Raw genomic sequence first — 72,089 nt, 5'->3', positions numbered from 1 at the left:
TCCAGGGTCAAATTTCATGTGCTATCCTCTAATTTTAAACTTCTCTTTCATAGTTCCCAACTCCATATCCCTCTTTGTTGTAGTCTGCATGATTTCCCCCAGCAATTATTCCATTTTATGTATTCACTCTTCAGTCACGTCTTATCTTCTGTTTAAACTATCCTTAAAGGTTTCTTCCACCTATGGTAATACTTTTCATTCCCAAAACTAGCTATTTCTTTATTTCAGGTTTGTCTATCTTCTTCCATTATTTCCAGTTTATGGATTCTATCATTTTTTAACTTTGAATATTTTAAACACACTTAAAGTGCTTTTCCAGCTGACTTTATTACTTCTGCTTTCTGTGGCATCAATTTTTCCACTTGTTACACCTACTGAATACCTCTTATGATAACATTTCTCCAATGTCTTGTAATGTTTTCTCCTCAGCTTAAGTCCAATTAGGAGTCTCTTCAGTGGGAGCCTGGGATAGGTCCCGGGTTGTAGACACTTCCCTTGAAAGGTGTTTCCTGAGTGCCTCAGCTGCAGCCATAGGGGTCACTGGTTCTAAGCCTGTTCCTCTACTCCTCCACTCAGACTTCCTCAAACGTGGTGTAAACACTTGTCCCAGGCAGTGCAAGCTCAGGGCCTGGGCTCCCAGGTGAACCTGACGTGACGTCAGCCCGGAGCAGGCAGCACACTTTGCCAAGGCTGCACAGTCTCGCACAGTCTCCCATTCTGACAAGTATATCTGCGTTCATCTAAATTTTGCATCCTGCCTTTCGTCCTGTGATTTTTATGACATAAGTATTTAAATAAAGGTTCCTTTACCCGGAGCCTCTGGAACTTTATGAGGTACATAAGCCTGGGTGAAATGGTTTGAAGACTTTGTGTTTGTGGTTTTTTGCCCTGAGGAGAAAGTCTGTGGCTTTTATCACATTGACAGAGGTATCCAATACATGAGAAAGCTTGGAAACCATTATTTTAGACAATCTTGGATGTTTCCTAAATTAAGGTTAGCCCTTAGAAATATACCACAACAACAGATAAAAGTTTTGAGAAATTCCCTGTACGGCCTTTCTAATATAGGTCAGAGCTGAGAGGGAGATGTTCAGGCCTGGTGTGTGTAGTCCTCCACATGCAGCTCCAACATACTTTCTCTCAGAGAATGTATATATTTGGGGCTTCAAGGACCTAGAAAAGGAAGGACATCTAGGAGGTCAGTTCAGCCAGTATGGATGTGTTAACCACACAACAGCCATACCAAGCCTGCCCTTTCTCTTCACCTTTTATCCTTCACTCTTGGTCCCAAGAAACATGACAGCATAGAAATATTGTAAAACAAATGGAATATAGCCATATATATATATATATATACACTGAGCTACCAGCACACAAAATAACATCACACAAAATAATTTTAAGACAAAAAAGCATGACTAGAGGTAAAGGGGGTCACTTTCTAATGATAAAAGTCCCAATTCATCAAGAAGACATAGCAATTTCAAACTTAATGCACTGAAAACACATAGCCTCACAATACAAAACCTGACAGAACCACAAGAACAATTTGGCAAATCCATCATCATAAAAAGAGATTCTAACAATTGAGTACCAGTATATGACATCTATGATTGTGCCTCCTGAAATAGTATCTGACCAAATTACTGTTCACAAATAGAGATTCAGTGAGGGGATTTTCACAAAGTCACATAGCTGTAGGTGGCCAAACTTAGATTCAAATCCAGGTTCATCTGACCCCAAAGACAATGCACTTTCCAGCGGAACCACTAACAGGAACTAGAAAAGAGATGACAAGATTGGAGTTATTTTTTTAATATACATAATTCACTTGGCTGAGTATTTTTCCCCTCCTCAGCAGCAGTTAGTTGCTATTTCTCCCCACCTGTTAATTACTGGGGTTTGTGTGGGGGCGGATTTGGCTTCCCAAGGCAGCCCACACAGGTTGTCACACTGTCAAGGATTCCTCCCTTAACAAGCTGTCAATACGCCGCCAACAGCCGCCATTTGGTTTGTTCAGGGAACGGGAGCTCTGGTGTGGAGACTTGGCTCTATCATTTGAGGAATTAAAAAAAAATAAGGCAAGAGGCAGATGTCTTCCAGTCTGTTCTTCCACAACAGACTCAGGGATATGGCGTGGGCTTTCACTGGGAGGAGGAGGGAGCAGGGCTTCAAAATAAGTGTAAAGAAAAGAAGAAGCTAGGCATGAAGGAGTGAAGAACAAGGATGCACTTAAAAATACAGCTTCTCCTTTACTCCAGACTTCTCATGGACAAGTTTCTGAATAATGCTGACTTGTCCATATCCTCATCGCTGCGGTCTTCTCAAACTCTAATTTAAAAAATGATTAAAAAGCCATAGTTCTGAGTTTTAAAACAAAAGGTGCCATTTGCCTGCAACCTTTTCAAAGTCACCCTAATGAAATATAGGGAAAGTCTGCCAGTCCGCTGAGATGCTTTCTGAGGCCAGTGTCCTCTCTGTTAATTGGTAAGATTAACCTCTGAGCAGATGAGCCCTCCCAGCTCTCCACTAACAAAGATGCGTGTAGAAATGCCAGCTTTTCAGAGTACTCCATATAACAGAGTGGAAAAGCCCAGCTATTGAGCAACTACATTTAGAGCAGGCATCTCCATATAAATCTGTTTGCACCTGTAGCCTCAGACTCTGTTTTTGCTTTCCTACTTACAACTTCTACCACCTGTGCCATTAAAATAAGCTTAAATTCTCTCCAACCAATAAGACTTCAAAACAACTCAACAGAAAGCTTCATGTTTCTGAAAATTGTATTGAAGTCACCTTTGTTGTTAAAGTGAGATTTCTAGTACTCAGATTTTAGGAAATTATGAAATATATCCACCTCTGCATTTCTATCCCCTTTTCAGATCATGGGACAAATAATGTTATTCTTTAGGTGCAAAGAATCAATAAAAAGCATAGCATTACTCCACAATGAAGACATAAGTTTTAAAAAAAGCAATTATGTTGGTCTAGACCAAAGACATGAAAAAATGCTCTCTCGAGGAGGGGTATGCATGCTTAGATGTTGTACAGACATTAATGAACAATGGGGAGGATAGAAGAAACTTTGGAATTTCCACTCTGTGATCCAGCAGGATTCATTACAACCATCAGGCAGGAGACCCTATCAAAAAGAACCTGGAAGGCTAACAAATAATTCAAGTTTCTACCACATCTTAACTCCAGATTGTGCCCAAACCCCCATGCCTCTTCCTACAGGTTGTTCCCATGGGAGCCCCTATAGGATTTTCTCCTATAAGACTGTAAGCTCCCAATAGAAAGGAAATTTTCACTCAGACAGCAATCCCAGTTCCCTTCTTGCTTTGGCTTCCAGGATTCTTACAGGAAACATTTTCAGAAAGATTATCTTAGTGTCTTCTATGGATAGTTAAGTAAGAACAGAGGTTGAAAAACTAAAGTCAGGGCACCTGGGTGGCTCAGTGGGTTAAGCACCTGCCTTTGGCTCAGGTCATGATCCCAGTGTCTTGGGATTGAGAACCACATTGGGCTCCCTGCTCCACAGGGAGCCTGCCTCTCCCTCTGTCTCTGCCTCCTTCTCTCTCTCTGTCATGAATAAATAAATAAAATATTTTTTAAAAAAAGAAAAAGAAAGAAAAACTAAAACCAATGGGTCATATCAAGCCTGATATCTACTTCTGTAAATGAAGTTTAATAGAGACACCATCATTGAGGGAGGGGCAAGATGGTGGAAGAGGAGGGGTGCTCAACTCACCTGGCCCCACAAACTTACCTAGATAACTCAAAACATCCTGAACACCTATGAATTCAATCTGAGATTTAAAGAGAGAACAACTGGAATGCTACAGAGAGAAAAGTTTTCACTTCTAACAAAGTAAGAAGACAAAAAAAGAAAAAAGAATAAAGTGAGGGAGGGGAACCATGACTAGCAGGACTAAAACCGAGCAGCAAGAGACCCCAGGGCAGGAAACCCCAGCCCTGGAGAAGCAGGAACTTTAAAAATCTGCACCAGTTTTACCCTGCTTAGTAGAGAAATTGGGCAAAATCCCAGGAGGGGCAGTGAAGCCTCAAGATTCCTGGAGTCACTATAAGAGGAGTGGTGCATGAGGAAAAGCTCACCCCAAACTGTGGAGCCATATCAGTAAAGGGATGGAGCACCACAGCCCTCTGGAGCATTTGGGAGAAGACAGTCCTATAGGCAGGCCAGCTCTGAGCTCCCTTTACCCAAAAGGCTAGCAGAAGAAGGCAGCTGTACCCCATTCCCTTCAGGACAGGAGGTCCCTGAGAGTGTGGGTCCAGTGGCATAGGAACCTGGATCCCAGGGTGCCAAAGCAGACAAAGCTGGCGATCCTCCATGTCCCCTCAGACAGGCAGAAGTGGGGAGGGCACAAGAAAGTGAGGACTCCCCTGCTGCTGAGCACCCCACACACTGTGCAGATCAGTGCACCCACACCTGCCACTGGGAGCATCTAGGCCAGTGCAGACTGGGACACTGTGGTTAGTTACTCGCGGGGACCTCAAATTCAGAGCTGGAAATCTGGCCACCACCATTTTTATTTTCTTCTTTGTTTCACCTTGTGCCTGGGAGAGGTGAGACCTCTAGGGAACAAAGGTGCCACAGGATAAACAGCTCATGCTGAGCTCAGCACCCAGCAGGGGGTGGGGCATCTCCAACCAGGCGCAAACACATGATAATCAGCACAGTAGACTGACTCCCCCAGAAGAACTGCTGGAAGGACAAGGAAGAGCAATTTTATTGACCAAGCAGCACTGTAAAGCTCCAGGACTGAGGGAAAATAGTATATAGAACTAAAAGGTTCTTTTTTTTTTTTTTTCATTTTTTCTTTTCCCATTACAACTCGTTTTTATATCAGACTAAAAATTTCCAATATGTTTTCTCTTTTCCTACCTTAATTACTGTTACCAACTGTTAATTTTTAAGTTTTTTCCTTTTTGACTTCCATATTTCTACAATTAAATGTCTTAGACATATTTTTCACATCTGGATTCCCTTCAATGTATTCAATTTAATATTGGTAGATATATGAGATACAGGTTTTTGTTTTTGTCTTTGTTTTTTCTGCCTTGTTTTGTTTTACAATAGTGGAAGTTAGTACCTTCTAACACAAGACCAACATATACCCAGAACCAAGTGGAATACTGTGCTGGTTCATTCTGTGAAATTATATTTGCTCTTCCTTCCCATTCTGCCCCCTTCTTTTATCTTTAAAAGATATGTTCTGAAAAGATTCAGAAAAGATACCCAGGAGCATAAACATGTCTTTATGGTCAAGGTTGGGGCTTTATATAGGTATTGCTGTTACATATATTTGGGATTGAGCATCTTCCAACATACAGAAAAAAACACACTCAGAAGCAAGGGGATCACCGTCTAGGACCCCTCAGGTAGACTACATTCTCTCTCCACTACCACTTCCTCACCACCATGATCCCCCCATTTTTTCTCTTTCCTTACTTTTTCTTTCTTTTTCTTTTTTCTCCTCTTTGTTTTTGGTTTGGGGATGTTTATTTTTACTACTTTGTTCTAAATTTTGTTTTCCCCTTTAGTGGTTCTTTTGTTTTATCTTGTTCTGTTCTTCTTTTTCTTTTGTTTTCTGGTCTCTGACCTCTTTGGGATCACCCAGGGGGTATTTTACTTAGGTCATGGTTGATATTTTTGACTCAACCTGGTCATACAGCCACTCTACATTGGACAAAATAGCTAGAAAGAATTCACTACAAAAGAAAGAACCAGAAACAGTACACTGCCAAAGAATTACAGAATTTGGATTTCAATACGATGTCAGAAATATAATTCAGAAGTACAATTATAAAGCTACTGGTGGCTCTGGAAAAAAGCATAAAGGACTCTAGAGACTTTGTTACTACAGAATTGGGATCTAATCAGGCCAAAATTAAAAATAGATTAAATGAGATGCAGTCCAAACTGGATGCTCTAAGTGCTGGGGTTAATGAGGTGGAAGAGAGAGCAAGTGATGTAGAAGACAAGTTGATGGTAAGGAAAGAAGCTGAGTAAAAAAGAGAAAAACAACTAAGAGCCCAGGAGGAAAGGCTTAGGGAAATAAATGATAGCTTGAGAAGGATGACTATATGTCTAATTGGGATTCCAGAAGACGCTGAGAGAGAGAGAGGAACACAAAGTAAATTTGAACAAATCATAGCTGAGAACTTCTCTAATCTGAGGAAGGATACAGGCATTCAGATCCAAGAAATAGAGACGGCCCCCCAAAAATCAATAAAAAAATTAAACACCTCAATATTTTAATAGTGAAACTTGCAAATTTCAAAAATAAAGAGAAAATTCTTAAAGCTGTGTGAGACAAGAGATTCTTAACTTAAATGGGAAGGAATATCAGATTAAAAGCAGACCTCTCCACGGAGACCTGGCAGGCCAGACAGGGCTGACAGGATATATTGAGTGCACTAAATGAGAAAAACATGCAGTCAAGAATACTTTATCCAGCAAGGCTCTCATTCAGAATAGGAGAGATAAAGAGCTTTCAAGATACACAGAAACTGAAAGACTATGTCACCACCAAACCAGCTCTGCAAGAAATATTAAGGGGTACAATTAAAAGAAAGAGGGATCCCGAAGAAACAATCCACAAAAACAGGGATTGAATAGATAATACACTGACACTAAATTCATGTCTTTCCATAGTAACTCTGACTGCCAATAGGCTAAATGATCCCATCAAAAGACACAGAATATCAGGCTGAATAAAAAAATCAAGACCCATCTATATGCTGTCTACGAGACTTATTTTAGACCTAAGGACACCTCCAGCCTGAAAATTAAGGAGTGGAGAATCATTTACCATTCAAATAGTCCTCAAAAGAAAGGCAGGGTAGCAATCCTCATATAAGATAAATTAGAGTTTATACCAAAGACTGAGGTAAGAGATGAAGAGGGGCTTAAAGGGTCTATCCAACAAGAAGACCTAACAAAAATGAATATTTATGCTCCTAATGTGGGAGCTGCCAAAGATATCAATCAATTAATAACCAAAGTAAAGACGTACTTAGATGATAATAAACTAATAATAGGAGACTAAAATAACACTCTCAGCCAATGACAGATCTTCTAAGCAGCACATCACCAAAGAAAAAGGGGCCTTAAATAATACACTGGACCAAACAGACTTCACAGATATATACAGAACTTTCCATCTAAAAGCAACTGAGGAGAGAGGGGGTAAGATGGCAGAAGAGTAGGGTCCCCAAGTCACCTGTCCCCATCAAATTACCTAGATAACCTTCAAATCATCCTGAAAATTGACGAATTCGGCCTGAGACTTAAAGAGAGACCAGCTGGAACGCTGCAGTGAGAAGAGTTGACGCTTCTATCAAGGTGGGAAGATGGGGAAAAAGAAATAAAGAAACAAAAGGCATCCAAGGGGGGGCGGCGCAAGGAGCCGGGCTGAGGCCGGGGCGAGTGTCCCCAGGACAGGAGAGCCCCGTCCCAGAGAAGCAGGAGCTGCACCAACCTTCCCGGGCGGAAAGGGGCCCGCAGGGAGGTGGAGCAGGACCCAGGAGGGCGGGGATGCCCTCAGGCTCCCTGGGACACTAACAGGCACCTGCGCCCCGGAGAGTGCGCCGAGCTCCCTAAGGACTGCAGCGCGCACGGCGGGACCCGGAGCAGCTCCGAGGGGCTCGGGCGGCGGCTCCGCGGAGGGGGCTGCAGGGCGGGAGCGAATCCAACAGCGCCGGCTCCGGAGCACAGGGCACCAGGACACAACCCAGGATCCGGCCTCCCCCGGGACAGGCCGAGGCCGGGAGGGCCCAGGACAGCGAGGACGCTCCTGCCCCAGCTGAGCAGATCAGCGGCCCCACCCCGGAGCCTCCAGGCCCTGCAGACGGAGAGCCCTGGAGCTACTGCGGGAGCTGACTCCAGGGCTGCAGAGCTGGCCCCGCCACTGTGGTTGTTCCTCCTGGGGCCTCACGGGGTAAACAGCCCCCACTGAGCCCTGCACCAGGCAGGGGCAGAGCAGCTCCCCCAAGTGCTGACACCTGAGAATCAGCACAGCAGGCCCCTCCCCCAGAAGACCAGCTAGACGGACAGGGGAAAAACAAATTGTTGACCAAGCAGCACTGGAAAGTCCCATGGGAAGCTGAGGGATTTACAATATACAGAACCAGAGAATACTCCCCCTTGTTTTTTGGTTTTTGAATTCTGTTTGCTTCCCCCCGCCCCGCTTTTTTCTTTCCTTTTTCTTTTCTTCTCTTTTTTTTTCGTTTTTTCTTTTTTCTTTTCGTCTTTTTCTCTTTTTCCCAATACAACTTGTTTTTGGCCACTCTGCACTGAACAAAATGACTAGAAGGAAAACCTCACCTCAAAATAAAGAATCAGAAACAGTCCTCTCTCCCACAGAGTTACAAAATTTGGATTACAATTCAATGTCAGAAAGCCAATTCAGAAGCACTATTATAAAGCTACTGGTGGCTCTAGAAAAAAGCATAAAGGACTCAAGAGACTTCATGACTACAGAATTTAGATACAATCGGGCAGAAATTAAAAATCAATAGAATGAGATGCAATCCAAACTAGAAGTCCTAACAACGAGGGTTAACAAGGTGGAAGAATGAGTGAGTGACATAGAAGACAAGTTGACGGCAAAGAGGGAAACTGAGGAAAAAAGAGACAAACAAAAGATCATGAGGATAGATTAAGGGAAATAAGTGACAGCCGGAGGAAGAAAAAATCTACTTTAAATTGGGGTTCCCGAGGGCACAGAAAGGGCCAGAGGGTCAAAATAGGTATTTGAACAAATCATAGCTGAAAACTTTCCTAATCTGGGAATGGAAATAGGCATTAAGATCCAGGAAATAGAGAGATCCCCCCGCCCCCACTAAAATCAATAAAAACCGCTCAACACCTCCACATTTAATAGTAAAACTTGCAAATTCCAAAGATAAAGAGAAGATCCTTAAAGCAGCAAGAGACAAGAAGTCCCTAACTTATATAGGGATGAATAACAGATTAACAACAGACCTCTCCACAGAGACCTGGCAGGCCAGAAAGGGCTGGCAGGATATATTCAGGGTCTTAATGAGAAAAACATGCAGCCAAGAATACTTTATCCAGCAAGGCTCTCATTCAGAATAGAAGAGAGATAAAGAGCTTCCAAGACAGGCAGGAACTGAAAGAATATGTGACCTCCAAACCAGCTCTGCAAGAAATTTTAAGGGGGACTCTTAAAATTCCCCTTTAAGAAGAAGTTCAGTGGAACAATCCACAAAAACAGGGACTGAATAGGTATCATGATGACACTAAACTCGTATCTTTCAATATTAACTCTGAACGTGAACGGGCTTAATGACCCCATCAAGAGGCGCAGGGTGTCACACTGGATAAAAAAGCAGGACCCATCTATTTGCTGTCGACAAGAGACTCATTTTAGACAGAAGGACACATACAGCCTTAAAATAAAAGGTTGGAGAACCATTTACCATTCAAATGGTCCTCAAAAGAAAGCAGGGGTAGCCAGTTTATCAGATAAACTAAAATTTATCCCAAAGACTGTAGTGAGAGATGAAGAGGGACACTATATCATACTTAAAGGATCTATCCAGCAAGAGGACTTAACAATTATCAATAATATATGCCCAGAATGTGGGAGCTGCCAAATATATCAATCAATGAATAACTAAAGTTAATATATACTTAGATAATAACACACTTATACTTGGTGACTTCAATTTAGCGCTTTCTACACTCGATAGGTCTCCGAAACACAAAATCTCCAAAGAAACGAGAGCTTTAAAGGATACACTGGACCAGATGGATTTCACAGATATCTTCAGAATTTTACATCCAAACTCAACTGAATACACATTCTTCTCAAGTGCACATGGAACTTTCTCCAGAATAGACCACATACTGGGTCACAAATCAGGTCTTAACCGATACCAAAAGATTGGGATCGTTCCCTGCGTATTCTCAGACCATAATGTCTTGAAATTAGAACTAAATCACAACAAGAAGTTTGGAAGGACCTCAAACACATGGAGGTTAAGGACCACCTTGCTAAAGATGAAAGGGTCAAGCAGGAAATTAAGGAAGAATTAAAAAGATTCATGGAAACTAATGAGAATGAAGATACAACTGTTCAAAATCTTTGGGATGCACCAAAAGCAGTCCTGAGGGGGAAATACATCGCAATACAAGCATCCATCCAGAAACTGGAAAGAACTCAAATACAAAAGCTAACCTTGCACCTAAAGGATCTAGAGAAAAAACAGCAAATAGATCCTACACCCAGCAGAAGAAGAGAGTTAATAAAGATTCAAGCAGAACTCAACGAAATCGAGACCAGAAGAACTGTGGAACAGATCTACAGAACCAAGAGTTGGTTCTTTGGAAGAATTAATAAGATAGATAAACCATTAGCCAGCCTTATTAAAAGGAAGAGAGAGAAGACTCAAATTAATAAAATCATGCATGAGAAAGGAGAGATCACTACCAACACCAAGGAAATACAAACGATTTTAAAAACATATTATGAACAGGTATATACCAATAAATTAGGCAATCTAGAAGAAATGGACACATTCCTGGGAAGCCACAAATTACCAAAACTGGAACAGGAAGAAATAGAAAACCTGAACAGGCCAATAACCAGGGAGAAAATCAAAGCAGTCATCAAAAACCTCCCAAGACACAAAAGTCCAGGGTCAGATGGCTTCCCCGTGGAATTCTATCAAACGTTTAAAGAAGAAACCATACCTATTCTACTAAAGCTGTTTGGAAAGATAGAAAGAGATGGAGTACTTCCAAATTCGTTCTATGAGGCCAGCATCACCTTAATTCCAAAACCAGACAAAGACCCCACCAAAAAGGAGAATTACAGACCAATATCCCTGATGAACATGGATGCAAAAATTCTCAACAAGATACTAGCCCTAGGATCCAACAAGACTTAAGAAAATTATTCACCATGACCAAGTAGGATTTATTCCCGGGATAAAAGGCTGGTTCAACACTCGTAAAACAATCAATGTGATTCATCATACCAGGAAGAGAAAAACCAAGAACCATATGATCCTCTCATTAGATGCAGAGAAAGCATTTGAGAAAATACAGCATCCATTCCTGATCACAACTCTTCAGAGTGTAGGGATGGAGGGAACATTCCTCAACATCTTAAAAGCCATCTAGGAAAAATCCACAGCAAATATCATTCTCAATGGGGAAGCACTGGGAGCCTTTCCCCTAAGATCAGGAACAAGACAGGGATGTCCACTCTCACCACTGCTATTCAACATAGTTCTGGAAGTCCTCACCTCAGCAATCAGACAACAAAAAGACGTAAAAGGCATTCAAATTATCAAAGAGGTCAAACTCTCCCTCTTTGCTGATGACATGATACTCTACATAGAAAACCCAAAAGCCTCCACCCCAAGATTGCTAGAACTCATACAGCAATTTGGCAGTGTGGCAGGATACAAAATCAATGCCCAGAAGTCAGTGGCATTTCTAATCACTAACAATGAGACTGAAGAAAGAGAAATTAAGGAGTCAATCCCATTTACTATTGCACCCCAAAGCTTAAGATCCCTAGGAATAAACCTAACCAAAGAGGTAAAGGATCTATACCCTAAAAACTACAGAAAACTTCTGGATGAAATTGAGGAAGACACAAAGATATGGAAAAAATAGTCTGTGCTCATGAATTGGAAGAATTAATATTGTGAAAATGTCTATGCTACCCAGGGCAATTTACACGTTCAATGCAATCCCTATCAAAATACCATGGACTTTCTTCAGATATTGGAACAAATTTTTTTAAGATTTGTGTGGAATCAGTAAAGACCCCGAATAGCCAGGGGAATTTTAAAAAGAAAACCATAGTTTGGGGCATCACAGTGCCAGATTTCAGGTTGTACTACAAAGCTGTGGTCATCAAGACAGGGTGGTACTGGCACAAAAACAGACACATAGATCAATGGAACAGAATAGAGAATCCACAAGTGAACCCTCAACTCTATGGTCAACTAATATTCGACAAAGGAGGAAAGCTTATCCACTGGAAGAAAGACAGTCTCTTCAATAAATGGTGCTGGGAAAATTGGACATCCACATGCAGAAGAATGAAACTAGACCACTCTCTTTCACCATACACAAAGATAAACTCAAAATGGATGAAAGATCTAGATGTGAGACAAGAGTCCATCAAAATCCTAGAGGAGAACACAGGCAACACCCTTTTTTAACTCGGCCACAGGAACTTCTTGCAAGATACATCCACGAAGGCAAAAGAAACAAAAGCAGAAAAGAACTACTGGGACTTCATAAAGATAAGAAGCTTTTGCACAGCAAAGGATAGAGTCAACAAAACTAAAAGACAACCTACAGAATGGAAGAAGATATTTGCAAATGACGTATCAGATAAAGGGCTAGTTTCCAAGATCTATAAAGAACTTCTTAAACTCAACAGCAAAGAAACAAACAATCCAATCATGAAATGGGCAAAAAACATGAACAGAAATCTCACAGAGGAAGACATAGACATGGCCAACACGTACATGAGAAAATGCTCTGCATCACTTGCCATCAGGGAAATACAAATCAAAACCACAATGAGATCCCACCTCACACCAGTGAGAATGGGGAAAATTAACAAGGCAGGAAACCAGAAATGTTGGAGAGGATGTGGAGAAAGGGGAACCCTCTTACACTGTTGGTGGGAATGTGAACTGGTGCAGCCACTCTGGAAAACTGTGTGGAGTTTCCTCAAAGAGTTAAAAATATTCCTGCCCTACGACCCAGCAATTGCACTGCTGGGGATTTACCCCAAAGATACAGATGCAATGAAATGCCGGGACACCTGCACCCTGATGTTTCAAGCAGCAATGTCCACAATAGCCAAACTGTGGAAGGAGCCCCAGTGTCCATCGAAAGATGAATGGATAAAGAAGATGGGGTTTATGTATACAATGGAATATTACTCAGCCATTAGAAATGACAAATACCCACCATTTCCTTCAACGTGGATGGAACTGGAAGGTATTATGCTGAGTGAAATGAGTCAATCGGAGAAGGACAAACATTATATGTTCTCATTCATTTGGGGAATATAAATAATAGTGAAAGGGAATATAAGGGAAGGGAGAAGAAATGGGTAGGAAATATCAGAAAGGGAGACAGAACATAAAGACTCCTAACTCTGAGAAACGAATTGGGGTGGTGGAAGGGGAGGAGGGCGTGGGGTGGGGGTGAATCGGTGACGGGCACTGAGGGGGGCACTTGACAGGATGAGCACTGGGTGTTATTCTGTATGTTGGCAAATTGAACACCAATAAAAAATAAATTTATTATTTAAAAAAATAAAAAAATAAAAAAGCTAAACATAAAAATAAAAATCAAAACCACAATGAGATACCATGTCACACCAGTGAGAATGGGGAAAAATAACAAGACAGGAAACAACAAATGTTGGAGAGGATGTGGAGAAAGGGGAACCTTCCTGCACTGTTGGTGGTGCACCAAAGTCCACAATAGCCAAACTGTGGAAGGAGCCTCAGTGTCTTTCGACAGATGATGGATAAAGATGATGTGGTCTATATATACAATGGGATATTACTCAGCCATTAGAAATGATGACTACCTAACTTTTGCTTCAGTGTGGATGGAACTGGAGGGTATTATGCTGATTGAAGTAAGTCAATCAGAGAGGGACAATTATATGGTTTCACTCACACAGGGAATATAAAAATTAGTGAGGGGAATTATAGGGGAAAGGAGAGAAAATGAGTTGGAAAAATTAGAGAGGGTGACAAAACACAAGAGACTCCTAACTCTGGGAAACAAAGGATTGCAGAAGGCAAGGTGGGCAGGGGGTTGGAGAAAACTGGGAGACAGGCATTGAGGGCACCTATAGGATGAGTCAGTATGGGGTGTTATACTGTATGTTGGCAAATCGACCTTAAATAAAAACATAAAAAAAAGAAACACCATCATTATCATTTTCTTGTAAATAGTCTATGACTGTTTTTATGCTACAAGTGCAGAGCTAGTAATGACAAAGTAAACCATGTTACCCACAAAGCATGCTACCCACAAATATTCACTACCTAGCCCTTTGTAGAAAAAAATCTCCAAGTTTAAAACATGGGCAAATCCTGGATAAAATATTCAAAATATATTTCTAAAGAAGGGATGATATGGCAAGAAAATTAGCCAGAACTGACCAGAAAAAAATAAACTCACAAAAATAAGTAAACACTTAAGCCAGTACACGATCCAAGGTCATTCCTTTCTCTCTGAACATAAAGGATCATCATTCAGTAGGATCTATAATCAATGACTCCCACAAAATCCTCCACCAGGCAGACCAGCAAAGAACCTACCCCACAAAGTATGAACTTAGCCTCTATTAACCTTTTTTCTGGGAAAGGGAAACAAGTATCTCCTGAGAATTCATAACCACAATCAACCCTCAGGCAAATCTGAGGCTAGAATTCATACTCACTTTGTGGCATGAAAATACCCGGGGCAAGAATTTAAACTAGTTGGGACTGGAATATTCCCATGATTTAGAAAAAGCCGATGTGTGTCCTCTCTGGAAAAATGTACCTTACTTACCATCTTAGTTAGAATTTTAAATGTCCAGTGACAATGTTTAAAGGAACATGAGCTCATAATCAAAAATCACTTAACAAATCAGAAAAGTTTAGAGATACTCAGCAAAGAACAAAATCATTTCTACAAGTAATAGCAGTAATAATAATACTAATAACAGCTAACACTTGTGTATGTTACTGTGTGCAAGATATCCCAAGAACTTTACATATACTTAATCATTTAATCCTTAAAGCAATCCATTGAGTAGTAATTTCTTTTAAGCCCGTGTTCCAGATGAGTAAAATAAAGCACAGTGTCCTCAGATTTTAAAATGATTAGCATTGGAATCCAAAATATTTATTACATTTAAAGAAGCGAGTGCTTAAAATTATAAATCTGAAAAAAAATAAAAAATAAAAAATAAAAAAAATAAAAAAAAAATTATAAATCTGAAAAATAACCAGGAATTTAGAAGAAAGATTCAATGAGAATTTATTCAAATGAAAAATATAATAAATGAAAGTAAAAACTCACAGATTAGACACAGCTGAAGCAATAATTATTGAACTGAAAATAGTTCCATAATGAAAAGAGAATAACAACAGGAAGATGAATGTAAAAAAGTTTCTAAAAAAATAAAAATAGGGATGTCTGGGTGGCTCAGTTGGTTCAGCATTCAACTCTCGATCTCAGTTCACGTCTTGATCTCAAAGTGGTGAGTTCAAGTCCCACACTGGCTCCAGGCTTTGTATGGAACCTACTTACATAAATAAATAAATAAATAAATAAATAAATAAATAAATAAATATTAAAATAACAATGACAATATAGCAAAAGATTAATAGTATGGATCAGAGATTAAGAGATATAGAAAATAGAGCAATGAGAATGAAGGCATGCCTACTTCAAATTTTAAAAGAAGATAATGGCTTGGTAGATGGATAATATTTAAGGAGATAATGACTCAATACTTTCCAGAATTGAGGGAAAGCATGAGTTCTCTCATCCCTAATCTGAGTGGGATAATTAAAAAAGAACCACACACTGAGATACCGTATAATGAATCTGCCAAACACCAAGTAATAAGACAAAGCCTTTCAAGGCACCCAGAGAAAAACAGCTTACCTCTAGTGTCATAGCACTTAGGCTAATGAATGACTCCAAGCAGCAATAATGGGATCCATTTAAAGCTCTGAGGTAAAAGAGCTTTCAATTGGGAATTTTATTACCATCAAGGCAATATTTAAAGAAAAAGGGTTAGATGAAGACGGTTGCAGACAAATAAAAACTGGGTTAGTCTCCAACAGACCTTTACTTCTGAAGTATCTACTTTAGAAATAAAAGTAAAATTATTTCAGACAGAAGATTTGATATTTAATCAAAATAGTGAGCAAAGAAAATGGTAAATATCAGGTAAATCTAACAGCATTTAACTTATAAAACAATGATAACAGTGATCCATTTGTGTCATAAAATATAAACAAGATACAAAAGGTTATTAAGTAATAATATTATGTAAATTCTGAAAGATATCTGGAATTATGTACTCTAACTTTCTTATATTTAGGGAGGGGAAATCAAACTTACTAATTTTAAACTTTGTTAAATATGTAGTAAAAATTTCTAGAGTAACCTATTAAATAATACAAATAGAATGGAAAACTTCCAAAATAATAGCAGAAAATTGATGGAATAACAGGGGAGGGACCTCACTCAATACAAAAGAAAAATAAACTCAAAAGTACAGGGGCAGAATAGAATGGTAGTTACCAGGAGAAGTAGGAATGGGGCTAGAGGAACAGGAACAGCTTCGACACTGCGATACATGCCGAGGACTCCTTCTGCAGGGAGCCTCATCTTAGGGAAGAAGGAAGAGCAGAACATAGGACAACTGGAGAGTTTGTCCCTTTGCTCTATGGGGCATACACAAAATTAAACATTTTTACGATTTGGAAGGAGACGCCAAGGAAGAGAAATGGTAGATGAAGACTGAGCAAAGAGAGAAAGGAAAATTATGGAGAACTGACCCCTAGATGGGAAACAGGACAAGAAGAAAGCAGGAAACCATCTTTCGGAACAGTAAAGGTGACCAACAACAAAGAAAGATGTGGCACACATCCATTTTCCCACTGTCTTATGCAGTGACCCAGCATATGACTTATCCTCACAAATTATAGCACAAATAGAATCCAGAGGACAGAGCATGAATTTAGAATAAGCATGAATCTGGGTTCTGATTCTGACTTTCACACGCCGTAACTGAGCACCGTTAGGAAAGTAATTGAACACTTCTGATCATCTGTTTTCCAGCCTGTACATGGAATCGTGATCCCAGACCCACACTGCTTGTGAAGATCACATGTTGAAAGCATAGCAAAGCCCGAACATACACCTTTAACTTTCTCCCTTCCTGCACAGGCCCCACTCACCCAATGGGCTCTATGGCATTAGGGAAATGATGACACTTTTCCAAGTTCTAGGCTCTTCATTTTTTTAAAAGATATATTTATTTATTTAGAGAGAGAGAGAGAGAGAAAGAGAGGGAGGCAGAGACACAGGCAGAGGGAGAAGCAGGCTCCACACAGGGAGCTGACGTGGGACTCGATCCCGGGACTCCAGGATCACACCCTGGGCCGCAGGCGGTGCTAAACCGCTGCGCCGCCGGGGCTGCCCTAGGCTCTTCATTTGTAAAAGTGCAGCCTGGACTAATGGAATCCCCAGGTTCCTTTGGGCTCTGATGTTCTAAATACTGACAGGCCTCAGGAATGGCTCCAGTCCATGACCTGCCAAGCATTTGAAAGGACAGTGTGTACAATGGCAGAAAAGGCCCAGAGGGAATATTCTGAAAGCTTGTGGGAATCTTGAACAATGCTGCTCATGAGCCAAATGTAGAAGCAGGAATCACAGAGCCTTTTAAGGAAATAAGGCCAAGTGGTAACTTAATGGTGACGTTTCTGAAGGAGGTGCTTTTCTAGAAACTTGACAATCCCTCTCTGGAGCTGAAAACCCAATAGGCTACCATGGCCCATTCCTTCACTCATCCGGAAAAATATTTACTGAGTACCTGTTTTATGCCAAGCACTCTGTTAGTATTGGAGACCTAACAGTGATCGAAATAGTCAAATATCATTGTTTGAGCAGTTAACATTCTCGTAAAATATGTATCATAAAGTAATCAGTGTTAAGGAGAAAACATAAAGCAGAAGCAAGGGAGAGCCTGTGGATGGATGCTGGTGTCATTTTCAAAGGATTGTCGGAGAAGGCTTCATTGAGAAGGTAGTGCTTAAGTAAAGGTCTGAGAATAAGGAAAGTAATGGCCTTGAGGAAATAATTGCCAAGGCAGGAATGTGCTAGGCATGTTCAAACCCCAATTCAGGAACATCTGCCAGGGATACAGTGCACATCACTTATACGAGACTCCTCTCTAGATATTTGCAGGGAGCTCAGCTAATATCGTAAGAAAATATTACAAATCAACTAGATTCAGGGTCCCATGTGCCTCCTGCCAGCTGTCTCCTTGCTGCATACAGCCATGGGTCACCTGCAATAAACCCTGAAATCTACACTGAACTACTGAAAGCCTATGTAGCCTCTAGACATGGTCTCCTCAGCACACATACTTTTTATTGGTTTCCTTTTCTTTTTTTACAGGATAAAACTATTAGCTGAAAACTCATTTTTGTTCTGCTGAAGCCATTTCCCTATTGGCATTATCCAAATCAGACTTTAAAACGACTTTCTTCAGAGAATAAATTCCGTAACTCTGCACTGCTACCCCGTCACCAAGATTATTTATTCCTACATAACAGTGACCCCATAACTTGCATTTTCTCTCTCTCATTCTTTCTTATGCTCCTAATTTTATTTTTGCTCCTAGGTGACATATTTCAGGCAATCTTCTGGAGCCAACAAGAAGCTAATTTTGAGAAAAGGATGTAAAAGTGTTAAAACACATTCATTATGAGCACAGGGGTGTCTATTTAAAATGCTGATGTTCTGTTACCCACATGATGTAATTGAGAGGCTATAAATCTGGAACGATGAATTTCCCGTTAAATTCTCACGGCACATTCTGAATTGACCAGCCTAAGGTAGTGAATTCTTGCCTCTGTCAGGAACTTACATTGCTTTCCCATGGCTCTTCACAATTTTCAAAACCTTTTCATATGCCTTAATTTGCTTCACATGGCTCCCTCCCACACAACTGACCTCCTAATCCCTAAATTCCATGGACAGTCTGGGTTTTCCCTGATTTTGGCCTACCTGCCGCATTTGAAGCTCTCCCACACTTTTTCCAGACATGTTCTCTGCTGTGCACTCAGTAATGTGATTCTATCCATTTTCTCCCCATCATTCTCCTTGCCGGGCCTCAATAGGTGTCTCAACATACTCAAGTTTTGGTACTCCCCAAGACTCTGTCCCAGCCCTCTTTGCTGTGAGATCTCCAAACCCTTTTGCTGGTTTCCCTGTTGTGCCTATGCCAAGGTTCCCTCACAGCCTCCAACTTGATCATTCAGTCCCTACTGATCAAACTCTGGCTGTCCAGTTGTCAGGAGGACCTGTAGCCCCAATAAGTCCATTTCATGAACTATTCCCTTTGCAAACTTAGATATATTCTCTGTAATCCTTGCAAGAGATTATCACCTTCTCTTTAATACCCTGCTTCAACAAATACAGACATGTATAACTGCAACATTCTACACTGCCATTTTTCTCTTGTACTAAGGTTTTGAAGTCATCAATGGTTTTGTTTATGTGTGTTTTCCTAGTGCCTAGCACGCAGCTCAATAAATGTGTATTGACCAATGGAAGGAAGGTAGGAAGGAAGGAAGGAAGGAAGGAAGGAAGGAGGAAGAGAAGGAAAGAGGGAAGGAAGGAGGAAACATTTTATCTTCAAAACCATTCTGGGGGATCCCTGGATGGCTCAGTGGTTTAGTGCCTGCCATCGGCCCAGGGCGTGGTCCTGGAGTCCCATGATCGAGTCCCACATCGGGCTCCCTGCATGGAGCCTGCTTCTCTCTCTGCCTGTCTCTCTCCCTCTCTCTCTCTCTCTCCCTCTCTCTCTCTCAGTCTCTCATGAATAAACAAAATCTTTAAAAAAAAAACATTCTGATTTAAAAAAAAAAAAACATTCAGAGAAATTCAAAATTTGCCCAGATCCCACAGTTAGAAACTGCAATTCCCATGCTCAGATTTCAAATGACCAGAATTTGCCCCTATGCCACAGAAGCTTCAGTCACTTTTTCTTCAGTTATCCTGGAAAATGACATGGGCACTTTTTTAAAAAAGATAAACCAAGAAGGATAATTCCCTTGACCTATAGCTGGGCCAAGGCTTTTCACCTGGTTTCATCCTGCACTTCCTCAGCTTGAGAGGCAAAAAGTGTGTTGATCTCACCAGTCAGCAGAAACTCATCAAAGCATTTCTCAGAAAAATCCTATAGCTTTCGAAGTGCCAGACATACCCAATTCCATAATTGTTTCTAGTGTACGATTCCAGATGAACGAGTCATGAAATGCAAGGCTGTGAGCATGGCTCACTCCTGCCACCGTGGACCCTGGGACTGCAGGCACTGTTTTCTGTTTTCAGAGCCTTCTAAGTTGCATGATCTTCTGTCCTATGGAAGCAGCCGCATGGCCAGATCCCATGGACAAAAGGCAGGCACTGGCAGTTTCTGCCCACTAGAGCTCTCCTTGATAGTGGGTGAGGCCAAGAGGATGAGTATGAAGCCAGAAAGGGAAGAAAGACCTTGCTCTGCCCTGCTCCTCCTGGCTGCCTACTCTGGCCTGCTTCAAGATGTTTAATGTGTCTCATGAAGGGTTGGTCAGGAGTCCCAGCAAGCTCAGCCCCTTGCTGGTCAGTCTCCTGATTGGGGGCTTTACCTCCCTATTGGCAAGAATTGGTTGGAAGGGGAGGGCAGGAGGGCATAGCAGGGTGCTGCTGGAGTGTTAAGGCTAAATTTTTAAAGCTCTGCCTCCCACCAGGCTCCTTCAGCTCTGAAGAACTATCTCTGTTGGAGGCTGTGTCAACAGGGCATGTTCAGAGCTAGCTATACCTTCTAGAAAGGATTTGCCTTTTGGTGGAAAGAAATGTAATCATCTGCTGACCTGCAGCTGCAGAGCCTTCTAATTCCACCTCAGTTTTTGAACCAAGGCCATGCTCTTCCAAAGTAGCTCCAGGTATAGTAAGTGTCCCAGGCCTTGGACCTTGTAGTCCAAACATGACCTCCTCTAGTGCACAATCCTTGTTCCTGAGCTACATTTTGGGTTGGCTAAGATGCTATAAGATCTGCACTAGGGTCAAAGTCTTCTTGTCCTTTACTCTTTCACAGACTTTACACTCCAACCCAGCAAATCTCTTACACTCTTGACTCTGCTTCAGCTCCTGTTTCCAGAAGAATCCAACTGACTCAGAAGTCTTACTTGGCTCCGCCAGTGATTTTTATTCTCTTTTTTTCTCTTTGATGAAATTTTTACTCTCTATATTTCATGATATTGTTTCTCTGTCTATTACTATACATCATTTAGAGGTGGAGTGTGGCATAATTGGGGAGAGAAGTGATTTTCAAATGCAACTTTTGATTCTGTTTACTAGAAGAGAAATTACTTCACTAAGATCATCATTCAGACAAAGGTTCTAAACTCGATACTCATTGTTTGGTGTCCAGTTGTGCACGTGTGAATGCAGGCCTGAGCTCTAAAGGACTACCCTTACAATGCCACTTCCAAATTTTCTAATTGTCAGCCCTTGTAGCTCACTTCTGGGGAAAAAATAGATATAGACATAGATATAGATATAGATATATAGATATAGATATAAAAGGTTTAGGGCATTTAAATATTGGTTCTTAAGATATTACTGACAAAAAAATAAGATTAATTACGAGAGCAAGTGATTTTATTTTTCTTTCTAGAGACTTTCGCTCACAATCCATTCTCACAAGAGAACTCCTTTGGTGATGAGAAAGTTGAATGGAAGGAGGAGGACAGAAAGTACCTATGGCAGATTCATGACTCACCATTGTAATGGATGCTGTTGATTCCACCCAGCATCCTTTACCAGGCTGTGTTCCCATATAAACTTATGTGAGTAATGGAGCCCTCTCCTCTGAAGAAGGGTTGTGCACTGAACTACAGCTGCCCTACAACCAGTATGGGCTACAACTAATGGGTTAGCAATATAGAATGTGAAAACTGGTCCCCTTACCTAAGGTAAGTCAGTTCTTTGTATCCTATAAAATCTACCTATAATATCCATGGTAATGGCCATTTCATTGGTGAGACTGGTAAGAAATTATAATTAAGTCTGCCTCAATTCACTTTACAAGAAATGTTAATTTGATTAATCTATCCATTTAATACATATTTCTTAAGGTTGCACTCTCTTCATAAGGCTGGGCACAGTAGGGATATCACACTTTTGCTGACTTCACACCATTCCAGTTATCTATTGCTGAGTGACAAACCCCTCCATAGGCAACTGGGCAGCTTGAAACATGACATTGATTTTGCTCATGAATCTACAATTTGGGCAGAAGCTGAAAAAGACAATGCACCTCTGTTCCACGTGGTAGCAACTGGAGCTACACAGAGGCTGGGGTTTCTTGTCAGAAGTTTCTCATCCTCATAATCTAGTAGTTGATGCTGGCCATTGGTCAAAACCTCCCCCAGGACTCTGGCTGAAATGAATACACACAGCCTTTCCTGTAACCACATGGCTCCCTCAAACCATGGTGACTGGGGTCCCAAAAGGACCAGGCAGAAGTTGTGTCATCTTTTTATGACATCCTAAGAAGTCTCAGAGCATCACTCCCACCACAGTCCTGGCTCACCCAGATCCAAAGAAAGGAAAGAGATGCCACTGCTCAGTAGAGACATTTCATTGTGAAATACCATATGGGATGAGATATATATGGATGCTATCAACTTTTGGAAAATACACTTTTCAACAAGCAGATAAGAGGCAGAGCCAAGGCTGTGTTAGGATAATAAAAGGAAACGTGTGTGCAAAGGGCCTTGCACACTGCCATATTCTCAGCCGACCTCTGCCCCATACTCTACTATTTCTTCCAAGTAAAGCAAAACCTCTGGAGAATTCACACAATCTTTTGGGCTCAGTAGAGAGAAGAGATGGGAGAAGGGTCCCTATTTCAGCAAGCATGTGCATGCCCACTTTCCCTGCCACCATGTTGCCAAGGCCCTCCATGACCTAGAGGGGAGCCCTGGCTGAAAGGAGACTCCCAAATAATCCACAAGGGTCCCCTAGAGGGATGACAGGTATTTTCCCCCACCTAGGCCTTTGCATATGCCACTCCCCACTATCAATCCTCTTTTGCCTTGGTTCTTCATCTGAATACCCACTACAAGTCCTGTAAGATTCAACTTATCCTGAGTGCTGAATTTTCAGGAGCTTCCTCCGGGCTTCCTCTCTTTTCTTTTTTCTCTTTTTTTTAATAATAAATTTATTTTTTATTGGTGTTCAATTTGCCAACATACAGAATAACACCCAGTGCTTATCCCTTCAAGTGCCCCCCTCAGTGCCCATCACCGATTCACCCCCACCCCCCGCCCTCCTCTCCTTCCACCACCCCTACTTCATTTCCCAGAGTTAGGAGTCTTTATGTTCTGTCTCCCTTTCTGATATTTCTTACCCATGCAGTCACTCTGGAAAACTTTGTGGAGGTTCCTCAAAGAGTTAAAAATAGATCTGCCCTATGACCCAGCAATTGCACTGTTGAGGATTTACCCAAAAGATATAGATGCAATGAAATGCCAGGACACCTGCACCCCGATGTTTCTAGCAGCAATGTCCACAATAGCCAAACTGTGGAAGGAGCCTCGGTGTCCATCGAAAGATGAATGGATAAAGATGTGGTTTATGTATACAATGGAATATTACTCAGCAATTAGAAATGACAAATACCCACCATTTGCTTCAACGTGGATGGAACTGGAGGGTATTATGCTGAGTGAAATAAGTCAATCGGAGAAGGACAAACAGTGTATGTTCTCATTCATTTGGGGAATATAAATAACGGGCCTCCTCTCTTCATTCCAAGTCAGAGCTGCCTATGCAGCTTCCCAGCACACTGGAGCTTAACATCACTCCAGACTTCACCACACTGAATTATCATTGTGGTGGGGTAGAAAATCCATCTACATTACTCTTCTGCATACAAAGACAATGTGGTTTCTTCATTCTGTCAATAATGGTAAGCAAGAAAAGAAAACTAAATTTGTTTTAAGGTGTTATTCTTGGGTCTGATTCTAAATTTAAAGAATCTGTTGAATTAAGCATTTGATCTATTTAGATGATGGTGCCCAGACTCTCAGACTTCTGAAGCCCCTCTCACATGCTCCATCCCATCCCCTCGTGGTATGCCATTGGTGAGTGGGCTGTGCATGGTGAGTGGGGAAGGTGAAGTGTCCCTGAACTAACTGGGTGCCCTCTGAGTCCTCTCCAGCTTCAGCTGTGGAGAGGCAGAGCTGGCCAAGCCCTGAAGTGGTATCTCTTGAGGAGATGCCTGTCCCACCCCAGGAATCCTGCCAGTACCTGCTGCTACAGGTCTGGTTGGATGGAGCTGTGGACTGGCCTTTCTCAGCTTCTTCAGCATCTGGTGGTGCTCTCTGGCTGCCTCACCTGGTCCTCACCTAGGCTCTCACTACTACTCTCATAGACCCTGAGAGTCTCTGCCATGTCTAAATCTACCCTTGCTGTAAGGTCACCTTGCATCCCCTCCAGGGCCACCCTATGTTGGCCCCTTGTCTCAGGACATGTACCCTCCATCCCTGATTCCCAACCATGACTCTGGGGAACTAAAGGGACTCAGGGATGTCAACTGCAGCCCATCCACTTCTCTGGCCATTTGTCCCATCTGACTATATCTCCATTTCCTGTCTTCTTCCCACATCTAGTCAGGACTAGAAAGAGTGGGTTTTTCTCCCTGTCCCTTCTTGATCTGCATACTTCTGAATTCAAAATTATTTGACCAAGTCTACCAGAACTACCTCTTACTGTGGTTCTGACTTATCTCCACAAAGACAGTCCTTCAAGCCTGTGTCTGTTAGCAATTGCTACAATAATACTGCCTAACAAACAACCGTAAAACCTCAGTGTTACTCTCAATAAGCATTTATGAGGCTCATGGGTCTGGAGGTTGATTAGGGGTCAGCTGGTTGAGGCTAGGTTCCACCAAGATAGCTCAGCTGGGGTGATTCTGCTCCACTTGTTTGTGTCTCCTCTCCTGGGACAAGCAGGCTAACATTGGTCTCCCAAAGGAAATGAAAGAGCACAGAAAGAAAGCCCAAATGTTTCATGCCTCTTCCAGCTTCAGCTCTGTTAATAGCCCATTGGCAAAAGTGAATCACATGGAGTGGAGAAATATATCCACTTCAAATGAGAGAGCTATGTGGGTAAGATTGTTACTGATAAGGGAGAGAAGACATGAGCAGAAATCTTGAATATTGACTATTTTAGAAAGACCGTTTTAAGGCCTCATTCTCATATGCCACCCTGAGGCTAATGATTATCTTGGGCCAATTGGAATGTTTAATTGCATTATGGAATTATCTGTTCATCTGTATCCCTTCCATTAAAGCTATGACCTCCTTAAAGTCAGGGACCATATTCTGTTTAGCTTTCTAAACTCTGAGTGCCTACACGTAGTATTTATAGTGGATATTATATTGCCTCACAATCATAAAGACCATCCTCCCCTGCTGCATAGTGATTATATGCTTTGGGTGGCAATGAGCATACTCTAATTTTTAGTGGCATATCCCTCTAAAAGTTCATATGAGAATATACCAAGGCTTTGGATAATCAATAAATGGCATTTCCCTAGACACAGGATTCAGAGTGGTTCTCCCTGAATGAAGCTCACAATTTCTATTGCCTTGTAGAAACTAATGCCCATTTCCTTCTGAATATAAATGAGAAACCACATAGCCCTGGTCCACCAGCAGCTGAATTGCTAACATGGGAGAAGTTGGTCTAGCCAAAGCAGATCTAAGAGAACCACAGATAAAAGATTACAGAGAGCTGAATTGTGCCCTGCCTCTATAGTTTTCAGTTAAATGACTCAGTGTCCCCACATCATCTTTCCTCCAAAGTACCACACCTCTATGTTTATTTATTGAGACAAACATATTTATTTATTCATTATCTACCTTCTCACACTAGAATGCAAGCTCCATGTGAGTTAGGACTATTATATTTACTGTTCTATCTTCCACATGTAGAACAGAGACGGAAACATAAAAATGTACTCAATAAAAATTTGTCAGATAAATAGATGAGTGAATGAATGTATAAATAAAAAATGCAAAGTTTAAGTCAGTTTGAGTTTTCTATATATTACTACTAAAAGAATCCTGATATGTAGTTCCAATACATGCTTGCTGAATGTACGTGTGGATGGAAGAGTCAGAGCAGGAGACACAAGAGCTGTCTTCAAATATTTAAAGATTATGCTATGAAGAAAGTATTTGATTCATTCTGTGCAGTTCCAGAAGTGGAATTACATTAAGACACATCATAAGGAAAAGTTTTCTAACAAATTGCTCAAGATGGAATGCACTAATATGGTAGGTAATGAGCTTCCCGTCACTGGCAGTATAACAGGTTAAGCAAAGCTAGTAACTTTAGAGAGTATTCTTGCAACAGTAACAGTCTAGATGCTGAATTGTTTTCAATAGTGAGAATTTATAGTTTTAACCTCCTCTCTTACATCTCCAGACTACACCTATAGCTTAAAATCTGAACAAGTGGGGATACCTCCTCTTCAGATATCCGTCACTTGCAAAATTTTCCCCTGTCTAGTTCTACTTTGGCACTTCATAGTTTTGTGACTTTGGAAAAGTTCAGCTCACCTTAGGGAGCCTCAGTTTATTTATCTGCAAAAGAAAGGGACTGAAGTTAATAAATTAAATATCCCAAGATCATATTTGTGAGCCTTTATCTGCTGTGCTATGAGCTTTAGCTTTCCTTGGTTTAATGTGATTTCCATAATAATAGAAACCTTTACACAAAAAGGGACATACACTGCTATTACTCTCTTTTTATAGATAATGAAACAAAGACTCAAAAAGGCTAAGTAACTCTTGCTTGTCCAGCTTGTCAAAGCAGAGTTTATACATTTTTCAAGGCTGAGAAAGCTACATTCTATAATACCTCAATGGGCTCTTTCAGCTCTGGTGGTCTGAGAATCAACATCTTCCTCCATTGGGCCACAAACTTAAGATTTAAGGCTTTACAATCAACCCAAGTTAGCAAGGAAAGCAGCCTCATCCTATCCTGCTGGCCCCTCTGAGCTAAATATCTCCATGAACCTAAGAAGCAAAAATAATCCCCTAAGAACCACCTAAATTTGTGGTTCTCAAATCTTCCCCACCATGCCCCATCCCTTTAAGATTTCTTGACTGTAAAGAGGCAGAATAAAGAGTACCTTCTCTGAGTCAGATGTTTCCAGTTAGGCAGGCAGAACCCATGTGTGGGGAGATATAATTGTATGTGGATGTGAAGGATAATATTATTAGCATTCCCATTATACAGCAGAAAAGCTGAAATTCAGTGAGATTGTATGACTTGTGCTAGATCACACATAGCTAATGACAAAGTCAGGACATTTGAGCTCAGCATAACTCAGTCCAAAATGCCTGTTCTATGTTCATCTGTCTTTGTATTTGTGTCTCTTTCTTTCCATTTAAGTATTGTCCTAAAAGAAAATACTGGTTCAATTCCACCCTATACATATTTTTAGAAGAATGAAGTTTATCCTCCTAACCTAAAACTTGAGAAAAATATTAGAGCAACCATTTGTCTACCTTTTCTCCAAATATTGCTCCATGCCTACCCTTTGTGAGCAGCCAGAGAATAGTATTGTGCACAAATTATGTAAAGTTCCCTATTCTAAGCTTTGATTAATGCATCCATTAGCTATCATTACAGTGGTGCTGCCTAAAAAAAAATGCAGAAGTTTAAAATAGTTATCATTCACTGTCACAAATATAGGGATGAGTTAGGGTGACTTGACTTCAAACTACAGCAGGTTAGCATTGCCTGACTTAGGCCAAGTTCTGCCTGGTGGCTCTGCTTCAAGCTGCAAGGCCCTATTCCACTGTCTCTCATCCTCCTTGGACCAGCTGGATGGAGCGTGTCCTTCTCACAACACTAGAAGAGGCACAAGACAGCAAGCCCAAACCTCCAGCTGTTGCTTAAGCCTCTACTCACATCAGGTCTGCTAACATTCCATTGACCAAAGTAAATCACACGAATAAACTCAAAATCAAGGGATGGCAAAGTATTCTCCACCCATAAAGGTGGTGAGATGTATTGGTTTGCATCGGCTGCCATAACAAAATGCCACAGATTGAGTAGCTTAAGCAACAGAAATTTATTTTTTCTCATAGTTCTGGAAGCTAGAAATTCAAGATCAAGGTGTTGGCTGGTTTGATTTCTCCTGAGGCCTCTATCCTTAGTTAGTAGATAGCCACCTTCTCACTGTATCCTCACATGACCTCTCCTCTGTACATGTGCATTACCCTTTGCATTTCTTCCTCTTCTTCTAAGGACACTTGTCCTATTCTATAAGGGCCCCACCTTCATGACCTTATTTGACTTAATTACCTCTTTAAAGGCCCTGTCTTTAAATATATCACATTGGAGGTTAGGGCTTCAACATATGGATTTCGGGGTATACAAAATTAAATCTATAACACGGGGTCGGTGAATTTTTCTGAATAATAATGCCTAGTTTCATTTTAAGTTTTTCCATAACTTGGAGTCTGATTCACCATGAGCTCAAATTTTGACTCTACCACTTAATAGCTATACAATCTCAGGAAGGTTGCCTATATTTCCTCACTTGAAAAAAATGAAATTATAGTAATTAACTCATATGTTTGTTAAGAAATGATTGAAACAATTCATAAAAAGCAAGCACAAAGTAATTGCTCAATAAATATTACTAGTGTTGTGGCTCTTTACAATTAAGAAGCTTTCACTTCACTCAGGGAGGCTGTCTAAGCTGTGGCATCAGCCATATGCCTTCCCTTTCTGGACCTGATTCTATCCTACAGCAAACTTTATTCTCTCCAATCCATCTTGCTTCAATCTGTTTCTGCAATATGGTGACTCTCTAAAAAAATCCACTTAACATTTCTCTGCCAATAAATTAGAGGCCAGAAAGAAAGAAGATGGCACACACTTGCCTTTCTAGACATTTTACAGATGGTTGACTGCCTTGAAACCATGTCATGGCTTCTGGGGTCTCAGATAAGTGCTTGATTTTTATCTACCATCTAAAAATCTTATGAGCTCAGAGGAGGACAGCACAAGCCATTAAGTAGGGCCCTTTGAGAGTATCTCTTGGGAGATCTTTTTGGAGTTAATGATACATAATCCAAAAGAACTTTTAGAACTTTGCAGTCATTTCTCAGAATCAGGTTGGTTATGGCACAGGCTAAGTGCCATGAAATATCACTGAAATATCTTCTGATATCCTCTCAACACCTTCTCAAAAGATTCAATCATCTAACCTCCCCAGTATTAATTCTTTCAAAAAATTCTCTTAGTTGGTGTTTCAAGAGGTTTTTAACTTCTCAGATCCCACCCAAAATGTCTGTAGCAAGTGGTGGGGCCAGGGAGCACAGTGAAGAACACCCATGTGCATTGTTTTCTATTCTGCATAGAGTGACTTATGTAGTGATCACAATATCCCTGAACAGTAGTTAATGTTTTCTGCTTTTTAACAAAAAACAAGATGTTAAAATTAAATTTTGAGTAAGTCACCAAGATATAACAGGTGCGCCTGTCAAAGTTAGATACCAGACAAAATGCTATATTTTTTAAAAGGAATCTTTGAGAACCATATCCACATTGTTTGGCTCTGGCAGAGAATCACAGATGTGAAAAGAGGTTAAGATATGGAAAGAAAAGAGGATTTCATGAGAAATATGTCTTCAGAGCAATAGTATTCAAAATCTGGTTTCCAGACTCACATCAGCAACTTGTGAACTTAGAAATATGAATTATCAGGCTCTGCCCCAGACCTGCTGAATCAGAACCTCTGGGAGTGGGTCCAATAATCTCTGTTCTAATAAACCTTCAGGTGATTCTGATGCAGGTCAGAGTTTGAGAACCACTACTTCAGATAAAGCTATGTTCTAAACACCCCAGGAAAATTCCCTAGACTGCTAGGAGCATTATTTGAGACCATCCAGGGAATCAGAATCAATTTAACCAGGAGTTGCCTCATTGTCAGCCAATTTCCAAGCCACTTAGGTGCCATTGTTTCCCAAGGCAGAAAGTTTAGGGAAGACCAGGTTGTTTATGAGAAAATTTCTGAATTTACTAAAGACACTTAGACTGGGGAAAAGTTAAGACCCTGAGCCAACCTCCCTTCATATCTAGCCCTGATAGAGCTAGCCACACTAACGCTTCTCTAATCCCTGAAAAAACAAGGGACCTCTTGGGGAAGTCCCTAAAAGGGCCTGAGAAAATAAACTGACAGCCTGGTCTCCCTCCATCACTCAAGCATGCAGACTCAGGTTCACTGATGAGGAATGACTTTGTCTGGGCAGCTCAGTCTAATATGTATCTCCTGGGGTTTATGAAACTCAGTGGACTGAAATATGACCCCTGTCCCTCAAATTATGGAGTGCAGAAAGCATGATCTAGCAAGCTGATTTAGTGCCCTTTAAAGTTGATTGCATTGGTCTAGGTGTGTATTCCCAGATTTTATCAGCAGAAAGGATATGTGAATGTTTTCCATGGGCCCAAGGTATATGGCCTGCATAAAAAAGCCAGCATATCTCTTCTTAGAACCTCTACTCATTTTCTAATGCTGTGTAATAAACTGAAACTGAAACTGTGGCTTAAAACATTGCCCTTGTATTAGAGTTCACAGTTCTGTAGGCAGAAGTTCAGGCATGGTGTGACTGGGTTCTCTACTCAGGGCTGCATTCATTTCCAGAAGCTCTGGGGAAAGATTTGCTTCCAAGCTCATTCAAATTGTTGGCCAAATTCAGTTTCTTGATGCTCTAGGACTCAGGCCCCCATTTTTTTGCTGGTTGTCTACTGGGGCCACTCTGATCAACTAGAGGCTCCCCACGTTCCTTGTTACATGGCCTCATCCATCTCAAAAACCAGCAATAAAGAACTGCTCTAACATGTTGCCTGTGGCTTCTGTCTCTGACCTCTTGACCCAGATTTTTTTTTTCTTTCTTTTTTTTTTTTTGACCCAGATTTAAAGGACAAGTGTGATTAGTTTAGGGCAACCTGACTAATCTCCCATTTGATTAACTCGGGATCCACTGATTTCTTAAGTAATTAATGCTTAAGAAAAAAGTCAACTGATTAAAAACATCAACTGCATATGCAAATCTCTCATGTAATAATCACAGAAGTTTTACCTATCATTCTCAAACTCCACCCACATTCAAGGGGAAGGAATTACACAAGAGTGAAGGTCCTTGAGAGTCATCCTAGGATTCTGTCTACCAGAGATACTGTCCGAAAACCAGAAGGGTAAGGGGACCCGGCAGGTGATAGATGAAAATGAGTGCCAGGTAGCTAACAATCATCTTTTGGAGGTCAAGAATTTTGGAAAAGAGGAATCCAAGCAAAAGGAATTTCCAAATAGTTCATCAACGTGACGTTTGAGAGCAAGTGTGCTCAAAACTCTGCAAGTCTCAGAGAGCAAGGAGTCAGAAAGAAGACCACCCCATTTCAGTTATATAAGAATTTTCCTGTGACCTCTTTTCCCCTCCACCCTCTAAGAACTTTAACCCAGGCAACAGCAAAACCTGTGTGTAACCTAGGGAAAGGGTAAATGCTGATACAGGAAAGAAGAACCAAGCCATCATATCCTATTCCCCCAAAAGGCAGGTGGCCACCGAATACAGGTTTTAGCTAAATGGGAAAAGGCTTACATTTTCTTGAAGATTGAAGTATCAATTAATGCCTGGGACTGCCTATTTTTTCCCACAGAATTACAATTGTAGTTTTTAATTTGTTTTTATTCTTTAATGTACTTTTTTTTAAGATTTTATATTTTATTTGTTCATGAGAGACAGAGAGAGAGAGAGGCAGAGACACAGGAAGAGGGAGAAGCAGGCCCCATGCAGGGAGCCTGATGTACGCCCTGGGCTGCAGGCGGGGCTAAACTGCTGCGCCACCCGGGCTGCCCTTATTCTCTAAAGTACTTAAGTAGGTTAGGTTTCCTAAGAATGAACAGAAAAGTCATGGGGACTCCTGAGCTTTAATCAAGTGGTAGGAAAAAAATGTTTTCTCCAATGAGTAAAGTTTAAGAGGACAATGGAAGATAAGAAGAAAATGAAGGTGAAGACAAAGGAGTGGAGCACATTTTTATCACACCCCAAGTGTCATGATTCTTCAAAATACTGGTTATGTACATGTAAAACAACTGGGACCACAGAAGTGAACTGACTTACCCAACACATACAAATAGTAAGCTAAGGGGTAACTGAGCTGGAGTGGGAATTCAAGTTTTCCAGATTCTAAAACCTATTATTTTATTTCACTATCATGCCAAGTAGAAATTTTGACTATAGTAAAATCATGAATCTGGTGGACAGAAAGCTAGAAAGGAGCTGTATGGAGATAAAAGCCCACTCCCACTTTGGGTAGGTTCTTACTACCACCTTTTCCTTCACATGGGTTCTGTTTAGGTTGCAGGATACAACATGACTCTTCACAGTAATGTTTTACCACCTTAAAGAAGCCTAAACTGTTCTTCCTAAATAAAACTCCAGAGACTTAAACTTTCCTTTTCCAAGGACAAGAGGTAAAGACTCTGCTGTGGGAGGGGCCCAGGACCTCCTGGATGACCAATCCTTGTGGAGCTTCAGTTAACTTGAGATAACTATTTTCGGTCATAGTGGGATGAAAAGTACACAGCAGCCCCTATTTCCCACCTTCCAGCCAGAAGAGCAGTAGATGATTCCTAGGGTGACCAGACCCTGCTGCAGTGAGAGAGGAGGAAGAGAGAAAATGAAGAGAGAAGGAGAAAGATAATATGCTTTCTCTGTGGCACAATCTTCCCTTTCAGTTTCATAGGACCAGTTTTCTATGAGGGAGGACATGGAGATCACAGAAGAAAAGTAAGATGTGCCCACCCCTGCCAGTAGGAAATGAGGAGCCAAGGCTATGCCCTGGGATACCATGCAGTTAAATGGTACTCAGTGAGGTCAAGGAGACAGACTACAGACCATGGTAGAGAAGAAGGAATAGGGACATGGCAGCTAGACAGTTTGTGATTTGTGCTAACTCTAGGATTTGTACATACTTAACAAGCCTATCTGAGTCTCTTTATTTCATCTGACAAATGGACTCAGAGCTCCTCAAGGTTGTTCTAGAATGAAATGAAATTATGTTCATAAAACACTTGACACATAGTTGACATGACTGTTGGTTCTCTCTCCAATCCACAGTATACCCTTTGGCCATTGCCCTAGGAAATCAATATTTTTAGAGAACTTCTCAAGGTTTATGCCAAAAAATATAGTCAAAGTCAATTATGATACTTGTAATCCATGCGAACATCCAGCCACACATCCATGAATTTATTCATTCTATCTGTAAAATAATGACAAACACTGTGCTGTATGCCTAGCATTAGGTTTGTGGTAAGATCTTGTTCCTCAGTGGGAAGACAGGCCCGCCTGCCCCCTTTTTCCTTCTCAGAATCAGAGTGATGGAGTTAATGAAGGAACAGGAAGCAGGAATAATTACATTTTAACTTTGAACACAAAAGCCAAGTGTTCTGCCAATATCTTTCTATAGCAAAACAAAACAAAACAAAAAACCTTCCAGGAAGGGAGTAGAAAAGTAAAGCAGAAAACTATCAGCCAATACCTGAGTACTTGACTTTAGTGCCTACCAGGGTGATAAAGCACCAGGCACTAAGGAGCTTCTCATCCCACTGTCAGTGAAGGTGAAAAGGTCTATGCTCCTTGAAGGCTGTAGCTGTAGATGACCTACCCTTTCATGTGATGTCCTCACTTGTCCTTCTTGGCCACTGTACCTTCACTAGGTGTCAAGAATGTCAAGATATATAGAAAAATGGTCCTTATCTGCAAGAAACTCACAAGTAACAGGAAAAAACAGATGATATATTAATCAAAGTAATTAATGCCAGATTCCCCCACAGACCCAACACTTCAGTGATTTAATACAAGTTTATTTTGTGCTCACACCACATCCAAACACAGGATAGGTGGCCTTCCTTTATGCTATAGTTACAGAATCTATAGTTACAATGAACTTCAAGGTCAGAAAGATGGTGAATGGATCATGTGGGATGATTTCAAGTGCAGGCCTAGAAGCAGCACACTAGAGTGAGTGGGACCTAATCTTGAGGTTAGGGGGAAAATTTTTTTTTTAAGATTTTATTTATTTATTCATAAAGAGAGAGAGAGGGGCAGAGACACAGGCAGAGGGAGAAGCAGGCTCCACGCAGGGAGCCCGACATGGAACTCAGTCCCAGGTCCCCAGGATCACACCCCAGGCCGAAGGTGGCGCTAAACCACTGGGCCACCGGGGCTTCCCTAGAAGGGAAATTTAAGGGCTATGATAATGGTGTACTTGAACCTAGAGTCCTTGCCAGGCATCTGGAGGAAGTCTGTACCCCAGAGTGTTGCCAGAGATGTGAGCCAGGTGTTTGTGACCCTCAACCAATAAGCAAGGCCTCCTTAGTTTCCTGCTTTCATGACAAAAGGGAGCATCATATCAATGGCCACTGTTTCAGCACCACACAGAAGTGGGGGGCTTGAGCATCAGATACACTGTGCCTCAAATGCTTATTCCACTAGTACTGGGCAAGTTGCTCTTAAAGCCACAGTTTCTCTAGAATGAGAATAACAATGGTTAACATAGGAAACAGCCTGCAGATGAAGGACAATGCTGTTTGTAGGAACATAAGAATGACATCTGGCAGCAGGCTTTCCAAACATCACTAGAACTTCCACCCTCTTTCAGGCTTACTTCTTTCCCCTTCTTTCTAGAACAGGCTTTGATCACACAATCGACTGATTTGGATTACTTGCAATGTGCTTTTTCTTTGCACTGGGGTGTCCTTGGGCTCTGTGTCATTTGGAGTTAAGCTGCTCACTGCCTTAACTCCCTGATCCAGCACACCCACTGCACAAAGTTCTTGCCTGTTCCTGGAATCAGGGGACCTCTGAGTCTCTCCTTGAAGTCAGCCTAACCTTGGAACCTAATAGTCTTCTTATGTCTATGATCTCAATATGTATTGACAATCACCCTCTGAAATAGACAGTATTATCCCCATTTAACAAATCAGGAAAACCACAAAGGGATTTGGAAGGTGAGACCAAATGTATTCCATTTCTTTTAATACAATTCTAATATTTTCCCTGGTATAAAAAACAGACTACCCTTAATTACTGCATCAAAAAGTAGTGGGAAAGACGTAGGTATTTTGCCAGGAAATGAGATAGCTCTTTAAAAAAATGTATAACTAGTTTCCTCTGTAAATAACCCATAAAGTAGGTATTCTCAAAACACTAAGCCATAAACACCAATTCCAAAGATAGAACACAGAAGACATAGCAGACGTCATTTGCTTTTGTCTTGTACTGAAGAGAAGTAAACTAGGCCCATTGATACCAAGTGAAATAACAGGACCCTGGCATATGTTGAAAGAATAACCCTTTTCCCTTTTGGTTAGTTTTTTTTTTTTTTACTGCGAAATTACATAACTGATACATATATAAATACATAAGATGTACAAACACACATATGTGCATGTATTTATATCCGTATAAACACGTACATTTACACACATACACATATCCCAATTAACACGGACCAGACATTTTGTTCTAGCACAGGTGCCACCAGTAGGAAAGTGAGAAGGAGGATTCTCTGGATAATCTGACCCTCTCACCCTCCACTGAAGACAGTAAATAAGAGTTAAAAAGTGAAATGAGACCTGGAGTGTACTGCATTTCATGGCCAACACCCTTGACACCCATGAGCTTCCTGACCCACCCTATTTTTTCTATTGGGTGCCACAGCAGAAGGTGCCAGTGCCCTCTTCCCTGCATATCTTCTTCAGTCATCTGCAGGCGGCTCCTATGTAAGCCATACATAGGAGGTTGAGGGAGTGTGCTCATCTCAGGCTCAGGGAAGGTCAGAAGTTCCAGAGAGATGATACCCTAAGAGTGCCCTCAACACTGAATATGTTGGAGCTGGTGGACAAACACGTCAGCTTCTTCACCCACTGATGGACAAGGTCTGGATGTAATTTACACAACCTCTCTTTAGGACCGGACCCTAGTCAGCCCTGGCAAGTGTCTGCCAATTGATATACCCTTACTGGCCTTCCCACCCAGGGCCTGTCTGACTCCCCCTCACTCCCTTACTCTGCTGCCCAAAGTCATTGCCCAAGCAAACTTCTCACTCAAATCCCTATTTCAGGGTGTACAAGTAGGGGACCCAAACTAGTGCCCAATTTTAATGCTTCCAAACCAGGTCTCCAGCCCCCAACATCTCTGTCTTTTTAGATGTCCTGGGCCCTGTTTCCCAGCCAGTTCAGGAGGAAATCATGGCTCCCTCCTCTGTGCTTCAACTGTCTACGTTCTGTGTCCCCAGGTGGCCTACACTAGGAATTCTGTCACACATCCAGGGCAACACTGAAACAAAACGGGTGTTCAGCCAGCAACATATCTCCAGTACATCTCAGAGGCTATGGAGCTGCCTGGCCTGGGGTCTGGGAGCCCCTGGGGAAGCCCACTAGCTGGCTCTGGCAATCTGCTTTTCTGTAACTGCAAACAAGCAGATAGACAAACTGATAGGCCTCTGGCCACTGGTGCCCTCTGTCAGTATGGTGTGTGTCTAAGAGGAAACTTCTTTGTTCTAGAGCAAAGAAATTACCCACAAATGGCTGCCTTACCCAGCTGTTCCCAGCTCCTCTTCTTTTAGCCTCCTTGCATTAGACCCTGTCCCCACCATGACCCAAGTGGCTCCATAGAGCCCAGCTCTTAGCTCCTGAAGGGTAAGGTCATCTTGCAGCTGGACTCAGACAGAGCCACCCTACATTTGCTGCCAACATGTCCAGTGATCAGGAAAGTCTCACAAATATCTCACCAGAAAGCACATTGTTCCTCACCTTTCATGCAGACTGCCTACCTCCCTGCTTGGCCCATATCACCCCTCAAGCCCATTCCCTATAACCCATGACCCTCCCCAAGTCTGAACTCCCACACCAAGCTAGCATCACATGGCAATGTCTTTCCTGTCAGACTCCTTGAAAACAGGAAAGCTGGTTCATTCCTGTCCTCACAGCTGGCTATAGTGCCAATTACACATAAGACAGAGCTTTCCACACCAGGGGGCAATAGGCCTTAACATGAAGATATCAAAAAAAAAAAAAAAAAAAAACATGAAGATATCCCTTGGAAAGGGGATACAGTGATATAAATTCACCCAAGAATATTGAGTCTCTGAAGTGTAAAAGAAGGAGACTCCCAGAGGAGGAGAAATAGGAGTACAGCAAAGACATGCTTTGCTCAATTTACATATCTTAGCCTGGAGAGAGAGGGACAGAGCAAAATCTGTGTAGGTAGTACTGAGGAAGGGAGAGAATAGGACACATTCTGGAGCATTTCTTCCTATAGTTACAAAAATTAAGAACCTTGAAGTCCGGCAGAATCGGACTCATAGCCTAGCTTTTCTGAGGTGGTTCACGAAGGCCTCTGAAAATGTCACCACTCTAAAGCAAAGAAGCTTTAGAAATGAGCTCAAGTCTGGTAACATTTCTGATTTTTAGCCAGTCATGGTGTGGTTTATTTGAAGCCTGTTTGAGGCCACTGGAGAAATTAATGGAAAGTCATAGCTCCACTGGTTACCTTCCAGATGAAGCTTCCACAGTGTGGAACAAGGTAGTTTCTATTCACTAACTCAGAAAATTTTAGAAAATTTTCTAAAACTTTAGAAAATTTCATGGCAATTATTAGTAGGGGCTTGATCCAGGGATAACTCTAGGTAGGAATGTCTTGATGAGCTTCAGAGTAAAAACCATAACGAAAGTCATCACCACAGGTGGGGTGGGATGCTGGCATTCGAGCATACCTGGTGGAGACTCAACCTCGCCAGCAATACACAAAGCTGCCTTGCACCATGTGGGAGTCTCATCAAGGATCCTACAGTTCTTTTTTTTTTTTTAAGATTTTATTTATTTCTTCATGAGAGACACAGAGAGAAAGAGAGCACGTGGCAGAGGCACAGGCAGAGGGAGAAGCAGGCCGCATGCAAGGAGCCCGACATGGGACTCGGTTCCCGGTCTCCAGGATCAGGCCCTGGGCTGAAGGCGGCGCTAAACCACTGAGCCACCCAGGCTGCCCAGATCCCACAGTTCTATAGCAGCTGCATTAGAGCCCTGGCCCAGGTGTCATGGATATAGTTTTATAGGAAGATTCATCCAGTCTCCTAACCTACTGTGTGAAGTGAGGTTGCTCACTCTTCTCCATCCATTTCCATATTCCAACATGAGAAATGATCCTCTTCCTTAAAGGAAATGGGAAAAGTGTATGCTTAGAGAGAACCCACTATATGTTCCAGATTCATTCTAGATACTCCAGATGAAGTATTTCATTTAATCCTCACACACTCTGAAGTAGTTAGGCAGTGTAGAGTCTATCTGTCAAAGTTTGCTCAGGAACATAGAAACCACTCTAGGTACTTCAGCAGAGAGGGGGGTATTAATACAGAGATTACTAAACCTGAGACAGGTGAGCAAAAACCTGTGAGAACCACTTCTAGCTTTGAAGAAATCAGAAAATACTTGGATCATAGGAAGCCCCTGCCAGGGACCTCACCCACATACCAGAGCTCACCTGGAAAGCCACTGCAAACCGTCATACCCACTTTATGTTTGCATGGCTACCACCAGGTCAGAGGGCAAAAATGGTTCTCTTCCTCTCTGCCCTCAATTCTGCATGAATGCCTTGCATGTCTGGCATGATCTAAATCAGAGGGATCTGGATAATGTAGTTTTCAGCCGCTAAGCCTCCACAAAACAAGAGAAAACTAAGTAACCAACAGGCAACATCCTACAAAGAGAGGTACTATTGTGCTCATGTTATTACTGAAGCAACTGCAGTTCCAAGAAGTAGAATAATTTTGCCTACGTTCCCACTGCCAGATTGCAGTAAGAACAGCATACGAATAAGCCTGAGTCTCTCTTCCTCCAAAATCCAAGAGGATAAATGGAATTTTGATGGATCTGGAGACATAATTTTATCCACCTGAATCTTGAGAGGACTTTCTATGCATGTATTGCTGCATACCCACCAACGATGCCAGCATGAGACAGGTAAGGCCTAATAGTGAGGTTCTATGTTAGGAGTCTATTTGGTGTTCACACATAATAATTAGGAAGAATCTAAGGCTGTAATATTAAAACTTGAAAGTTTTCAAGTGTTATCAGGGGAATACAAGTCAAAACTACATTGAGATACTCTTTTACATCCACCAGCCCAGCAACAGGAAGGGTTGGCAAGGATGGAGAGCCTCGCCACCTCTCAGATACTGTTGGTGGATGTGTAATTGGTAAAACCATTTTGAAAAGTAACTTGCCAATACCTCTGAAAGTTAAGAGTGTTCACAATTTATGAGCAAGAAATTCTACTCAGTATAAAAATATTTTTTAAAGAAATTAATCTGTGCTCATAATCTGCAACACATATAGAAATGTTTACAGTAGAATGCTGCCCTTAGCCAACTAACACTTCAAGCAAACCTAATGGCCATTAACAGGATGAATACATAAATTGGGTTATATTCATTCAATGGAATGTTATAGAGCAATAGAAACAAATGAATCACACTTAGATTGAGCAAGATGTATGAACTTCAAAGTTTTGATGCTGACAGAAAATATTAAGTTACCAAAGCAGTATTATTGCATTCCTATAAAAGGCAAAAACTAAATAACATACTATACAGCATGCATACATTATGTCATAAAATTATAAAGAGAAGTAAGATAAATATTAATTCAAATGGAAAATAATGGGCTTTTTTAGAGGGAGACTTGAATGGAATGCAATGGGAGGCTCAATGGAGTTTCTATGATCTGGAAAATGATCTGTTTCTAAGAGGGATAGTGGGGTCGAGGGTGTTTGATTGTTACACCTTATACTACATAATATGTGTTATATATGTTCTTTTATGTATATGACTTACTTCACATGCAAAGAAAGTTGACGTCACAGTCTTTCTGCAGTCCCATCCAACTACTGTTTTGTACTAAGGGTAGTCAGTGTGGCCTGTCCAACACTCTCTGGTCTTTCAAATGCAGCCTTATACATGCTCTGAGACAACATAAAGTTTACTGCAGCCATATGAACTCCATCCTCTGAATTCCTCCTGACCACCACTTGTCAGCTCCACAATACAAAGTAACAAACTAAGATGGCTTAGAGCATGGATTTTTTTATTTTGATGTGAATTTTGAAACCTGATTTGAACTTCAGAACCCAGGTTTGAATCCTAGTCCTGCCACTCATTATCTGTGTTATAGGGGAACATTATATACCCTCCATGTAGACCAGCCAGTAATTTTGTACTTATCTCAAGGGATATTGTTATGAAGATGCAATGTTGTTATGCATATAAAACACTTAGTAGAGTGACTAGCATACAGTACATATTAGTCAATTGTCAATTTTTACCATTTACTTGAAGATTTATTTATTTATTTTAGACAAAGGGTGGGGTAGGGATGGGGGCAGAAGGAAAAGGAGAGAGAAAATCCTCAAGCCAACTTTATGCCCAGCACAGATTCCAATGCAGGGCTAGATCCCAGGACACTGAGATCATGACCTGAGCTGAAACCAAGAATCGGATGCTCAATCAGCTGAGCCACCCAGCTGCCTTGTCAATTTTTACCATCTCTTCTTATTTTTCCTCTTGCAACATTTGTTGATCAACACTTCCTCCTTGTTTGAACCCATATTATAGTGACTACTATCTAATTGGTAGCATTCTTAAAAATAGGGATCAGCAAACTATGGCCATGGGCCAAATAGGAACAACTGCCTATTTTTATAAGTAAATTATTGGAGAAGAGCCATGTCCATGCATTTCTCTATGATCTGTGATTGCCACTGTGCAACAACAGAGCGGCATAGTTGCAACTCAAGCTGTATTTCCTGCAAAGGCTATCTGGCCTTTTATTAAAAAAAAAATGTTTGCTGACTCCTGCTTAAGAATATGGTTGAACTCTGCTCTTCTGGCTTTGATCTTGCCCCCTGCTTCCATAACCTCCCTCTTACAGACTCATTTCTAGATATCTGTACTCCAACCTCAGGCACAGTGACTGGTGAAGCCAACATAATCTTATGTCCTTGGGCTAGAAGGAACAATAAGTTCAACTCTTCTTTGTTGGCCATCTGGACACAGATGAATTCCCAAGAAAACTGGATACATTTCTGTCCAAGGCATGTCATGTGACAGCAGACTCTGACACTAAAGTCTCACTGTCTCATATTATAAATTTCCCACAGAAGAGTACACAATCACCTCACTTCAAAATAGAACATGTAAAAACATGATAAGTATGTCAATATTATATAACTGTAAACCATACAAAGATAAGTATTAACTATCAGCATGACCCAGCCATTAAAAATGTTTTAAAACTTAAATATTACCTGTTTTATTCTCCTAAGTAAGACAAAACCATTATGATGTTAATTATGAGGCCACATGATTTTCTCAATGGGTCTTAGGAGGAAACAAGTCAATGTGAAACAAGTATCTATTTTTTTAAGCTGTCTCTATTCCACTGACTTGGTCCACATGACCTCACTCGCCCAAGACAACACACAGTTGTAAATGAGAAGTCCTCCGGTAAGGATAAAGGATGGCACAAAGACAATGAAACCAGAACAGATGCAAAGACAAGGAGTTTCAGCAAATTACCCATTCCCACCCAGGGAAGGAAAGAAAGGGGAGTGCCCTCTTCTGTGTGCTATTTTGGTCACATGTGATTAATAGCCTGTCACACTGTCAGGAGAACCCAGACTCCATCAAATCGACACACATGGCTGCTCTAGGTGCCAAAATAGGGCATATTGCTGTGCAAAAATGTGCCAGGGGATGCCCCGTGTGTGTGTATGTCTATATATATCTATAGAACACATACCTGCCACTTACATCCCTTGATCCTGAAATACTGCTGAAATTTCTCTCCCCACATACACTCCCAAACTTTGTGTGTGTTTTCCTATTTCATTCAGCACGCAGCTGTGAAAGCTATTATACTGCCTACATAGCAACAGAAAAGGATCTGGTAAGTGTTTAATGAGGGGGAGGTGTGATAAAAGGGATAGGGCAGTTAAACTGGGTGACTTAGGAAAGAATAAAGTAATGAATGCTGTTGCCTTGGAAACCAGATCATAGTCTATAATCTAATACTGTTCTATCACATTCAATATTCTGAGAAATGGGCAAATCCTATTTGATTCACTCAGGAATATTATCTTTATAGAGATATTAACAGTCTAGTCCAGGTACTTCATCTCCCCACCCATTAGTGAAGCAATGCATAAATGAGATAGGAGGTATGTCCTCTAGAACAGAAGAAAGCAAAAACCTTTTGTGAATCCTAAAAGGACTCTCTATAATTTATTTTTGTTCCTTATTAAATTGGCTGTCATATTTCTCTTTACTTCCCATGAACATCCTATCTTCCAAGCCTGCTCTTTAGTAAAATATGCATGCAAGAACACCCAAGAAATTGATACTTTTCTGTAAAGTTTGGCCTTGGAAGCAAATGTGTCCCAACTTCATATATCAAAAATTTCTTCCAATAATCATTCCTGAAAGTTCCTGTGCTGACCAATTCCCCAGGACAAATTTAGTGCATAGGATTTAAAGTGATTTAAAACACATATCACAATACTTAAATAGAAATAGAAACAAATATTCAGAACTCAGAAACATAAATCTAAATGAAAGATCAGCATAGGAGAGAGGGTGGTGCAGTACATATTTGCAACCCTTAAAGTCCTAATTGTACTGGTCAACAATTTGAGCTTCCTGCTTGTCAAAGCAAAGGAGAAAGCACTAACACAAACAAATAAATAAATGAATACAACAGAGTATCCTTCAAAATAACTCAAGCTTTCCTTAAAACTCAGTATTGAAAGAAATTCCTCACTTGGAGCGCCATATACAAACCACAAAGCAAAAGCGTGCTAGTAACTCACCTGCAAATGCAGTGATGGGTTTCATTAGGATCCCTTAGCCATGAAACCAGAGGGCAGTCCTCTCAAAGCAGTCTGGAGGGGTAGGAAAAGAGAGAGAAGTAATGAATAGGTAGAGGATGGAATAATATAGAAAATCTACAGAGCATGTATATTTGTCTTGCTTGATCCAAGAATTATAAAATTTTCAAGAACTCTTGCATACCCCTTTGCATATATTCCTTAGTTCAACTAACCTTTAGGTAAGAAATTGGAAATCTGGCTTTTTGGAGGCAATATTACACTATATGTTAACTAACTAGAATTTAAGTAATTTTTTTTTAAAAGAAGGAAAGCAGACATCTTTTTTTTTTTTTTTAAATTCTCTGTTCTAGAATGCAGCTCTACTTTGGGTATTATTATTATTCCAGATTGACAACTTTTTTTGAAAAGGGTGGAATGAGTTTGATACTCTCCAACCAACTCCCAGATAAAGGTATTACTGCAAAGATATTACTGCAATGGAACAAACTCTGAAACTCTGTAACGGTCCTAAAAAGTTCATAGTGCACCTTATCATCTTGAAGACCTTGGTCCTATCCATACTCTATCAAAGGCAGGGACAAATCATGCTCATCAGATCTTCATGGGCTTCTCTACATTTTTCAATCTCCTTTGCAGTGAAGTTAGGCTATATGACTAAGTTCTAACCAAAGGAATGGAGACAAAAAATAATATAAGCCATTAAAATGTCCAAAGCAACCCTCCAACATAACTTTCTTCCCTTGCTATGGCAACCTAAGAGGCCATATGTTCCAGATGGCATGGCTACATCTAGCTATGACATGAGTGAAAAATAAAGTTTAATCTTGCTAAGCCACTGAGATTTTGGGGTTTACCTAGTGTGGGAGTGAGTATTGATTGCCTGGATGAATAATACACTGGCTAACAAAGTGCCTCCACCACACCATTTGTCATTTTTTAAATTACGTTTTATCAATCTGATTATAGATGTTTTATATTTTGGGTTAACTATCTTTGTAAAAATGTAGACTTAAAATTGCACAAGTTTTAACTACTGCACTATCTTTGAACATAATTCTGTCTCTTTCTCTCCACCTACCTCTGCTTCCTGAACATAGAAACATAAAAATATAATTAGAAAGAAAGATAAAAATGGTGAGTGACAGATACAGATAAATAGAGGAACAGCCAGATATAATGCTTAGATGGACTCCTATAAGTTGCAGGTGGGTGTGGCTTCCACATTTACTTCAACCAGTGATTGAGTGTAAAGGCCACCCTTGACGATTTATAAATGTTGGCATTGGATACGGAAAGGTAGACTGAAATTAGCAGTTAGAAAGTGTTTTAACTCAAATAGTCCTATTCCAGAGTCTGCATCTGATTTACCACTCTGTCTACTGCCTTAATTGATTATCTTCCATTCACTCAGTCACCTTTTCCAAAACCAAACGTTTCACTAAGGTTAATGATAAGATGTCGTTTTGTTTCCTGACAACTTGTGTTTCATTTTCTGTGGCTGCCTGGTTTCTTTAAGGATATTTTTTATCTATTTATTGATTTGTAAGAGCTCTTCAAATTAATTTAAATTTAAAATATCTTAAAAGATATTAACCTTGCACCTGTCCTATTTGTTCACAAATATGTATTCAGTCTTCATTTTTCTTTTAATTTAAGGTGACTTCATTTCCTTCAAAATTTTCCTTTATAGGGAACCTGGGTGGCTCAGTGGTTGAGCGTCTGCCTATAGTTCAGGTCGTGATCCTGGGATCCTGGGATGGAGTCCAAGATCAGGTTCCCTGCAGGGACTGTTTCTCCTTCTGCCTATGTCTCTGCCTCTCTCGGTGTGTCTCTCATGAATAAGTAAATAAAATATTTAAGAAACAAAATTTCCATTCTTATTTCCATCATGGTTGTAAAGCTCTTGTTTACTCCAAGCTATCATAAATATGTGATTATTTTTCCCATGTATGCTAATACTTTCATCTATTTTACCTTGATATCCTTTGTCTGCTTGTTATGCTTACAAAAGACTTTGCATCCTCCTTAATTTCATTTTCCTAAGTGTTTTTATTTTTCAGTTTCCCAATAATATTAACAAATATCTATGCTTTATCTGTTGATTTAAAGCACTTTATTATATATGTAGGATCAGCTGTGGTATAATGGGGAGAGCAGACAATCTTAGCTTGTCTTAGCTAGAATGGTTCTAATGTTTGCCTTTTAAGCATAATGCACATGTTTCAGTCACATATGTTTTCATTACATACAAGAGCTATTCTTCAAGTCCTATTTTACTATAACTTTACATCAGGAATAGTCATTCCTTTTTCTGTTACTGACATAATGGGTTATCATAATACATATTTTTATCAATGAGCCATCATCAAATTCCTGGACTAAAACCTACTTATTCATAGTACATAATTTCTTTATTATACTTGATTTCTTGCAGCCATCATGCATTTAGAATTTTACATTTCTAAGAAAGATTGGTCTGCAGTTCTCTACAGTTATGCTAGTTATAAGTAAAAGAATGGGAACTTGCCTTTTTGTGCTTAAATATTTCAGATGGCACAAAAATTGCGTGTTCTAAAATGGTTTGAAAGAACTCATTCCTCAAACCATATGGGTCTGACATCTTTCCAGAGGTTACTTTTAGATGTTTTTCATAATTTCTTTCAGGTTCTATTCAGTTTTCCATATTTCTCCTACACTCAGTTGTTTTTTATATTGCCCCATAAAATTATTTTTTCATCCACGTATGTATCTGTATTGGCATGTATTGATATTGAGTTCTACTTTTTCTGATATTTGTATATAAGCATATATAAATAACTATTTAATTACACTCCCTTGATCATTCTTAATAAAGTTTATAGCTATTTCTTTTTATTTCTCTAGTCACCTTTCTGAAAGTTTTGTCTCTTTTATTGGCTTTAATTCAAACGGAAGAAAAGAAAGAAGAAAGAAAGAAAGAAAGAAAGAGAAAGAAAGAAAGAAAGAAAGAAAGAAAGAAAGAAAGAAAGAGATCTCCAGTGTTTATCATTTATATATTTTTTTAAGATTTTATTTATTTATTCATGAGAGACACAGAGAGAGAGAGAGGCAGAGACACAGGCAGAGGGAGAAGCAGGCTCCATGCAGGGAGCCCGACAGGGATCCCAGGTCTCCAGGAGCAGGCCCTGGGCTGAAAGCGGCGCTAAACAGCTGAGCCACCCAGGCTGCCCAATTTATATTATTTTCATACATATTTATTTCTATTCATATTTTCATTCACTCTTCCTTGGATAGGACACAATTCCACATACAACCATAAATAAAGTCCAAGGATATTATTGATTTCTCTACATTCTGTTACCTACTTAATATTTAAAATATTGCTTCCTGCTACTTGAGTTTTTAACTTCCCTGTTTTTTAATTTGTACATTTTTGTAATTTGATACCTAAAATTTTGATTATATTTTTCTTTGTATTTTACCATTAGCAATTTAAACTGTTCCCTTTTGCACATTTAATATTTTCATGTAATTTTACTTCTCTTGGCATCAACCCTAATTTCTTCTGTTTATTTTTTTTATTTTTTTATTTATTTTTTTTATTTCTTCTGTTTAAAATCACATGTAAGTACACCTTCATCCCCTCATTTTCAAGTTTTTGTTTTGTTTTGTTTTTAATTGAATTATAGTTGACATGCAATTTAATATTAGTTTCAGATATAGGACATAGTGGTTTGACAATTCTATACATCACACAATGCTCACCATGAAAAGTATAGTTACAATCTGTCACCATACAACTTTATTACAGTGTTCTTGATGACATTTCCTATGCTGTACTTTCCCTCTCTGTGGTTTATTTATTTTATAACTGGAAGTTTGTAACTCTTAATCCTCTTCACCTATTTTGCTCATCTCCCCACCCTCCACTCAGGCAACCACCAGTTTGTTTTCTGTATTTATGAGTCTGTTTCTGTTTGTTTGCTTTATAGGTTCCACTATAAGTGAAATTGTATGGTATTATGTCTTTCTCTGACTTATTTCACTTAGCATAATACCCTCTAGGTCCACCTATGTTGTAGAAAATGACAAGATTTCATTATTTTTTATATATGAGCAATATTCCATTCTCTCTCTCTCCCCCTCTCTCTATTGATAGATGATAGATAGATAGATAGATAGATAGATAGATAGATAGATAGATAGATAGATGATAGATAGATAAATAGATATCACATCTTCATTCATTCATTGGCAGGCACTTCACTTGCTTCCATGTCTTGGCTATTGTAAATAAACATAGAGGTGTATGCATCTTTTCTAATTAGTGTTTCCATTTTCTTTGAGTAAATACTCAGTAGTGGAAGTACTGAATCATAGGGTATTTCTATTAATTTTTTGAGGAACTTTCATACTGTCTTCCACAGTGGCTGCACCAATTTACATTCCCACCCACACTGCACAGGAGTTCCTTTTTCTCCACAACCTCACCAATACTTGTTGTTTCTTATCTTTTTTATGTTAGCTATTCTGACAGGTATGCAAGCTTTATTCTTTAATTTTGTTTAGGGGTGCCTACTGATAAATGCATGTTAGCTGGATTTCATGTTATTCTAGTGTTTTTCTCATTTACATAACAAGTAGGTCTAATGTTCCTAACTATCTCTTTCCTTTCTTATCTTGCAAGACAATTTTTAAATGTGGGAAATGCCAATTAAAATGAGAATGGGAATGCACATACATGTATGTGTGCAGTTGTGTATATGTGTGTATATGTGTGCATGCATGTAACGTGTGCATCTGAAGCTGAAGAGACCAAAAGATGACCACAACAGACTAACAAAGTCCAGTAAAAAAAACTGAACTGGATCTCAAAATTGCAGCCCCACATAGCAGCTGTAGCCAGAAACCATAAAACATGGTGCACTGTCATATTTCCTCTGATGGCAGAGACATCTGGGCAGCATGGGGAGACAAGCTCAAAAGATTCAGGAGGACAGGTGAAAGCTAATTTAAATAAAAGGATGAAATTGGGACTTAATGACAGGGTACCTCTTCCAGGAACTGCAGAATGTTGCTTTATATCCTTGTCTATATCAGTCTCTATGGTAGTATCTGAGGAAACAATTACAGCTTGCCTGAGTCTTTGAATAATCAAATTTATAGCAGTGCTGTGATATTTCTATCAACTCCTTTCAGAATCTCAGAATAATTAGCTTACATTTAGAGGCTCATGCTGGTTACCTCTCTGGACTGCCTGAGCCCCATATTACCCTCCCCTCCAAGTATTCCTCTCACCTGTTCCAAGTGAGTACCTAATTCATCAGAGGTGGAGACCCGAGAGGGTCTTGGCCCGCTGCCTGCACCTTATGCCTGGGCTGGATCAATCTTCTGTTTTTAGCAAAAGTGGCAAAGATCATGGCCTACCAAAGAGAAGAGGCAAAATCTGCTTCTCTGGAATGTGTTACTGAAACATGTTGTTTGGGAATTCACTATTCCATGGAGGAATTTTCCCCCCTTCCTGAGAGGAGGCCAGTTACCCATAACCGTAGAGAGATTAGAAGCTAGAACACACTTGCTCTTTACTCATTTATTCAAAAATAGATCCAAAAGAACTATGATTTTTTTTCTCCAGCAAAGTTTAAAAATATGTCTCTTTTAAAGGATGACATTTTAATACAGCCTTGGGATATTCAAACAGGTTTTTGAAAGTGACTTTAATCCACTGCCCTCATTAGAAAGCATTTGCATTTCTTAGGCATCCTCTCTTCTGCTTTTTATGGTCTGTAAGTTGGGCTCACCTGCTCAATCAGCCTGTAGTCATGGGTATCAGGAAGAAAAAATGCTTCAATACATTTCAGATGGAAATGGGCATCTAGGGAGAGAGCATCATGAATAAAGAGCCATCCTCACACACCTGTGGCCTCCTGAGGGCAATTGCTCCCCTGGAGTACACTGTGAACTTCTTGACAGGTGACCTGGCAATCTAAGGGAGGACCTACACTGGCCCTGGTCCATCTCACCTGCTTCATGTTCTTGGCAGCCGGAGGGCGTATCATCCTACTATGGCCCAGCTCCAAAAGGTCCCCAATATACTTTATCAAGAACTATTTTACATACCAGTCTCTTTTTTCTTAATTGTTTATTATATACACAATGCAGTCAATATGAAAACTAAGAAATATGATAAACAAAGACTGAATGAGGCACAGGTGTTCAATGCAGGTCTCATCAAAGCACAATAAAACCAACCCATTAAAGAGGTTTAGATGTATTACTTTCTCCCTCAGCAGATTTTTATGGCTCCCCTACACCCACATTCACAAAATAGAAAGGAATGGGAAGTCACATGTGTGTTCCCTAATGCTGCCTGGTTAACAGGCCCTGGAGAAAGAAGGGCTTGTGCTTTTCCAGGAAAGTAGCCAAAGAGACACTCTCTTTTGTGCTTTCTCCAGCGAGGTCATGAGTAGCAACTCCATATATTAAAAGTGCAGACAATGACACAGCCAAATGTTTCACACAAAGCCTAATTAGCTGCATGTGTTTGTATTCTCATCCCTCTTCTGAAGTCACACAGAGCCCACTCAGAGCTAGACAAAGCCTTCCTTGCTTCCTTGTACCCCAGCTCCTGGACAATCCTGACATGTAGCTTTGTCTCAGCTTTGAAACATGGAGGTCAGTTTGAGGGGCACCTGAGTGGCTCAGTTGGTTAAGCATCCGACTCAAGTCATGATCTCAGGATCATGGAGCCCCATGTCAGGGTCCTTTCTCAGCAGGGAGTCTGTTTGTCTCCCTCTACCCGCCCCCCTCTGCTTGCAGGTGCTCTCTGTCCCTCTCTCTCTCCTCTCAAATAAATAAGTGCATCTTTAAAAATACATGAGGGGGGTAAATATGACACACAGACATCGCATGAGAAAGCTGGGTCCCCATAGGAAATACACATAGCCTTTTCTCTCATCCACTCTGCCACCTCTGGTTCATTAGAGGACCAGGCCAAAGGGGCCAATAGCACCTCCATCCCCACCTCTGAGGAATGTCAAGAGAGACTGCTGGTTCAGGTCCCTAAGACTTGTAAAAATTTTTCATATGGGTATTTAGCATAGAAACTTCAGGAGAACATTCCTAAATCAGTCAGAGGATTCAAATACTTCAACATCAATGTCCCTGCAGTAGGACACTACCAATGTGCACACCTACAATGAACCCATCAATTTCTCCATGTAGCCCATTTCTTCATGTTGGCTAAGGGACCAAGATGGAGCAACATAGGTAGGTCAAATAAAAGTGAACTAGCATTCAGGTAACTAAAATAGCTAATAAAAAGTTTTACCACCCCTCTGGTCTTGAAGGATGAAACATTTCCTTCATACAGAGGCCAAGATAGTGAGCATTTATGATCTGGGCCCTCCCCATTGTTAGAGTCCATCACTCAAAATTACCTCTGAAAGGGAACCTCCATGAATGAAATCTTGAGTCACTATAGTCACTAATATTCCTTGTTTCAGGCATGAAAGAGATCACTGTATAAATTTTGCTACTTAGGGGAAAAAAAGCAAAAACTTAGTAGACTCTTCTTTATTGTTACTATGTCAGTAGCAGTATAGCAATGAGTGAGCATTGAAAGTAACGTGAATGCAGGAAAATATAAATAGCCAGAGTCATTTTCAGCCAAGAAACAATCAAACAACAATCTCCTGACATTGTGCAACCCCAGGGCTTCCGGAAGTGCCAAGGAGAAGATTGATTGCTTGCCTTTGGGAGGCATTCTTTCCGTTTGAGAAGGATCTGTAGGATAATCATTACACAGTTCTTTGGAGCCTCAAATGGGCTCTCTCTATAGCTTAGTTGTATTTTGTATACACAGCTCTTCTGTGAGGGTTAACCAGAAGGTATAAAATGATACTACACATAGCCCTATGCACCTCAGTATTCAGGAAATCAAAATGCTGTTATAAAAGGCACAGAAAGAAAATGGGAGGCATTTGCAATAGTGTGAATTCAAACTCTAACATTGACACTCTGCTCTTGCCAGCAATTTTTTTAGGTCAAATTTGAATCAAAGAAAATAGCACACTTAAAGTTTGTTTAATGATACTGAGTAATCAGTGTTTCTAGAATGATCCAACAAAATGCTCTGTGTTCTGTGTCACCTGCAGGGTTGCTTACCATCTTCCCCATGTTGTCTTGAGAAAGAAGTCAGAAACTAAAGGTTGAGTTTCCTTGGAAGGGAAGTTGCATCATGATCCTTAATGACACACACATGCACACATGCTATTAGAGAAACATATAAAGAGAATTTTAGATGTATAGTGAAAAGGGGAAATATGCCACTTGAAATGTGTTTGCTACTATTTCAACATTCAGGATGGGGTACCAAGGTCCAGGAAAAAAAGAGGTCTTGTACTAAGGGATACAGACTTAAAGCCCTTAGAAATCCAGACTTAAAACCCTTAGAAACTGGAAATAAATTAATAAAATTAGTTAAAAACCCATTCACTAACATGGCTAAAATGAAAAACAGAACTATCACCAAATAAAGATAACATTGTGGGAAAACTGGAACTTTCATAGCATATGCTGCTTGTAGGTGTAACCACTTCGGAAAACTGCTTCACAATAGCTGTAAAGTTGCACACATGTCTATTCTATGACCCAGTAATCCCACTCATAGGAAAGTATACCAAATAAATATATAAACATGTTCACTAAAAGACATGTACTAGAATGTTTATGACAGCACCATCATTCACAATCGCCCCAACTAGAAACACTTCTCAATCCATCAAACAGAAGTTAATAAATTGTAATATGCAGAGGAGTATCATGCTCTATCCATACTACATAAACTACCACATAATGGCAACATGGATAGAATTCATTTATGTACTGTTGAGTACAATAAAGCGAAATAGGCTCTCCACAGGGAGCCTGCTTCTCCCTCTGCCTATGTATCTGCCTCTCTCTGTGTGTCTCTCATGAATAAATAAATAAAATCTAAAAAAAAAAAGGAAAAGAAAAAGAATTACTATCACAAGATCTGAGAAAAGTAAAAAAAGTACATGGAGGCAAGCCTTCCATGAGAAGCCACTTTTCATGTAAGAATTTTGCAAATACAGAGAAGACAATGGAAAGCGCTGGCTATGTTCTATTTCTTGGTCCAGGTAAGGGATGTATTAGAGCTACTTTTGTGTATTCTGGAATTTTCTATGTGTGAGTTGTAGTTCAAAATACAATGGTTAAAATGTAAATATCAAACCAGCATTGCAGCAGGAAAACAACAACAAAAAAACAAGAGTTGATTTCAGATTTAGCCAAAGCAATACAAAGTGAGAAAACTGTAGACAAGTAGTTCAAATGTTCTGAGAGAAAAATACTCCACAAGCATACCTTCAAATAGAAAGTATAAAAGCAATAAATAGACATTCTTTAGTACATAGTAACTTAGAAAATCCAGGGCCTGTGAGCCTCTCTTACAAAAATTATTATAGGATGAATTTCTGGTAGCAAAGACAGCTATCGATATACACAAAACCAAAGGAGAAGAGAGTAAAACAAGGACTAATAGTTGGCACTGTATTCATTTATATATAAAACTTAGTCTAAGCAACTTGAGAATTAAAAGATAACTGCCTCCTTTAATTTCACTGTGAATTTATCTCTACTGTATTAGAGAAGGATTACGTTTAATATTGTCAGTAAAAATAGCATGTGTTCTATGAACCTAATCTTTTATTTCTGTCTTTCTCTCTCTCTTTCTCCATCTCTGTATCTCTCTCTCTCTCTCTATCTATCTATCTATCTATCTATCTATAAAAGGATATCTGAAATTATGTTTGCCAAGTGTCAAAAACAGTTGTTCTTGGTAATGGGGTTTCGGGTCATTATTTTTTCCTTTGTGCATGCTCCATTTTACTGCATTTTTATTCTAAAAAATGAACTTTTATGTTTATTAAAAATAACAATTATTCTTTCAAAAAATAAAAAATAAAGTGGGAACAATATAAACAAAAATAAAGTCTCTACACACAAGTCAGTTAAGAAAGTATGTTTCCCTTAGCAACACTGAAGGATATATTTAAACATAGCATTTGATAAACACATAATTTAGCAATCAACAAAATAACTGACAGTCAGCATGTAAATTATTCATATTTTAATTTTTCAACTGTTTACTCTTTTAAATTTTTATTTCTCCCTTTAAAGCAAACATATTTATTCAGAAGTCTAAAATAAGAAAAGAAGAAAATTTTGTATCAAGCTGGGTTTAAATTACACATTGAAAATTTAGGTTCAACAGAAGAAAGAAGCTTCAGATAAAAAGAAATCAAACCTATCTTAAAATGGTTGCAGGACTATTTACTTTATTAAATTCCACTTCTATAATGCCACTCTAAAGTTATTTCTTCCCCCATATTTCCACTCCTAACAAATGCAGTCTTCTGAAGCAGGCCAGAACTTCTGGTACTTTTGTTCTTTTCTGCATTGTGCATGACATCCAGTCAGGGGTGTCTATCATGACTCTACCTCTGAAAAATCGGGCAGCCTCCAATGCATACATTCCCATTGTCTCTAAAGTCAAGTCTGGATTCTCTAGCATCCACCCTGCTGTCTTACCTGGAATCTCAACACATTCATTTTTTTAGTTCACTTATGGAATCTACCATGAGAGGGCACAGAGCTGGCCATGTGAATGAATCTCCTGGCATCAGCTGGGCTACAGTCCCACAAGAAGAGTCAGCAAGAGATGTCTATGACACAGTGTGATAGAAGAGCGGAAAGCAATCACCCTCATAGTGGGCATTGTCCAGTCTGGGGAAGCCTGGGGGTGGGGCTCCCCCAAGAGGTGAAATAAACCTGACAGATGATTGCCAAGTACAGAAAAAGGTACTCCAGGAAGAGAGAGTATGACATGTGTGGGGAAATGTCTAACTGTTCACTAAATGAAGAGAGAAGATAGGGATTGTAGGCGTGGCCCGTAGGCCCGAGCAAGACCTGGGCCAGGTTGTGGAGGCATAACAGACTCTAGGCCTGATGGGATTCCACCTGAACAGCACTGCCAGATAACCTTTCCAAAAATGTAACTCTGATTTTTCTCATTCCCTTGCTTAAAATTTGCTAGCAGTTCCTCAATTAAGTATAAGCACCTTCAGAATAAATGACAATTGTGTTCTCATTTTGCCGCAGATTGGTGGATACTGCTCCACAGCCTATGCATATTATTCATTATGATAATGAAAGAGGGTAGGAGAAAATACTTAGGAAAAAATGTGAATTACCATTGTGACTCCTTCCTATGCCATGTTAAACTCAAAGTCCTAGACTTAAAATTTCTCTCAAGGGAGCATAGGCCCTTATCATTTCTGAATAAGAGAATTAATGAAATAAAATTGAATAAGAAAAAAAACCCTCTGAAATATAGACCATTTTTCAAGACATAACGAAGCATCACTTCAAATTATGAAGAATGGTCAAAAGAATGTCGATAAAGCCTTGTAGACATACTGTAACAAACTGCTATGTATTGTACATAATCAAAATAGTGATTTAACTAAGAAAATTAAAGTTTCAGAATAACAGAAGTATTTAAAACCACTTTTGTCTTTAGTAGTTAAAGAACCTTCCTGCAACTTTATGTCTTCCATCAATTCTGACAAAGAATCATGCTCTTTTTAGGTATCTATGATGTTTCAAGCACAGCAATTGTACCTGGGGAAAAGGAGAAAGGCTTAAATGTGCCCCATTCCTTCTGGAGCTCCATATAGTCAATCCACAAAAGTTCCACAAATCCTGATTTAATAAAATCAAAATAACTTAGCTGTAGTTCCCTATCCAGTGATCTTTCCATTCATTCATGTGCTAAAGATACAATGATGAACAGAAAACAGTCATAGAATCCAAGGGAGACAGAATGAACCATAACAGAAATCTGATTACAGCTCTAATTAAGATTTGTACAAGGCACTGTGGGAGCCACACTGATGCATCCTATATCTATCTGTGGGCATTCTGAAATGCATCCAAGGAAGATAGGAACTGGGCAGGAAGTTGAAGGATGAATGAATTTCTCAGGCAGGCAAGGGCAGAAGGGCACTCAAGACCATGCTCAAGAGTTTGAAAGGCAAAATACAGCCAGCCTTGACCACAGGGTACAAGCACCTAACGAAGGCAGAGAAAATCAAATTATAAACCCCAGGAACATTTTCAGTGTTGCCTTTTGAAATGTTCACTCTGAAAAGACTGCAGAGTATGAACAGTAAGGGAGGAGACTAAAGGCATAGAAGCAGTTAGAAAGTGTCCACATACCCAGTGAAAAACGATGAGGGTTTGAACTCCTTCTTCCTTGGACCTCACTTTTTTGGTTCAATTCTCTCTTGGTAGGACTTGTCCATGCAAATGACTAACTTCAGAAGTCATTAAGCCCAAATCATCTGACTCCAAATTTCAATTTTATAATTTCTGGGACCTCTTCTCAGACAACGAGCTCTGGTAGGGAGCAGGGAGGCTCTGTTCACATCTATGGCTCTGGTAAACACCACAAGGGCTGCTAAACTATCTTAAGTCAGTGACTCAGTAACTTCTAAAATCTGATTAAAGCCATGGATCTTTTAACTCAGAAATTATGTAAACACAAATTTTAGTGCCTAAGTTGTGTCCAAAAGTGACTGAGACTTGGGCTTTTACATTTAACTAGATTTGGTAGATATTATAGGGAATAGTATTCTAAGTGCTTCTAAAGATTTAGGGTTTCACCCAGTGAGAAATCATTGATCTAGATATACTTAAAAATAGCTAAATTTTTATTTGAAATACAGATGCCTGCTTTTAATTATTAAGTAAGCTTTGGTTATGTTGCTTCATGAATAAACCATATGTTCTAAATGGTCTCAAAATTTAGACTAACTCAATTATTATTATTCAGTGTGGGACACACTGTATTGGATTCAGCATGGCATGAGATTATACAGAGAGTGATTTACTAATCATAAGACTAGATTCTATGTTAATGAAGCCATAATAAAAAGCTCATTTATTGAGCCCAATGCTAACTGGTCAGAATGTGGCTCTTGCTGCTTTTCTTCTCTTGTCCAAAGATGAATTCTGACACTTCCTCCATCATTAGTTACAACATTGAGGGTTTTTCAAGCCACCCAACAAGTAGCAGTGACACTTGCCCTGACCCCAGAGGACTATACTCCCATGCAGGTTTCTGTGGACCAATATAACATGAAGAAAAGAGATGCGAGTCATAATTACAAGTTTTGCTTATTTGTCCTCTATGGTGTTCATACATCAGCACACATTTCTTGAGTGTCTGTTATAAGTCAGGCAGTGTGGTAGACACAAAGCTCCAGCAATAGGAAGAAAGAGGGTGCACATACAGTGTAGGAGAGGGAAGATACTCCTGTAGCACAAGTCCCAGAGAGATAAGGAAGCATCTCCTGTACATGCTCATCTTGGAAATGCAGACTAGACATGTCAGTGAAGAACGGATGGATGGAAACTGAGGTGCTAGCTCTCCAAACCAAGAATATCAAGTAAACCAAACATATACTTCAAGGCAGTATTCCAGAAGGGAAAGAATCTTAGTGTTGGGGGGTGAATGAGCTAGGTCTGCATAATGCACATGAAAGAGAGGTTATGTTTACATACAAATGTGCCTACATGTGGCAACAAAAATAACAGAGGCTTAAACTAAACAGTTTATTTTTCTTTTATATAAAAGCCCAAGCTGGTAAGAAATTTCTGTTTTTGCAAATCCATCGGTGACCCAGGCTCCTACTATCTTATTGCTCCCTCATTCCTAGGATGTTTTGTTCACATAATAAAAGATGGCTTATCATTAGATCCATACTCTAAGCAGCAGCATAGAAGAAGAAAGAAAGGGGAATATACCCTTCACTTCAATGACATATCTCAGAAATGGCACACAACCCATTGTCCAGATCTTAATTACATACACAAACCTAGAAGTGAGGAAATGTGTCTAATTAAAAATTATTGTAGAAGGGGAGAGAGAAAGATATTACTTACATATTCTTTTAACTCAGCCTCCACATTTAGTGAAGGGAGAGCTATATTCAAGTCAAGATTAAGCCAGTGAAAACTAAACTCTCCAGTTTGAGATGTACAAAATATATTTAGAACGCCAGGCATCAAGATCTCTCATCTTTTGGGCCTAAAAGTAACCAAGGTCACATAAATACTGGGGACAATGCAAAGAGTGAGGCTAAATAAGCATGTGAATTAAGACAAGATTATCCTACAAGATCAAGAGCCAACCATAGAAGAGGGAGGGTGGAGTTGCTGAAGCTGTATAATAAAAGCAATGCCAGGAACAAGGGCAAAAAATCAGCAACATCCCTCAAGGAAGTAGTGGTTGCCCTGGGACCTAGTGGAAGGCATTCAAGTCTGGAGATCCAGTCAGGGTACTGCTTGAAACTTTGATTAAGGGTCCTTTTATTTATGCATTTATTTAGCGGTGCTACCAACACCTAAATGGTGTGGATGGATAAATTTAGGATTATCAGCAGGAGAAGCCACTGATGGAGAAGAAACCACTTGGAAAGCCTGAATTGTGCTAATGATTCTCCTACATAGCCAGGACACATACACCAGCTATCCTCATAGAATTTGACTGTCCAAAGTTATATTTAGGCAAAACTATACATGTTTTGCTTCTTAGTAGTTTGCTTCTACATAAAATCATAAGGGGAACACAGTTTGAGAGACTAAGTTTCACATTCTGATTTCCCTTCTGCTGGCACTGCTGCCTCTGGCAAGTTATTTGGCATCTCTGAACTTCAATTTCTTCCTTACATTAAATGTATAAGTTAATTTGGGGAAAATGAATACCTCCTTAGTACTAAATCTTCTCATTCATTTTATACACCTCAGTGAAGTTTTCTTTGTATCACATTTCTTGTTAACTGCATTCCTGGGTATTATATAATTTTGTTACTTTGATGCCAGATATCTTGTTCCTAACTGTATTCAGAAGTATACCAAAAAAGTTGATGATGTATTTTATGTATATTTTTGTAACTGGCCACTGTAGGAAACTCCTTTATTGGTTCTAATAACTTTGTAGCTGATTTTCTTGAATTTTTTAGGAAAATGTTACCTGCATTTAATAAATATTTATTGAATGAATGAGTGAACTGAGTTGCCCCTATGTTTTCAATGCTTTTCACTAGTCCTATTTAAGCCAAATTTCTTCATTCTTTAGAGCACATTTAATTCATATTTCAGTTGTCCTATTAATGTCTCCAAGTAATTTTTCCATAAGAACATATGAATGCGATGTTGTCTTAGTTATTACATATTTGATAATATACTTGTTTTGCCTTTGTGTTAAAACCCAATAAATATTGATCCATTATCTTTGGGTATCTAAAGTTTCAGAGGATGTCTTACTAGACTATAAGTTCCATGAGGGCAAGGATCTATATTGGCTAACTTTCAAGCACAAAGCAGAGTAACTGGAATGTCATAGGCACTTTCATTAGTCAGCTTTTGTTTAGTTATGCTGCTGTAACAGATAAGTCTAATAGTTCCAAATAATGAAAGTCTATTTCTCAATCACATTATGTGTCAGCTGCAGGCAGGCTGAGGCTCCACTCATAGCTATAGCTCTCTTTACATCTTTTTTATCCCACAATCCAGGTTGATAGAGCAGATCCTATCTGGATATTTTTTCCTCAGAGAAGGGAAAGGACAATGGCAGAACTACATATAAATCTTGCTTTTAAATCTTCTACTCAAGTGCAGCACATAACACCTCAACTTATATTCCATTACCCAAAGGAAGTTACATGGCCAAGGCTGACATCAAAAGGGAGGCATGCTCCTCCCATAGGCAGGCATGTCAGGTCGCATAGAACAAGCAGGAATGTATTAATCCTCTTATAGACAGGACAACAAATTCAGAACAATAACACATCATGGGACTTGACAAATACTTGTTGAATAAATACAATTGTTGTATAAATAATAATAAATTGTATAAATAAATACAATTGTATAAATAAATTGTATTGTATAAATAAATAATAAATTGTATAAATAAATACAATTGTAATAAATACAATTGTTTTCTTTTTCTCCCTGCCTGGACCCCTACTGGATTTTTTCTTTATTCCTAAAAATTCAATATATCATTAGACTGTATCTGAAAATGGAGTTTAACAAAAACATTAGATTGTGAATCTAATATCTCTATTCACTCATCTAGTCTGGTCCTTAGTGAATATTTTATTTCTTATGTTTTTGGTGGAATTTGTTTTGTTTTGTTTTGTTTTCAATCTTAGGGAAATGTACTTCTATCCTTTTCCTTATTTTTGCTTTTACACTCTGCTTTGTTCTTTCTGTTAAGTCTTATTACAAGTATAATTAATACCTTGTGTCTATTCCTCACCTAGCTTATCTCTTCTTACAAAGTTTGAATATCTTCACTTTTCTCTGAGCTCTAAGAATATTACTACAATAGCTACCAGACTCCTAGATCTACTTTCTGTGAGGGTCATCAGTGTTCACTGTTTTATATAATAGATGATCAAAAATAAAGAAATCAGGTGTCAGACTGTATAAGTCATTTTTCGATAAGTTATTGTATTTTTTCCCCTCAAGGCGGAGTTAAAATAAAAATCATGTGATCATGTCTCTGTTAACCATTAAGTGTGTTTAGTTTTTTTTTAAGATTTTTATTTATTTATCAATGAGAGACACAGAGAGAGAGAGAGAGAGAGAGAGAGATGCAGAGACACAGGTAGAGAGAGAAGCAGGCTCCATATACAGAGCCCAACATGGGACTTGATCCCGGGACTCCAGGATCATACCCTGGGCGGAAGGCGGCACTAAACCACTGGTCCCCCCGGGATGCCCTAGTTTTAAATGTGCAATAAATCACTGAAACCCGGGATCCTTGGGTGGCGCAGCGGTTTAGCGCCTGCCTTTGGCCCAGGGCACGATCCTGGAGACCCGGGACGTCGGGCTCCCGGTGCATGGAGCCTGCTTCTCCCTCTGCCTGTGTCTCTGCCTCTCTCTCTCTCTCTCTCTCTCTCTGTGTGTGTGTGTGTGTGTGTGTGTGTGAGAGAGAGAGAGACTATCATAAATAAATAAAAATTTTTTAAAAAATCACTGAAACCCAGCTAATATATGTTTTTATTTTGATTACAAGTAGGGGCCCTTTAATCCCATTTTGTCCATTTTTCTAGGACGATTATCAATAGCTCCTATTTTCATTCCCAGGAGGATCATGGTTTGGAATAGAAATTATATTATCACCCTAATCATTAATCAACTTTTGTCTCCTTATAAAGACAAAGGTATTAAGAATAATTAGGCCCCACCCCTCTGACTATCCTTAGGAGGATCTAAGTCATTAAAAAACAATCTCTCGCTTCTGATGTTACATCCTCAAAGACAATTAACCAGTGCAGATCTGGACCTGTTTTGATGAATAAGAGCAGAGAAGGGAAGTATTACAAGAAGAGCTAATCTACAGGCAAAGAATTGGATTGCTGCATTTAATTAATGCATCCACACTTTCCTGGTTTCTGAAGATGGGGAAAAGTAGGGTTCTAATGGAGCATATCCATCACCAAACCATATCCATTGCATCGGTAGAGAAAGTATTTGCATTCTGTGGTATTTGTCTAGCCAGAAACTGGGACACGTCTTCCTTCTATGTTCACAACATTGAACAATTGGGATTCTTTTTTCTTTTGCTAAGTTTATATTTTATCTATGTTATCTGGATAAACTTCCAGGAAGGTTTGTGGAAAGTGAAATATGCAGTCAGTAAATTATTTGGGTTAGTCTAGAAGTCATACTGTGATATCCTTCATTAAGGATTTTTAAAAATATTTCTATCATTTTTTTATTTCTAAGAACTCTTTTGTTTCCATGAAAGATAATTATTTCATGATTCTCTACTTACATTTTATTAATGTAACACCCCCTCTGATTTCATTCTATTCTATTATTATTTATCTATTAATAGCAGTAAATTTGTTGAAAAGGAACTACAGGTCCATATTGGCATTCTAAATTTTTTATTACTGATTTTATAGGTAGACAGATGGAAAGATAGAAATTTAGAAATAGTTGCAGATTCTATATATACATATATTGGGAAGGTTTTTAAATGTTTACTTGTTCCTTCATGGTAGTAGGAAGTCTATGTTCAGTTTTAGGAGTTAACCCAGGTGCTACTGAAGTTTCTATGGCTCAAATATATTAGTGTTCAAATCTTTTGGAAAGTATCAAGAGAAAAAGGAAAGGTTTTAATTTATTGAAAAAACAATAGTCTTCAGAGCATGGGGTATTTTAGTAAATACAGGCAAAACAAGGCAGGCTTGGGCAGAAAAATCTTTTTGGGCTAAACATTCTCTCCACCTCTTGAATCCTTTCTCTCTGCACACACACATTCCTCCGAATCAAACAGAAGGAAGCCCGTATGACCGTTAGCTTATCATCTACATTCCAAGCCATTTGGGGTGCCATCTTGGGATATTCCCATTCTGTGTAGATCCTTGCAAAGCATGGTTGATAAGTCTAATATGATCATAAATTTGCCCACCCCCACCCATACACACATATCCATTGCTGATAACCAGTTCTCATTCTCAATTCAGTTAAGAGGAATTTACTGAGTTATTTGTTTTGTTTGCCAGAGGTCTTCTTAATCTCTTAGGTAAGTTATTCCCTCAATAGAAAGAATGGGAACTTATCAGTCCCTCCTTCTTGTCTCTACATTCAAAAATCCTTGAAATTTTAAAATGACACCACTTGCTAATTCATAGCCATGACATAGGGATTTCTTTGTTATTAGGTCATATCCATAGAGATGTGGAAAACTACAAAGAACTGGTCCTGTGGACTAAGATGGCTATTTGGAACAGAAGTTGGGAGAAATTCATTATTCTATTCCATTGTCATAGGTTCAATCCACTACAGCATGCAGATATTTCAGTGAGTTCCAAAGCAACCCAATGGAAACTTCCTCAATCACATGAGATGGCAAAATGGTCTCTTATTTGAGACTTTTGGCAGACATTCCTTCTTTCTAGAGCTCTGTCTCATATCTCCAAGCTCACCAACAATTCAATCACTATGGAATCAATAAGTAGACAACACTAAGTAACTGAATTGGCTTTCCCAATGTGGCAGTACTGAGTACTCCCCTCTAAATTTTACCCTGGCCCTGGAAGCAAGTGCCCTTTTATTTAAGGTACTGAAGCCACAATTGTTTGAATGTGTGCTCTAAACAACTCGTTTGTGTTATAACCCCTTTGTTTGCCTGTGATTCAACTTTGGAATCACTGTCAATGAGGATTATATCATGAACATTATCCTTGGAGTACTTTATGTAGCAATTCTTATCACATTGCTGCTATGTCTGTTGAGGCAGTTGGTTTAGGGGTGAAAATAGGAGGTATAGTATGGTTATTAGTGGCTATTGCCTTTATTTTTAGTTCTGTTTAACTACTAAGAAAAATACTGACAATTTAAGAGCTTCAACTGAACAGCAAGCTTCAAAAAAAGATGTGTGAGTTTACTTGAGTTACTTTTAACTTTGAGCTCCACCTACACACACCTGCTGAAAGTGTGGACAAGAGGGAGGACATGTGGTGACAGTCCTTGGACTGAGAAACCTCAAAGGAACCTAAGAGAAGCTTAAGGTCTCTGGGATCCCTTTAAGAAAATTGCAAAGTCTGGGAAAATGCTTCATCCAGGTGTCTTTCTTCTATTTTGGACGTACAAGAAATCAGAAGAAAAGCAAAGTGTAATTTGCATTTTCAGTAGGAAGCAGAAGTGTGTAGTCCTTCAAAACAGCCTATCCTTACTCAAAAAAATCAGCAAGTCATGCATGTTAATACTGAAGAGATTAAAGCCTAAAGAGTTTAATATCTCTATTCTCAGTTAGGTAACCAGTTCATGGAAGGGGTAGACGTTGGGCATGTATGTTCCAATTTCCACCCAGTGTCCTCATCATCACCTTATATCCTTCTCCACATTACGCTACAATCAAAGATGTTTGTCCATGATGGTTTTGGTAGGCATGTGAGACTTCATTTCATAAGGCTGATACTTAATTTCCAAATCTCCTGTGCTAGAAATCTTTGAGCCTTCTTTGATTTGGCTCTATCTCATTCCTCTGACCGCTGAGGAGGGATTAACCAAGTTCAGGCCTTCAGCGTTTGGGATCTGGTTTCCTACAATGGCACCTTAATGCACTCCTTTCTCTCAGACTCTCACTTTTCCAATTCTGTATGCTTCCACTAGGTTTATCTTCCTCCCAAGTGATTTGGATCACTCTTTTCCTGAATACTATTCTAGATTCTCATTGCTTACAGAATCTCATTAAAAATCCTTAGGCTCTTAGGATATGAATCTAAAATGCTTCTCCAGCTTCATCTCCTATGATTTTTTTTTACCAAGTATGTACTGCTGGCACTAGGGCCTGCCAGACTTTTCCAGAAAAAAAAAAAAAAAAAGCCGTGCCTGTTGTTCTCCTTTTAATGCCCTGGATCTTAATAGATACCGATTCCTCTCTTCAGAATACTATGCTTTTCTTCTTAAATTATCATAATTTGAAGCAACATAGTTAATTGAGTGCAAGTGAACAAAACAATGTTGAATTCAATACCTATTCTCTCCACTTTGTTTATATTCCAAAATTTAGTCTTCTAATTCCTCTAGATGATTAGTTCCAGAAACCATAGAACACCACATCTATGTCAAATATCTTCCTTTAGAAGAATGCTTACCCTGTTACGCCCCCTGTACTGTGATATCCTATAAACAAGTCTGCTGTCAGAGCCCCCTGAGCTAATGGGCATATGGCCCACACACCTCATTTTCCAGTCACTGCATATTCAGCTGGAGGGAAATAATCAGAGTCATCAATACAATGAAAATCTGGTCCATGTCAATCTTCCACCACGGGTCATCTCCCAAAAGCCAGATATATATCCAAAATAAAGAGAAGGCCCTCAACCAGTTATGCACAATGCCAAGAGAGGCTATGCTTGTCTTAGGATTAAGTTCTAATAACCTGGCTGAAGGGTCCCAGGAAGAGAAATTGTCCAAAAATTTAGTGCTAATTTTTCTGGGGTCTCCTGAGGCTACTTCTAGAGTAAGAATCCTTGAGAAGCAAGAGGTCTGAAAAAGGAGTAGTCCTATTAAGGTAAAGATCTTCATGTAGAAAGGTATGCATAGAGGAATATTTAATAGGAAATATGTTCTCTTGGGAGGATTAATATAGGTCGTCAAAGGAAAAGGACCTTTTTAGGGGTAGGATCCTAATGGAAGAAGGGTTCTAGTGAAAGATCTTCACGAAATAAGGGTCCTTAAAGGGAAAATGTCCTCATGAACAAAAGTCTTCATGGGGAGGGATTTTAATTGGAGAAAGAGTTCTCCCTGTTTTAGGATCCCTACAGGAGAAGAATACTCATGAGGGAGAGTTCCCTCAGTGAAAAGCCTATATGAGTTTTGTTTCCTAGGCTAATGACTATTCCTCTACCAGAACTCTTCTTCATATGACCTTTCTAAGAAGAGTGGGAGATGGATTCCATGCACAAGAATAAAAGCAAGGAACCTAATAATAGCAAATGTACATTGGTACTATGTACCAAGCAAGCCTGACTCCCTTTACAATACTCGCTAATTTAATCCTTACAAAAATCCCAGGAGGTAGGTGAATTATCATATACATTTAACAAGGATGAAACTAAAAAAACAAGGCAAAGTACCCTGCCTGAATCATAAAATTGGTAAGTAGTAGAACTAGAGTTTGAATCTAAAACCCAGCTTCTTGACCAATATACTAATCTACAGTAATGTCAAAGGCCTTATATTATTCTACCACAGAAAGAAGTCAGGGATTATAAACTTGAAATCAAAACCCAACAGTTCTCCCATCAAAGGACTAAACAAGCCTGACTCTGCTTAGCTTCCAATATCAGACAAGATCAGGCACGTTCAGGGTGGTATAGCCATAGACTATAAAGGCAAGAGAAATAAAAACAATAATGAACTATTGGGACTTCATCAAGATAAAAAGCATCTGCACAGCAAAGGAAACAATCAGCAAAACTAAAAGGCAACCTACAGAATGGGAGAAGATACTTGCAAATGATATATCAGATAAAGGGCTAGTATCCTAAATCTATAAAGAACTTATCAAACTCAACACCCAAAAAACAAACAATCCAGTCAAGAAATGGGCAGAAGACATGAACAGACATTTCTCCAAAAAAGACATACACATGGCCAACAAGCATATGACAAAATGCTCTGCATCACTGGCCATAAGGGAAATACAAACCAAAATCACAATGAGATACCACCTCATGCCAGTGAGAATGGTGAAAATGAACAAGGCAGGAAACAACCAATGTTGGAGAGGCTGTGGAAAAAGGGGAACCCTCTTGCACTGTTGGTGGGAATGTGAACTGGTACAGCCACTCTGGAAAATTGTGTGGAGGTTCCTCAAAGAGTTAAAAATAGATCTACCCTACAACCCAGCAATTGCACTGCTGGGGCTTTACCCCAAAGATACAGATGCAGTGAAATGCCAGGACACCTGCACCCCAATGTCTATAGCAGCATTGTTCCACAATAGCCAAAACGGTGGAAGGAGCCTCGGTGCCCTTTGACAGATGAATGGATAAAGAAGATGTGGCATATATATATACGACAGAATATTACTCAGCCACATGGATGGAACTGGAGAGTATTATGTTAAGTGAAATAAGTCAATCAGAGAAAGACAATCATCATATGGTTTCACTCATATATGGAATATGAGAAATAGTGAAAGAGACCATAAGGAGGGGAAACTTAGTAGGGAAAAATTAGAGAGGAAGACAAACCATGAGAGACTCCTAACTCCAGGAAACAAACTGAGGGTAGCTGAAGGGGAGTTGGGTGGGGGGATGGGGTAACTAGAGGATGGGCATTAGGAGGGGACGTGATGTGATGAGCACAAAGTGTTATACTATACGTTGGAAAATTGAATTTAAATAAATTATAAAAATAAATTTAAAAATAAAATACACACACACAAAAAAGAATCTCACAGCTCTATAGGCTTTATTGTTCTCCTATTCTCTTAACACTGAGGTACCTTCTGCCTAAAAGAGTAAAGAATTAAACTCTTAAAACAGAAAGGTTTGAGCATTTGTTCAGGACAGCCAGAGTCTCTGGAATACAAAACCCCAGAGCTGCAATAGGAAGTGGCTATTATTGATGAAAAAAATCTGGATAGATCTTTGAGGGATTGGATTAAAAAAAGTCAGCTCAAGTTGCCAATTTGGGCCTGAAGAAGAAGAAACTTTCCAAGGGTCCTCAACCCTCAGTAAAGTTCCTGTGACATGCAGGACTCCAAAATCAACCCAACCTTGAGACACTGGTTGAGGCCTGTGATGGAATGCCCATCACTTGCACTTGGTCACCAGCCCAGGAAACAACTCTGCCTTTAGGTCTGCACTACGTTCCTACCTAGGCCCTGCCTAAATTGTAATCCTAATTGGTATGCTGTTGCAGAAACAGCAAACTAATTTTCTTTTTTTCAAGTCTGTGCTTCCTAAGATTCCTAATGCAATGAGACATCCAGACATAAAGCAAAGAAAAGGGAGGTGTAACCACCAACAAAAACAAAAGGCAACCTATGATTAGATGATATATGTAAATGATACATCCAGTAAGGGGTTAATATCCAAAATACATAAAGAATTTATAAAACTCAAAAACCAAAACCACAAATAATCCAATTAACACATGAGCAGAGGACCTGAACAGACATTTTTTCAAAGAAAACATAGAGATGGCGAACAGATACATAGAGAGATACTCAATATCATTCATCATCAGGAAAATGCAAATCAAAACAACAATGAGATATCACCTCACATCTATCAGAATGGCTAAAATCAAAAACACAAGAAACAATAGGTGACGGCAAGGATGTGGAGAGAAAGGAACCCTCTTGCACTCTTGGTAGGAATGTAAAGTGGTGCAGCCATTGTGGAAAACAGAATCGAGTTTCCCCAAAAACTTAAATATAGGATTATCTACAATCCAGCAATCACACCACTGGTTATTTACTCAAAACAAAAACACTAACTCAGATGGATACATGCACCCCTATGTTTATTGCAGCATTATTTACAATAGCCAAGATATAGAAGCAGATCAAGCATCCACTGGTTGAAGATTGGATAAAGAGGATTAAAAGATACCAACTTCCAGTTGTAAAATAAATAAATCCCAAGAATGAAATGTACAGCATAGAAAATACAGTCAATAACATTGTAATAACATTGTATGGTGACAGATAGTGACTACACTTATCTTGGTGAGCACTGAGTAATGTATAGAATTGTTGAATCACTATGTTGTACACCTAAAACTAATATAACACTGTATGTCAACTATATAATTCAGTAACTAATTAATTAATTAATTAATTAATTGAGGGAAAGAAAGAGAGAAGACAAGTGGGAAGAAAACAAAGGCCAGATGGTATCTCAGAAAATCAGTGAAGTAATAGGATTAGCTCTGTGCCACACTAGCCATTGACCATCAACAACCCTGGGGAGAATTAAGCCCAGGATGAGGCAGAAGACAGATTAAATTGCAGCATGTTTAAAGTCAAAATTCACAAATCTAAGCCATAGATATATTTGGCTCAACCATTACTGCAAGTCTCTCCCTATACAAGAATTAGATGACTTCATGTAAAGATGATCCATAAATGAAAAGGGACCAATTTCATACATAAAACAAAGAAACCAAAAAAAGGGGGCGAACAACACAAGATGAAAAGCATACATAAAAATGCGAATGTTTCTTCAGTCACAAAGAATTGCAGGTAACTTTCTTTTAAAAAAGACTTCATAAAAAAAATAAATAAGACCTCATATAAAAAACTAAGTGTTCAAAAAGTATCAAAAGAGATTATAATAGGAGCAATAAAGTGAGCCAACAAGGTAGAAATGGAAGAAGAAAATGAAAACAGTACAGAATTCAAGTCATATCAGAAGTAGAAAACTATTGAATATCTATAACTAAAATATAGCCAAGTCTCTGGATGGCAAAGCTTGGGTAATTGCTCAAGCAGTAAGAAAGACAACAGATAGGGGCAATAGAGTGGCTTAGTCAGTTAAGCGTACCACTTCCACTCAGGTCATGAGCCCAGGATCCTGGAATCGAGCCCTACATCAGGCTCCCTACTTAGCACGGAGTCTGATTCTCCCTTTCCCTCTGCCTGCCACTTCCCCTGCTTGTGCTCACTCTCTCTCTCTCTATCAAATAAATAAAATCTTTTAAAAAGAAAATAGATATTTAAAGGATGATGAAGGGGATGATAAAATAAAAAACAAATAAGAATCAATATATACATAATTAATATTCTGAGAGAGAAAAAATGAGCCAAATATTTATCTATTTACTTTCTGTGTATATTTTATATAAAGGGAGTTCACTTCTGCCACTGTTATTATATATTATTGGTTAATATTAGTAATAATTATAATATAGATAACACAGAATAGAACCTTTTTATATGTATGTACAAGTGTGTATATTGAATATATATATGCACACACACTCACAATGGTAGAATAGTATATAACAATAGTAAAAGTAAACTTGCCTGGAATAAAGAAATACTATGCCCTGAGGAATATTGGGCTAGGGAGGAGTTGATTGCAAAATATTCATCAGTAAATTCTATTCCGATGGAGTCACTGAACATTAGGGATGAAGATAAAATAATCATCAGAGACTCAGTCTTCCACTTTTATAGATTAGGTAATTCAAGCCAATTCTTCCACAGGGCACACAAGAACTTAAAGCATACGGAAGTGAAGAAGGAAGAAACCTAAACCTAGAGAAACAAGAAGTACTTGAAACAGCCTAGAAGGGTTTAAAATCATTGAGTTCCCAAACACAAACTTCAAAATAACCATCCTAATATATTCAAGGAGATAAAACACAAGATTGAGGATTTGAGAAGAAAACTAGAAATTATAAAATAGAACTAAGTCAAAATTCTTAAACTGAAAATTTTAATTGGCAAAATCAAGAACTTAAGGCTTAGACACTGATGAAAAAGAATTATTGAACTGGAAGCAAGAACAGAAGAAAATATCCAAAGTGAAACATGAGAGAGAAAAGGATAAAAATATAGAAAAAGAGTCAGAAAAAAGTGAGAAAGACTGACATGTATTTAATGGAATCCCAAAAAGAGAGGTTACAGAGAACTGCACTGGAGCAATACTTGGCAAGATTATGGCTGAGAATTTTTCAAAACTGATGATAAAAGCATCAAGCTATAGGTCCAAAAAGGCCTAAGCAGAGTTAGAAAACAAAACAAAATAAAACAAAGAACAATTAAACACTTCAGGGTAAAATTAATGAAATAAGTGTTATGGTCCTCTAAAGAGGCAGGTAGATCCCCAGCCAAAGTTGAAGATAACCAGAGGCTGTGGAATGGTTGACTACTTACCTAACGGAGGTCTCTGAGGAGAGCAGGGCAGGTGTCTCCAGCAGGTCTGAAATGAGGTCAGAGGCCAAGGAAAGCAAATCCTCCTGGCTGTCACTGTGGCTAAGGGGTAGGGCCAGGGTGAGGGTCCCCTCCTGCAGGTAGGTTTGAATTCCTGTGGTTTGAATCTCCAACTGGCACCAAAGGAAGGAACACACAAAGGCTTTCTTATCAGCTTCTCCAGATGTGGGCAGAAGGAAGAGGGTATGGGAAGTCTCAAAAGCTGTCTGCAGTCAGGCTTCTCATTACAAAGAACAATCAGACTGCTTGGTGACTGACTGCTCTTCAGAAACAATGGAATCAAACAGAAGACAGTGAACTCATACCTTCAACGTGCAGAAAGCACAATAGTATCAATCTAGAATTCAATACTCAGCAAAATACACCTGGAGAATGGAGATGAAACAAATACAAATAAAAAAATGGAAAGAATTATAAGCTGCATATACAAACCACACTTAGGGAAAGAACAAAGAATCTTCTGCAGGCAGAAAAAAAAAAATGACCCCGCGTGAAAGCTCGTGAGAGCTCGGAGATGCAGGAAGGAATGAAAAGCAACAAAAAGGCAAATATGTAAGTCAACCAAAATGAATGCTTCCTGTATAAAATAACAAAATGTAAGTATTTAAAAAGAAAAAAATCAGGAGGGCATCAAGGGAGAAAAAGAAAATCATCAACAGGATTTTGGAGGGTGTAATTGTGTGTTGGGGAGGAATTTGGTGAGGTTCTTGTCGAGCTCAGCATTATCCAAGCAACATTTAATACCAGTAGACAATGGTGCAATTTCCATAAAGTTCTGAGTAAAAAGAAGACATATACATTAATTAGATACCTAGCCAAGTCATTTTCCAAGTACAAATGCAACTGAGAAATATTCCAAAAGATGAAAGAACTCAGGAAATCTAACACTGTGAGTCTTTCATGAAGAAAATTATTAGAATAATAAAATGAACATAAATAGCAATAAACCAAGGTAAAGAAAATATAAATGCAATGCTAAGGTAAAAGAAATGCTGATGGTGTGTTTTAAAAAAAGGAAAAAAATTGACCACAGTCAAAGAAAAGGCTGTAAATGTTATAAAACTTGGCAACATTAAAATAAGATAACTAATAAAATCAGCAGTGTTAAGGAAATAAGAGAAAAAAGTATGTTTGCTAATTCTTCAACTTTTATAGCAAAGATTTCCAAAACTATATTACAAAATTAAATTATATGGTTCGATATTATTCCAAACTCATAAATTTTTTCATACTAAAGAATCTTTGAAGACTAATACATTTTTAATAATGACACACTTATCTTAAGTATAACCATTTTAATTATAATTTATGTTGTATCCTTAGGCAATTCTTCTAAACTTCTACCTTACATACCCAGTTTTTTCTCTATTATGTGCATAGAGAGATATCTGAAGTGATTTTCACCAAAACTTTATTGATTATCTCTGGGTTTTGTTTTTTGTTTTGTCTCTGGAGAGTGGAATTTGGAAGAATTTTTATCTTTCCATAATCCTTTCTCCATTGCTTGAATGTTTTATGATGAGTAAGTAGCATTTTTAAATAACAAAAGTCATTTTTCTCAAAGAATGATAACAAAAGGAGAGAAATATTTGCAACATATATGACAAGCAATACCCGATACACAGCTATATAAACACCACCAGGAGGAAGAAAACACTATAGGATATTGGCACAGGACATGAAGTCAATTCACGAAGAAAAAATACAAATATTGGTAAGCAAATGAACAAAATGCTCTACTTCATTAATTTTCAAGCAAAAAATTAGATGGAAATAAAATATAAATATTCATTTATCAGATTGACAAAAATGAGAAACATTATCAGTCTATGTTTGGTGAATGGCTCCTAGGACTCCTTATACTCTACAGGCATGCAGTTTGGAGGAGACAAAATGTACTCTACTTTTTTCAATATAGTGAGTTTTACTATATTGAATTAGGACAATGAAGAGATATGAGTGGGGGTAATACATATTCTATGGATAGAATTCTTTTCATGTTCTAGTTGTCTTCCCAAATTTTTAATCTTGTCTCTTCTCTCAAGTTCCTTAAATGAATTTGTATTACTTTACAGTAATTTCCAACAAAATCTCATTACTTTGAATCACCAAAAGCAACCAGAATTTTTCATCCACTACTAGTGGGTGTATGAAACAGTACAATCACTTTGAAGAACTGTTTGGGAGTTTCTAATAAAGTTAAAATACATTGACACTATATCCCAGAAATTCCACTCCTAATTATGTACCTGAAAGAACTCAATGTCCATAAAATCTTGTACAGAAATATTCACAGCAGTTTTAGTTATAATAAACAAAAACAGAACACAACCTAAATATCAATAGGAACGTAACTAAACTGGTTCATGCAGGTAATGGGATACCACTCAAAAATGCAAAGGAACAAATCACTGATATAAAAACACATGTGAACGTCACAGACATAATTTGAGCAGAAGAGTACACACTACATGCTTTCTTGTATTTGAAGTTCTAGAACAGGGACAATGTATCTATGGTGATAAATGACAAAATAGAGGATATCTTCGTGGAGGGGGCTATTGCCTGGGAAGGGACATAAGAAAATGTTCATGGGTAAGAGAAACGTTTTATATCTTAATCTGAGTGTTGGTTACAAAGGTATATGCAAAAGTTAAAATTCTTCTAACTCTCCATT

The 72,089-nt window shown here is 39.3% G+C and overlaps 1 long non-coding RNA gene across 1 annotated transcript; it reads right to left on the bottom strand.

The window, feature by feature from the left end:
• Positions 1 to 15,191: 15,191 nt before the first annotated feature.
• LOC121478530 lies at positions 15,192 to 69,729 on the bottom strand. Its single transcript, XR_005984510.1, has 4 exons — positions 69,356 to 69,729; positions 42,841 to 42,912; positions 33,584 to 33,675; positions 15,192 to 15,338 (listed from the first exon to the last, which is right to left on the bottom strand). It is a non-coding gene; the product is annotated as an uncharacterized LOC121478530 (long non-coding RNA).
• Positions 69,730 to 72,089: the final 2,360 nt, after the last annotated feature.

Source organism: Vulpes lagopus, chromosome 19 (genome assembly GCF_018345385.1).
Source record: "Vulpes lagopus strain Blue_001 chromosome 19, ASM1834538v1, whole genome shotgun sequence".
NCBI classification, from domain to species: Eukaryota; Metazoa; Chordata; class Mammalia; order Carnivora; family Canidae; genus Vulpes; species Vulpes lagopus.
The sequence above is the reverse complement of the archived record's forward strand: the minus strand, read 5'-3'. Positions and strand labels throughout refer to the sequence as shown.